At 42.2% G+C, this 72,089-nt stretch overlaps 1 protein-coding gene across 1 annotated transcript; it reads right to left on the bottom strand.

The window, feature by feature from the left end:
* Positions 1-15,979: 15,979 nt before the first annotated feature.
* On the bottom strand, positions 15,980-20,194 carry LOC112869406 (cystatin-C-like). Its single transcript, XM_025932526.2, has 3 exons — positions 19,863-20,194; positions 17,156-17,269; positions 15,980-16,330 (listed from the first exon to the last, which is right to left on the bottom strand). Exons 1-3 carry the CDS (start codon positions 20,106-20,108, stop codon positions 16,247-16,249), a joined length of 444 nt encoding a protein of 147 aa, XP_025788311.1. The 5' UTR covers positions 20,109-20,194; the 3' UTR covers positions 15,980-16,246.
* Positions 20,195-72,089: the final 51,895 nt, after the last annotated feature.

The following is a 72,089-nucleotide window of genomic DNA, read 5'->3' as shown; positions in this document are numbered from 1 at the left end:
ACCCAAGCACTGAAACTGGGAATCTCAATGGTTCAGATTTTGGCTGAGTCTGAGTTGAATAAGAATTAAGGGAGGATAGTTTATAAACTTTGACTTAAAATTTTGGATGTTTTACGTCACACAAGAATAAGAGAATTCTGCCTGGGGCTTTAATTCCTTTGGATTTTAATGTTTTAGCACTTCACCTTGCAAGGGGAGTTAGTCTTGAACTTTAATTTTTCCTGGCAATGAGTTAATAAGGGTGGGGGGAGGTATGGTGGGAAATTTCTATGTCGATTTATAATGAGAGTACAATTGTTTAATTGTACTTGTTTAATTTTGTTGAGGCTTGAATGGACAATGTGGCTGGAAATTATTTGAAATGGGAAAGAACACAGAGTGAACATTTGGCTTGGATAAATGGAGCTTCAGGATGGATTTTTTTCAAATAGCTTTATTCTGATATAATTCACATACCACACTATTCAACCATTTAATGTGTATAGTTCAGCGGTTCTCTGTCTATTCACAGAAATCGGCAAATATCTCTACAATCTAACTAGAACATTTTCATTACCCTCAAAGAAGGCCTTTACCCTTTAGCACCATCCACCTCTCTGCTTTCCCCCACCCCGCCACTGCCTCCGGCCCTAGGCAACCACTAGTCTACGTTTTGTCTTTATAAATTTGTTCCTTCTAGCCATTTGACATCATTCAATATGTGGTCCTTTTGTTGCTGACTTTTTTTAAATACCGTAATGTTTTCAAGATTCATCCATGTTGTAGCATCTATGAGGACTTAGTTTTTGTATTGCACAACCATATTCTATTGCACAGATGTACTTCATTTTATTTACTCATTCATCAATTGACAGACATTTGTGAGTTCTTCCTCTTTTTTTTTTTTTTGAGATTATGGATAGCACTGCTACACACATTCATGTGTAAGTCTTTATGTGGTCATGTTTTCATTTATATTGGGTATCTGTATCAGAGCAGAATTGCTGGGTGGTATAGTAACCATTTGCGTAAACTTTTGAAGAACTACCAAACTGTTTACCAAAGCAGCTGCACCATTTTACATTCCTACCAGGAATGTACCTGGTAGGAACCTACCAGGTATGTAGGTACCTACATACCTACAGTACCAGGTTCCAATTTGTTATTGTCTGTTTTGTTTTTGTTTGATTTTTAATTTTTTTTTTACTATAGCCATATAGTGGGTGTGAAGTGATATCCCATTTTGATTTGCATTTCCCTAATGGCTAATGATGAGCATTTGTGTGTGTGTGTGTGTGTGTGTGTGTGTACTTCTTTGTCATTTGCATATCTTCTTTGGAGAAATGTGTATTCAAATCCTTTGGGATTTTTAAAATTAGGTTGTCTTTTTAAAAATTTAATTGGGTTACTTTTTAATTTTTAAAATTAGGTTTATTTATTTAAAAATTGGTTAGTTGTCTTTTTATTGAGTTGTAATATATTCAGGAAACAAGTTCCATTCTAGCTATATTATTTGCAAATGTTCTCTCCCATTCTGTGGTTGTCTTTTGTCTTTGTTCATGGGATTGTCAAATGACTAAACTAAAACAATTTAGTAGTAAGTGTCATGTCCTTTATACAAGGAAAAGCTGCACGAATTGGGAGACTACAGTGCCACTGAAGTGGTGGCACACTCTTCCTGGGGAATTTTGGTCAAGGGAAAGTTTTATATAACATTAGGAGCAGCAACATGGAGACAGGGCATAATTGGCTGAGGTTGCATATCTGGCCTTATTTGGAAAGATCAAAGAACAAGAAAATAAGTATAAAGCTCAGAGTTGGACTGGCATTTGGAGTTTGGCTGACTGGATGCTTTGTGTTTCTGGTCAAGTGGAGACTCTACAGAACACGAAAGTTAGGTTTGCTGATGTGGCATCCTGAGCAGCAGTGGCTCTATCTTGAATCTAAAAACTTGTTTCAACAGCTTTGCTTCACTTTTGATCATCCTCTTGACCATTCAAGAGTTCTGAGAAGATACTGGCTTTAGTGTAACTCTCAGTTATCGTTGCCTCTGGGGTGTCAGAGTACTAGTTACAAGAGATGTCAAGCTTGTATTCTTGGAGCTGGTTACACTCTTCTGTTTTCTTTCATTGTTTTAGTTGGTCAGAGGCCATTTATCACCTGGTCAATGATTGCCTACATACATTTAAAACTTTTGAAGGCACCTGTGTGACTCAGTCGGGTCAGTGTACAACTCTTGATTTCAGCTCAGGTCATGATCCCATGGTCATGGAATCAAGCCCTGCATTGGGCTTCACTCTGAGAATGTAAGAATTAGGAAAAGGGTGGTTAGAGAGGGAAAAAGGGAAGGAAAAATATGTTCTTGATCCAACATCTTGGGTGGAGCAGCCTTCTTCAATGTTGGCTACTTCTCTTTCTCATCAATTTGATTCTGAATCTCTAGCACTTGTGAAGGACAAGATGTCAGATGGTTTTGAAATATGGACCCAAGTTTCAATACTCTGTAACTTGGCAGCAGTGTCAGTGGTCAAGAGTACTTGGTAGGATCCTTTTTTTAATAGCTATGTTATTTTCTGTATTTGCCTTCAAAGTCTTTAATGTCACTGATTAAATGGATAACTAAGTATTGTTTCACAGTGACCTATGATCCTATCTGATCAAGTGTTTTAAAAACCTTTTGATATTTTTGACTAACCTCTCTCTCTCCCTCTGCTTCTTCACCCTGCTTGCACTTTCTCTCGCAAAAAAAAAAAAAAAAAAAAAAAAAAAAAAAAAAAAAAAACCAAAAACCAAAAAAAACACCCTTTGAGGGAATGTAGTGTATTAGGGAGATAATAATAATTATTAGCAATAAAATGATACCCACGGAGGGGCTCCTGGGTGGCTCAGTCGGTTAACCATCCGACTTTGGCTCAGGTCATGATCTTGCAGTTTGTGGGTTCAAGCCCCATGTCAGACCCTGTGCTGACAGCTCAAAGCCTGGAGCCTGCTTCAGATTCTATGTCTCTCTCTCTCTCTCTCTCTGTGCCCCTCCCCCACTCATGCTCTGTCTCTTTCTTTCTTTCTCAAAAATAAATAAACATTAAAAAATATTTTTTTAAAAATGATACCCATGGTTTGGAGAGCACTCCTGAGACATGGTCCCCATGAACCAAACCAGCTAGAATCAAGTAAGTCAAGAAATGATCCCAAAGAAGGGGATACATCTTTAAATTAATTGTCCTTTTATGTATTTCACGTAACTGTGTCTCTACCTTCCCAGAAGTATTTATCCAGATATAGCAGGTGTTGGTTATTACACAAATTCCTTCTTGATCTGCAAGTAGCTAATCCCAAGCTAGTCTACTGTCAGGACAACTTTACAAGCAAATCCAATGAACTCTGCCAGGAAGCTCTAGCTTTGGTGGACCCTGATCTTTTCCTTAGAGTCAAAAATGTCCTCCCAGGGTTAAGGAGGCCAACATTATAGAGAAGGAGTGGAGTGCTCCAGTGAAGCTAAGGCACTGGAAATCAGAAGTGTGCGACAGGCAGAACTACAGAACTACCACCATCATGGCATTTTCAATAGTCATTTGGAGGTTGGATTACCCCCCTGCCCACGCTAGCAATAGCCTGAGATGTGTAAATAATGGCATTATCTTTCCAGGCCAGAGCAAGAAGAAAAGGTGGAAAAAGATCTTCATAGTGTAGGATATTTTCCATGAACCTCACTTTTGCAAAAGCATCTAAGTATACAATAACTTTCTGTAAATTACAAAAGATTTAGAAATGGCCATGGTTAAAGATCTCACGAGAGTTCATTATAGTGCAATTGACCCCAAAATTTTATTTCTGTAACACATAACATTTTACGATGATAACTGGAATTATGAGCAGTAACATTATACCATGACAGATTTTTAGGAATTTTATACAATCTCTGGAATCTTTATATTAAAACATATACTCAATAGATGCTAGAGAGGATGTGGAGAAATGGAAACCCTCTTGCACTGTTGGTGGGAATGCAAACTGGTGCAGCCACTCTGGAAAACCGTGTGGAAGTTCCTCAAAAAATTACAAATAGACCTACCTTATGACCCAGCAATAGCACTGCTAGGAATTTACCCAAGGGATACAGGAGTGCTGATGCATAGGGGCACTTGTACCCCTGTTTATAGCAGCACTTTCAACAATAGCCAAATTATGGAAAGAGCCTAAATGTCCATCAAGTGATGAATGGATAAAGAAATTGTGGTTTATATACACAATGGAATACTATGTGGCAATGAGAGAGAATGAAATCTGGCCTTTTGTAGCAACGTGGATGGAACTGGAGAGTGTTACGCTAAGTGAAATAAGTCATACAGAGAAAGACAGATACCATATGTTTTCACTCTTATGTGGATCCTGAGAAACTTAATAGAAGACCATGGGGGAGGGGAAGGGAAAAAATAGAGAGTGAGGGAGCCAAAGCATAAGAGACTCTTAAAAACTGAGAATAAACTTAGGGTTGATGGAGGGTGGGAGGGAAGGGAAAGTGGGTGATGTGAATTGAGGAGGGCACCTGTTGGGATGAGCACTGGGTGTTGTACGGAAACCAATTTGACAATAAATTTCATATTAAAAAATAAAATAAATTAAAAAATAAAACATATACTCATACAAATATAACCTAAGAAGGTTAAACATCACTTCTTATTTGACAATACCTTCAATGTAATTTAACAATGTAATTTAGGCTTATCAAATAAGCCTAATTGATTTAGTCTCTCTCTTTTTTTAAAAATTTTTTAATGTTTATTTTTGAGAGAGAGAGAGAGAAAGAGACAGACAGAGTGTGAGTGGGGGTGGGGGGAAGAGAGAGAGGGAGACACAGATTCTGAAGCAGGCTCCAGGCTCGAGCTGTCAATACAGAGCCTGATGTGGGGCTAGAACTCATTAACTGTAGGATCATGATCTGAGCCAAAGTTGGACACTTAAATGACTGAGCCACCCAGGCATCCCAATTTAGTCTCTTTTTTTTTTTTTTTTAATTTTTTTTTCAACGTTTATTTATTTTTGGGACAGAGAGAGACAGAGCATGAACGGGGGAGGGGCAGAGAGAGAGGGAGACACAGAATCGGAAACAGGCTCCAGGCTCTGAGCCATCAGCCCAGAGCCCGACGCGGGGCTCGAACTCACGGACCACGAGATCGTGACCTGGCTGAAGTCGGACGCTTAACCGACTGCGCCACCCAGGCGTCCCTAGTCTCTTTTTATAAGGAGAGAGAATGAACAAATCTTTTCAAATGTTCAGAGTCCCTGTAGAAAATCCCATAGTTTGAGGTCAAAAAGATTTCATTTATAATTTGTTTTTCAGTTTATCAAAAGTATCAAAAGGCTTCAAAACACTTGATCAGATAGAATCATAGGTCACTGTGAAACAATACTTAGTTATCCATTTACTCAAAGTGACACCCAAGACTTTGACGGCATATATGGAAACTTATATAGCTATAAAAAATAAACAAAAACAAACCCCAAAAAACAAAAAAAAATCCCCAAAACATAGGTCTTTTAATATTGAGAAGACTGGATTTTCTCAAATAATCAAATACCTGATAAAGACATGAAGCACAGTAAGTTATTTTGGTAAGATACAACTTTTTGTTTTGTTTTGTTTTCTAGCAGATTACTTAAAAGATAAAGAAAAATATTTGTAATTTTGTATTAAGAGCAGACTGATAATCTTAAAAAAAACAGTCTTTTTAGAGAGAAAATCAAATTTTAATTTTGCAAAAGTAAAAAGTGTACTTTTGAAATTAAAATTCATTCATTATAAACAAATAAATCCATTCCAATCTTAGCCAGCTTGCCTACACATAAATTTCTTTTTCCAAGATTTCTTTTTCACAAACCTACAACTTCTTTTATTTCCATTTATTTTCCCCCCTCCTTTTCTTATTCTAAAACAAACAGTCGTAGTTATCTATTTTTCATACACAGTTGTTGTGGGTCACCTGCACCAGAGGCACAGGCCTTGAGAACATTCACCCCAAGGCAGAACAAAGGAGATAGAAGTTTACTGAAGACACCTCAAGGGAGCTGCAGGCAGGACAGAAAAGGAGAGACAGTTGGCCAAGAGGAAGCAGTGGTGAGGGGCTATGGTTATAGGGTGAAGTGAGGGAGTACAGGGATCTACAGAATTTTCCCTTTTTGGTAATCTTAGGAAGTGTGCATGGTTTTAAGTAGCCCATTGGTTGATTTGGGCCTATGACTTATTGAGCCTGTTTGTGTCAGTTCTGGGTCCCTATGGGCTCTGTTGTCTTGTCAGGTTTGCACTGCTCAAGCCTGTTGCCTAAAAGCAGCCTCTACAGTTATTTCATTTCACTCATTATTTCTAAGAAGTTTTAATTGGTTAGAATTCTTTTTTTTATGTTTATTTATTAAACAGAGAGAGGGAAGGAAGGGCAGAGAGAGAGGGAGAGAGAGAATCCCAAGCATGCTCTGCAGTGTCCATGCAGAGCCTGAAGCAGGGCTTGAACTGAGGAACCCTGAGATCATGACCTGAGCTGAAATCAAGAGTTGGACACCTAAACAACTGAGTCACCGAGGCGCCCCTAATTGAGTAGAATTCTTAAACCTTATAATTCTTAATTCCTAGTGAAAACAAAGATGTAAGCAATTGTGGACGCTGGGTTGCACTAGCATTCTGTAGATTGGCAAGTTTATAAATATGCTTCACAATTTCTAAAAATATATTTTTCCTCATAGTAAAATTTTCAATGTGGCAGCATACGTGTTTACTGAAAGACCCAAATATCTTTACTTCCTTTGTAATAAGTAATCAAAAGTAGATAAATTTGTGTTCAATATTTAAAATTTGAAGATTTTATCTTACTTGGAAGACATCTAGATATTCAATGAATATTCATCATTTAACTTCACTTAGTATAACTTTAAGCTTTCTAGTTACCAAAAATATTTTATCAACTATTTTTAAGTATACATATAATAAGCACAGTTGAAAAATTCACTATAAACTTGTATCTTACTTATATCTAATTTACCTATTCTCAATAATGCATACCTTATTTATTAAAAAAAAATCATGAGGGGCGCCTGGGTGGCGCAGTCGGTTAAGCATCCGACTTCAGCCAGGTCACGATCTCGCGGTCCGTGAGTTCGAGCCCCGCGTCAGGCTCTGGGCTGATGGCTCAGAGCCTGGCGCCTGTTTCCGATTCTGTGTCTCCCTCTCTCTCTGCCCCTCCCCCGTTCATGCTCTGTCTCTCTCTGTCCCAAAAATAAATAAATGTTGAAAAAAAAATTAAAAAAAAAATCATGAGACACAAACTGTTAACCATCATCTTAAGCTATCTTTCTTGCTCACAGATTTTGGAAGGTACAGCATAAGCTTGACTCCTAGAAACCTAGGTGGAACAAAACTTATATGTCCATATTGTATTTAATGCTGGTAACTCTGAAGACACACCTGTTTTAATAAAACCAACCAGCAAACTTTTGTTTGCTGAAGATTATCTTGATCACATGAAGTTGAAAAACATTTGGGTTAATTTATATATTTCTGAGAGTATATTTCTTTACTTCTTAAAATTTTTTTGAGAGAATATTTCTATCTATACAGTACACTTTAATAGAGCACTTTTCTTTAAGCCAATTAAATAGAGCTCTTTACAAATTAATTTTGACAATATCATCTGGAGGTACAAAAAACTCCATGGATCTATATAACATGCATATATAAACATATAGACAGAAACAGATCTTATAGTTTTTGTTTCAAATTTTTAGTCCATGAAACAGGTACAATAATTCAAACTTGCTGCTTTATAAAAGTACAATTGGTTCCAAACTGTGTTTCTGGCAGATGGAATAATTTAAGGCTACCTGCTCAGCTGGCTTAAGCTTTTCAGTAATATTTGTGGCAAAGATTTACAAATATATTTGCCCATACTAGCCTTTATTCCACCTCTGATAAGAATTATCTACCTTAAATTTGCATTTCAAAGATATAGAACACTCCTAGAGAAGACTGGGTAGAAAATTTACATCTCAAAGGCACAGGAAAATAATGCAAGTATATGCAAGCTGCTTTTTGTTTCCTAAGTCCAGATATTTTACAATGCCTACAAGCCTTTTGAGATTAATAAGGAAGTTTTTGTGGTTGGTGAAACGGATAGGTGGGCTTTTTTTTTTATTTAAAATTTTTTAATGTTTATTTATTTCTGAGACAGAGAGAGACAGAGCATGAGTGAGGGAGGGGCAGAGAGAGAAGGAGACACAGAATCTGGACACAGGCTCCAAGCTCCAAGCTGTCAGCACAGAGCCCAACGGGGGGCTCAAACTCAGACCTCGAGATCATGACCTGACCCGAAGTCGGACACTCAACCGACTGAGCCACGCAGGCACCCCCGGACAGGTGGGCTTTGAATTGCTTCTAGAGCTGTGTTTCTGTTTTCCTAAAAACTTAATTTATAAAATAAGACAGGTATAATTCCTTGAAGAATTGTTTTGCAATCTGAATGCTGTCAAGGAGCTGAGCCAACTATTCAACTATATCATCTTCTATTTGCTTTTTTACAATCTTCAATGAAAATGGGAATCAAAAAATTCTTATGGTCTATATTTAGAGACATTTGTCTTTGGAATGCCTTTCTTTCCCTCTAGGTACCTAGTTTCATTTAGCTTAGGGAAGAGGGCCCAAAATAAATTTTCTATCAGCCTCCAAATATTAGCTTCCAATCTGGTCAACTTCTGAACATAGAACTATTTCAAAAAAACTAAATATTAACTTCCAATCTGGCCAACTTTTGACCATAGAACTTTTCAAAAAAAAACAAACAAACAAAAAAACTCCTTTCCTGTATCTTGCTAGGTTTCATCTGGGGCAAGCAGTAAATACTCTTGACAGTATTGAACAACTCCATGGATATAAGAGAAGTCCCCAAAGAGGGTGCAAAAGATACCACCCTCCCAAGATTTAGAGCCTGAATATATCCAAAAGGAAGACTTAGGTAATCTCCCTGAGAATTAGCAACAGTTGGCAGGACCCTAGATGCAAATGGAGTGCAGCCCCCATTTCTGTCTGGCCTTATTTTGGGGGCCTCCAAACTGATGGTGGATAAGCCAAATTCTCAGGACATAAAACAAAAAACAAACAAACAGCAACAACAAAACAAGAAGGCAATAGCTGTCCCTGGGAAAGAGAATGATAATTAACTGATGGACATCTATAAACCAGATTCATGAGGAAACATCTGAACTTGGAAATAAAAGGACAACATGAAACTTTGTTTTCCCCTCTTGACTGGATACCAGGAGGCAGACACCCAGGAGAGTTGACTATAGTAGGAATTCTTACCCTTGGCCGGCTTCTGCCACTTTTTCCAGAAGGCTTTGGAGCAAGTGGGTTTAAAGTAGGGAGTATAGCCCCTTTCTTCCAGAATTTGCCAAGGTTTTCCATTAATTTTAACTTTAGTTTGCCTTTAGCCATTTAAGGAAGTAACTGGTGAATTTCACATGAAAATCTTTCACTAGAATCCCATCAACCATGGGAGTGGTCCATCTGGAGGACCCTCCTGTGAGCATAGTGTCTCAGCTGATGGCAAATAGACACTGATTTCTTGGCCAATGTTTTAATGATGGACCCATGTGTGAGGGTGCAATGGGGAAGGCCCACATGTTGTTTTAGGTTTCTGGCCTTTGAGCTACTGCAGCTGTAAGACCACTAACAGGGAAGCATTTTGTTTCAGTTTTGCAGTCTCTCCACTTTGAGAAGAAACAGTCAAGAGGTATCACAGGACTGTCAGTTCTGATGAATGGTGAGTTCAGTCTTTGCCTGCTTTATCAGTTAGGACTCATGATAACAAGTGCTAGAAAACCCAAGCTGATAGGCCCAAAGAAGGGGGAGGACTGTTTCACATAACCAAGACGTCCAGAGGCAGGGCTGACATCAGGCACTTCTTGGTGCAAGGATTCATGTTTGCCATCTCTTGACTCTGTTCCGATGTTCCTGTAATTTGTTTTATTTTCAAATAGCTGCTCTGAACCTCCTATTTTCTCATTGCCATGCCCAGCAAAAAAGAGGGAGCTTGCTTTTCAAATAGTAGAAACAGAATTCCACTAAGTCTCATGATCCACAGGTGGCCAGACTTGGATCACATGCCATCTTTAAGTCAGTCACTAAGGCTTGGGGAAGATTGGTTGCTCTGACTGCTTTAGCCAAGATCAGATTCTCCAAGCCATGGCCTAAAGGGTGAAGTCTGCTTCTCTGGAAACTGGTAGAGTGAGGGAAGGAGGATGCATCACCACAAGGATTGCCTTCTCATCATTATCATAAGAACCAGGCACTCACTGGTTTGTGAGTCAGCACCAGCCTCAGGGATTATTTGTTGCCTTCACGTGGGGAGTGTGACCAGTAAGGAATGCACACCGCCCATGGGGTAAACAGTTCTTAACACCATTTATCACCGAGTAGCCATTCAGGAAAGATGGACATTTTTCTTAGTCTATTCCTCAGGAGCCTAGATTTGGGTAAAAGGAAAAGAAATATTGCTCTTCATGATTAAAAGTACCTCACAAAAAAGTTGGATCCTGTACACTAGGAGGCCCTATATTTTCTGAACACCTTCATGGCTGTGGGAAAATCCAGAAAGGGCCGAAGTGTTTTACCCTACAGAGGGAGAAGTTGGACTTGCTGAGGGGTCTGGAGGGAAGGGATAGGGTGGACAAATAGAAAATGCTAAAGGAAAGAGGAATCAGTAAGACAAATAAGGCCAGTGGCTCTGTGGGGTGAAGGGCAAATGACAACCACCTCTGGAAGTGAGGCCAAGGGCATTGCAAAATCAGAGATGCCAGGGTCAAGAAACCTGCCGAGCTGCCTGAAATCTGCACAAATTTCAGTGACCTAATGCACAGTTTGGATGAAGGACATTTTCATTTGTTTTGTTTGGTTGTGTTTTATTTACTGGGAATCAAGGAGGGGGCGGAGTTGTACATCTGGGGTGATACTCAGCACCAAAGGCATGTTTAGATGCAGGTGTGACCTTGAGACAGGACCACTCGACTTGCTGCCCTTTGCAGATGTTTTAGGAACAATTGCACTTTGACAGGAAATCAAATTGGGTTATAGTTCATTGATTCCTTGGTGAATCAGTTGGTTAATATTACAAAATCCTAGTGTCCAGCCTGGATGTAGTAAGTCAGAATTTCTCTGAGTGGTGCCAGACGGCAGTATTTGTCAAGATCTCCACATGATTGCATGTGCAGTCACACTTGAGACTATGTACACACCTTACCTGGTCTCAGGGTGCTGGACACCCTGGCTGACATCCAAATGACCCCTGAGTGTATCTGACCCTGGGCTGAATAAACTTCAGGAACTGTGATCCTGGAGTGACCCACTGGGAGCCCCAGTGCCAAGGGTGAGAGACCAGATATAGGTGATTTGAAGAGAATCTGTTTCTTATTTTGGCTATCATTTGAGGCACTGCTGCTCAGTTTTATGTGTGTTTGTTAGCATAACAGAGCAGAATGAAAAGGAATGTGTGTTTTTACTATTGTCTCCAAGTACGCGTCTCTCTAGCTCAGACCTGTAGGCTTGGGACAGGGTTGGCCTTTTCCTCTAGCTGCATCTTCTAATGGGGCTTGTCACTTTTCACCTTGTGCAAGTTCACTCCTGTCCTTCATCTGCTGGCAGTGATAGACAATAAAACCCCAGATCTCTAAGTGTCTATAAATTATGAGCCACAAAGATACAAGGAAATCAGGTAAAATGAATCATTTTCATCTATATCAGTAGTGACTGGTGAGAGATACAATAGGGAAATATTCCTGGCAAAAATATAAATCTATTCCTGGGTATAGATTTCCCAGGAAATATGAAAGATGCATAAAAAGTTACTTTATAGTACCAGAGGACATAATAAAAACATAAATACATTGCAGAATATCCAACATTCTAAAATGAAAAGCTAAAATATTAAATTTTGTCTTTTTCCCCAAAATTGAAATATAAATTCAATATAGCACTAGTTCAAAACACAGCAATTCTACTTTTTGAGCTTGAAATAAATTTTAATCAAGAAGAATAAATAAACATATTCAGGAATAAGATTTAGAAAAGAATGAAGAGAATGGTCATTACCTAACAGATATTAAAATATTCTATTTAAAACAGAGTAGTTGGCAAGGGAAAATAAACCCAGCTAGATTTAAGACAGAGACATAGAAACTGACAGGATGCTATGGGAATTTGCTATACAAATGATGGCTTTTGGAAGCAGTTCTTGGAAACCACACACACACACACACACACACACACACACACAGCTTATTTGAAAAATTAAGTTAAACTCTACCACATAAATAAAGCTATTAACATTCTGACTGGAATAAAAATATGTATTAATGTAGCAAACTGAACTGTCGAAGTGCTGTATAGATATAAACACATTAATTCCCATAATCCCATGAGGAGGGACTCCTACTGTACCTTTGCTGATAACAAATGAAGCTCAGGGAGAGTAAGGAGCTTAGGCAGATCACACAGCCAATGGCATTTTCACCCAGGCATCTGATTCTAGGGTCCCTGGGCTTCACCCCATTCAATATACAGGTGTGTATGCATACACACACACACACACACACACACACACGCATGGGTGTGTCCCAGACACTACTGCTGTGTAACAAATCACCCTAACACTTGGAGGTATGGTACAACCATTTGCTCATGGTTTTGTGGACCAGGGATTTGGGAAGGCAACAGGTGGGTAATTCTTGCTTGGGGGATGTCATGTGACTGCAGTCAGATAACAGCCAGGGTTGCAGTCATCCAAAAGCTCAGTTTGACTGGACGTCCATGGTGACCCATTCACTTAAGCAGCAGGTGATACCAACTTTGGCTGGGAGCCCAGCTGGGGTGTGTCAAGTGGGCACCTGCAGGGGGCATCTCCAACATGAAGGAATTGGGGAGTCAGGCTCTTTACAGGGATGCTGGCATCCCACAGGGCAGGTATCCAGGAACACTGGCAGAAGCCCCGGGACCTTCTCTGATCCTGCCTTGGAGGTCACAGGGTCACTTCTTCTGCAGTATTCACTTGAAGCCTCTACAAATTCACCTAGAGTGGTGGTTCACAACCCTTTTAGAAGCTTCCCTGGTGTAATCTGAAGCTGTCCCTGTACTCAAAGGGCAGGGAGAGGCCGAGAAAGAAGCAGGTCCCTCCAGGTTAATAGATGGCAGTTTTAATAAGCAAAGAGAACTCACCTATGAGGCTTCTCTTAGGTGGCACCGAGATGAATAGACTCTACACCCACCTGGCAAATCTTAAAAGTTTATAAAAGAGGCCCTAACTGGTGTCAGTCACATATACCATCCAGATGGCCTCAGCACCGCATCACCATCTCCAGGCAATGTCCTTAGAGCAGTGTCTGGGAGCAGAAAAGTCCAGCGGAACCCACATTCCAAGGACAGGGGAGGGGTTGAGGAGCCTCCAAGGGCCCAGGTCCAGCTCACAGGTTAATCCTCAGTCACATCTTTTCAGTGATGTTCCCCAAGTAACGATGCAGCTCACAGACCTTATGTCTGAATACAAGGAGTGTCAGAGATTACGGATGCCATGTTTTAAACCACAATATGTAATTAGATCAATGAAAAAAGATAAAAAAAACCTATTGAGTGTTTGCTTAGAGCCAAGCACTATGCTAAACTATTTATGTAAGTAATTTTACATAAATTATACTTACAGTTATATTTAAAGTAAATAAATATAAAAAATCATGCAGATTAAAGTTGCAGGGGCTGTACTTCCACCCCTGGACATATGGGCCTACGTGATGTCAGGTCATAGGGCCTTCTTGATCACACCACTTCACCCAAAGCCTCAGGGCTGTGGCATCCATGGGCCTGCCCATCCCCTTGGGGCACCCAGGGTGCCACCAACCTGAACTCATGTGGTGTGGGCTGTGGAACACAAAGCCTGGATAGTGGGAGAATGAGTGGAGAATTTGAGATGAGCCAAACTGTGTGTACAGCTTGGCTGTACCCCCAACTTCTACAAGAGAATAGTAGTGTGCCCACAAAGGGATCGCTTTATAGGAAATCAGCATTTCATCATGGTGCTAGCATGTAACCTAAGATTCTTCACCAAGTTAGGGAAGACCCTGCATGGAGGCCACGGCCTCTTCTGTGGGCACCACTTCTGTGTAGTTTGCTCTGCCAGGACCCCTCCTTCTCAACATATCCCCAAGTCCGTGCAGCCCTGCAGGGACCATGTCCAGGCTCACACTCCACCTCTTGAGGCCTGTGCACAGTGCTTTGTCTCTCTGATCCCAGCCCCTTTCTTTAAGTGTGGTGTCCATTGAGAAGAGACTGTAAAACAACCAAAGCATTTATTTGGGGTCTTAAAGATTGTAATCAAGGAGACACAGAGGCCACTGAAATCCAAAGTGTGTTCCAAACTTGGAACTTAAAGTGCAGGATTATGGAAGCAAAAACCCATGGTTTCATAACTTGTTTTGAAAGAATTATGACTGGTGCTGGCAGAGTTCACACTTATTGTCTCACACATGATTGGCCATTTGGCAAACAGGTGTCACAGTATCTTTATTTCAGTCCAAAGTAGAAGGATGTGTTCCAGGTGGCCCAGCTGCAATTGACAAGAGTTGAGAAAATTTACATAAAAGACAGTGGTGCACGGGCAATGTGCACTGTGAACTGCATTTCAAATGATTCTCTTAGCAATTGTGCATCTTCTTCCATAATGGTGAACATGAGACAAGGCACATAATCTTGTTGGGGCCCATCTAATCACCTGGAGGAGGCACACAGGATGGGGACAATCCCCACTCCTTCCCAGCACTGTGCTGAGTTCTGCCTTTGCTGGGTACAGCAGCCGCCCCTGGGGTGCTGGCACTCAGGACCATCTGGGTGGGTCCCCTTTGTCATTTCACCCTCTGTGTTCATGGCAATGAGCCAGCCAGATCATCATTCATGCTGCGGTGTGTGTGGAAGATTTGGGGAACATGGCCCCAACATTACTAGCCCCTTGAGAGGGCTTCACCCCTTTGCAGGAAACGGTCAATATAAGGACAGTGCAGGGAGTAGGGTATGCTTTTGGTTCTCTTTTGTTTAGTACTAGATCATTTCTATTTTGGGGTCCTAAGGTATCCATTAGTCTACAGAATCATGGTGGACTAAGGGTAACATTCCCGGTTAATTACATTGTCTTCAGACTAAGAAGCAAGCCCACTCTGTCAATCCAGTTTATGGTTTCAATTCTACAACCCTTATACGAAACTCTACTACACAAGGACTTACTTTAAATGGGACCCCAGAAAACGGGCAGGGTGTAAAACCATTTACAAACTACTTCCCACAATATATCTGAAGAAGGTGTTACTTTCAGTCTCATCTCACTCTGGATTCTGACCTTGATTCTGACTGGAATTTCCCCAATAGTTACATACACACATAATACTTTGTCTTTGTCTACTGGAGGTGCCTTGTAGTCTTTTGTAGAAAGAAGTAGACATAAATCATTTATCTAGTCTGTAGAGAACTTGACTAGTGAAAATCAGCCCAGGAGTGTGTTGAACTCAGCACATGTGGTTGAAATCTATTACCTGGCAGATCCCTATTCAGGGTGGCCCTGGGCTATGGGCTCCATCTGACCCCTCCCTCCTGCCCATTCCTGCTCACCATCTGAATTCTTTTCAAACACAGCAGCCAAGTTTTCAGGATCAGCAGCCTAGTTTCCCTCCTCTCCTCTGTGATTACCAGGAGTCACTACAGCTAAGGGCTGGGTTCCCAGGCTGCTCCTGGTTCAATCATCCCTCAAAGTGGCAGCATGCCTCCACCACCGCCCCCCCACCCACCCCCCACACACCCCGGGGAAACTGTCAGTTCTCAGATCCTTGCCTATCCTCTAAAATCAGTTGGGACTAGGAACTCTTCATAAAGACACTGCCCAAATCCTTTTTATATGTATATTCCCGAGACAGAAAATAACTCAAGAGATAGCTGATGTTACTTTTTATTGATGAAGATAGAGCAGAACAAGTGCACTACATACTAGTACATTTGGAAAACAATTAAAAGAAAGGAGTTACAGTCACTTAGCTGTTCAGAAAATGCCCCAGAACCCTTTTCTATTTGTCTCCTGGGACCAGCACACTGAGGGGACATCACCTGGACAGGGCCACCCTTCCAAGGATTAGGAGTTCTACAAGGGGGGAGCGGGGTGGGAGAAGGGGGTCAGAGCAACCCAGCCTGTCACAGGGTCCTCTATGCATCCTGGCAGCTGGACTTCACCAGGGATGTCTTGCCCATCCAGGGTACAGTGTATATCTGGAAAGAGCAGAGCGTTTTCTGTGAAAGGGAAAAGAGAGGGATAGTTAGGGTTACGGTGCAAAAGGAACAAGTCCAGCCTCGAGATGTCAGAAGAGCAGGTAAAGAACAGTGGCAAGAGTCTCAACCCCCACCTTGCAGAGCCCCAGCACACTAAGCAGGGCTCTGCAGTGACTTCTCAGGCACCATGCCCATCCCTGAAGTCCAAGAGATGGGATCCTGTCCCTTACCTCCAACCAGCAGGATTCCACTACCTCGTTCCTCCTGCACATTCCTTTAAGGAGCAGCCTGCGGAAGGCTCCAGAGCCCCAAAGGGACAGGGAACTGCCCCCAAGTTCCCTGACCTCCAATGGGCCAGCACTAGGACAGGTGCAGAGGGAAGAACCCAGGGGCTGGGATCAGAGTTCAGGAAACACAGGAAAGCTGCAGGGAATGGGGAAGGTATGGGGGCAGTACACAGCCTTCCCCAGAGGCCAAGACCCAGGAGGGAGACTAGTATTTGGTGGGCAGGGCAGCACCAGAGGGTTTTGGCTGCGTATAGGCCTCTGATTCCCTCTAATCCGTTCAGGTGGCTGGTGCTGAGATTAAGGGGTTACCTCTCTTCCTCTCTCTCTCTCCAGCAAACACCCCACAGCTGCTCCTTATCCCACAGGCACATACATGGTGCCCCCTATTCACCAGCTAAAACCCACTTAGAAAGTCAAATTAGTCATGTGCACACACATGTATTCCATGCACCCAACACTGGCACACCCCCACCCCCAGCAATCACACATGATGTATCCCACAGGCATAGGCTCACCCCCACCCCTCTGCCGTGCTTGGCTGCCTCCTCCAGGCACATACCCTCATCAGGTGTGGCTGGTCATGAAAGGGACAGGTGTCCAAGTTGGGCTGGGACTTGGTACATCTGGTTCGTCCAATCTCCACGTCCAAGAAGTAGTTCATCCCAGCCACGACCTGCATACCAGGAGAGCAGGATTTGTTTACAATACCTCCCAATTTCACACAAGTTACCTTCCTGCTATTGGGCCCTTACACCAGCATTCACTGCTGCCAAAGCAGGTATCCCAGAAACCACAGCCACCTCCTGAGGGCTGGCCTAGCTGCTGTGCCCAGACTCTCATTGTAACTTGTTCATAGAGGGGCTCCAGAAGGTCTCAGGCAGCCTGGCAGGAGAAGCAGGAAGATGGAAGGTGGAAGCCAGGGTCCAAAATTCTGTTAACTGGGTTCAGGAGAGAAGGCACACTCTGGGGAGCCAGCACAGAGTCCGCTAATAAACTCCAGCGCCAGGAACCAGGGCAGGAACTAAGCCCACAGTGAGGGCTCTGAGCTGGAGCAAACAGAGTAGATTCGGTTCTGAAAGACAGTCATGTGATGGGTGCAATTAAGCTAAATTCCAATTAATAGGATCAACCCCATAGATATTCAAATTACCTCAGTGTAACAAAGGTTTATTTATTCCTTTATTTCACAGTAAGAAATGACATGCCTCCCTCTCTCTCTCAATCATACACACACAGACACACACACACACAGTTTAGGCCAATCAATAAAACACTGATCCTGGAATGTCTATATTTTAAGTGTGATTTTTGACGGAAATAATTCTGAAGTGTGTCATACACCTGCCTGTCTTTTACACTGGAGATTGCAGGATAGAGGCAAACCTTGTCCTCACACATGGCATCCCACAGACAGGCCTCCTTAGAACTTGGAGAAACATGGCAGCCCGAGACCAGGATCCACATCCTACCTGGTAGAACCATAAGCAGGTCCCATGATCTCTCTCCTGTCACTTACCCCAGCGAGCTGTGGCGCCAAGCTAGTGTCACACTGGAGAGGGGCAGGCTGGGGGCAAACTAGTGAACAGGGAGCACATGTCCCATCTAAAGGACACAGTGCCAGCCAAATGCTACAGGAGGAGAAATGGTCTGTTCTGGGCCCACCTTCTGAAGTTTTAAGAGAAGGTGCATGGGTCCTAAATGCTGGCATGCACTACCAGGCTTTCATTGCTGTGAGGCTCTATTCTGCTCTCAAATGGACCCCAAGCCAGCTGGCCCAAATCCTTACCCTCCTTAGAGGATGAACACAGAGCCGCAGAGCCACAGTGCCCCTTCCTCACACTCCCTCCCACCCCTCTCTGGATTCCCATGGCTATGTTCTTTATCTGACCAGAACTCCAGGACAGGCTAGCAGAGGCAGGGGTCAGGAGCAATCCACTCAACTGCCTCTGGATGTTGGCAATGATGGGGCAATATCAGGTTAGGGAATGTGATGGCACACACGAGAGGCTGCTCCCCATGGACGTGACCTGTGGAGGGAAGCAACCCTCCAGGAGCCTTTCCTCCAGTATCTCAGGACATATTTGAATTCATATGCCAGACCCTTTGCTCTGGGATGCACTGGGTACCACAGGCCAGCTCACTGACCCATCTGCATTTGCTGACAACCTCTGGGTGCTGAGGGAGGATGTTTGGCGTGGGCCCCAAACTCCATTGCAGGATGAGGACATGGAGGCCAGGTTAGTTTAGTGGCATCTATCGAGAGGAGACTCAGAGGAGAACAGGTCACTTCTGCATGGCCCCAATCATCTCAAGAAAACATGTGGCCAACCCAAACTGAGCCCCAGTGTGCACCACAACTGGTTGGACCCTTCAAAAATGCCAAGGTCATAGATGGAGAGAATGCTCCAGAGTAAAGGAGGCTGCAAGACAGTGCCTGCACCACATGATCTGGCAGGCCTGGGCCATAAAGGACATCAGTGGGACAACCAGTAACATTTGTGTAGGTCTGAGTTTTAGATAATTGTCAGTGTTGATTCTGATTTCCAAAGTGTTATTGTGCGCTCCTCAGAAAATGCCCTTCTTTCTAGGAAATACACAGAGAAGTGTTCACTCTCAAAAGGTTCAAAAACACAAATGCATGTATCCCCATACACACATGTATGTGCCTACTGGAAAGGAAAATGGCATAATTTTAACATACAAGGAATCTAGCTGTAGAATCTACAAGGATTTTATGCACTATTTTTGCTACTGCTCTGTAAGTCTGAAAAGTTAAACTTAAAAGGAAAAAGTGCTTTAAAAAACTCCTTTAGTGGCAAAGCCAGGAGGGCAGCTGGGCATGGGGTCTGATTTTCCTTTGCTCGTGGTCATTTAGTGACAGCTCACACTGGGCCCCCGTGTCCCGTGAGGCTGGGGCATGGACACAGTGGGACTGGACAGGGGCCTTGACCCCCGCACCACAGCTTTCTGGCCAGACTTGGAGCTTGAAACCTGAAATGAAGGCCATGGGAGTGACCCAGTGTGCCACCGGGGTCCCTAGCACTCCCGGAGACATGCATGCGAAGGGCTGGCTGTGAGGGACCAGAGAGACATGGGACACCGCCCTCTGAGATGCAAGGGAACGTCTGTAGTCCCCGCCCAACCCCTAGGGGCTCGGAGACTGACTCAAAACGCTGGGCCGGCAGATAGGGTCCTTGCTGGTGACGTCAGGCAGCCGCGCCCTCTACTCAGGGCCGCGCAGCCCCCAAAGCCCGGCTCGTACGCACCTGCTTTCGGGCACGCACCACCCGCATCGCACGGCTGTGGTACGCGTCGTTGCTCGCCTTGTTGTACTCGCTGAGGGCGAAGTTCAGCGCCTGCTGCACGCCCTCCTCGTTGACGTCGGCGTCCAACGGGGCGCCCACCAGTGCAGACTTGTTGTTTCTCCTGCCGGTCCCGGGACTCACAGCCAGGGCCAGAGTCAGGGCCACAGCGGCTAGCAGGAACAGCGGGGTGCGCAAGGACCCGGCCATGGTGTGTTCGCGCACAGGATACCGTAGGAAGTGATCCAACGTAGATAAGCAGCACCCAGCCGGCCGCCGCGCTTTTATTCCCTCAGCCCCACCCTTGGGCCTCCCCGTCCTCCCCGGCTCCGCCTTTTCCGCCCCCACCTACCCCACCCCACCCCCCTCCCCCCTCCCCCCTCCCCCTCCCCCTCCGCGGAAGTCCTGACTCTGCTCCCGGGTCCGGCCTCTACTTCCTGTACTTCCCTAACCCAGCGCCTCCTTGGCAGTCCCAGCCCTCTAGCCTTAGTTCGGGCCCCTTTGACCGCACTTCTGGCCTTATGCTCCGGGTTAGGTTTGTTTTCTCTCCCCCAAGCTCCGCCCTTCCTCTCAGCGTCTCTCCTCCATCTAAATCCCGCCCCTCTACAGTGTGCTAGCCTTGGCCCTCCCAGCCCCGCCCCTCAGCTTCTCTCCCTCCACCTAAGTCCTCCTCCCATCGCGCCTGCCCTGTCCCTGAGTCTAGCTCCACCCAGCCAGCCCTAAGTCCTGCTCTGGACGGAGGGCTCCCAAGCCTAGCTCACTGCGGTCTTGCAGAAGGTGTCACTCCTCCCAGAGCCTGCAGTGCTTGTAACCCCCAGCCCTGTCTCCTGTGAAGGGGGAAATAGCGCTCTGGCTTCCTGGGGGTTGAGCATTGCATCTCAGTCTAGGAATCCCCAGAGTAGGGGGGAGGTTTAGGACGGAGACAAAGGAAGAGCCTGTCTCCCTTCTGTTCTGGGGAACTCTTTTGCAAAACATAAATGAATTAACCTTTATTTGGAAAAAGGTCATTGGGTTATCTTTTTCACAGTTCATTTATTTATTCAACTGACTAATCTTTGGGACTTTTCTCTGGCCACGAGGTCTCGGGTTTGTACCTTGAGGACGGGCTAGTGAACCTTGGACATGTCGGAGGGCAACTGCCCAATAGAGATGCAATGTGAACCGTGTGTGACTTTGCATTTTCTAATACATTAAAAGTAAAAAGACAGGTGAGTTTAAGCTTACTATTTTTTATTTCACCCAATATGTCCAAAATATTATTTCAACATACACTGGCAATTGTTTAATGAGATATTTTATGTGTATCTTTGTGTGTATGTTAAGTATATGGAATCCTGTGTGTATGCTTTACACTCAGAGCAGGTGTCAATTTAGACTGGTCCCATTTCAAGCATCCCATGATCAAATGAATGTATGTGGCTGTGATGTTGCACAGTACAGGTTTAGGGTGTGTGGGGGTGGGGTGGGGAGGCAATGATCAGTAATTAGGATCAGGGCATGATACCTGCTCTGTTGAAAGTGAAATAGAAGGGTTTGATAGAGAAAGGTGCTACTAAGTATGGCCAAGGAAACCTCTTGGAGAAGAGAGGCATTTCAGCTGAAACCTAAAGGAAAAGAAGTCTGGCCAAGATCCGGGAGAGATACTGAGAGGACATCATCTGCTGGGCACCGTATGGATTAACAGAGCCCCCAGTTCAGGACTGTATAGGTCTGGGCTCCAGGATATCTTTTGCAGGAAGTGGTCAAAGGCTCTTTTAGTTATATAGAAAGGAGGAGATTCACAGAGCAGGGAAAGAGAGGGCTGCCCTGGTCAGATACTTCTGAGCAGGAGTGGTTATCTTCTGAGGGTGGGGAAAGCCTGCTGGCAGCCCCTGTAGAAAGAGGCAAGAGACAGTGCAATGGCCAATATCTGTTTTGCATTTAATAAGGAGACAGAGAATCTTTTGGAAGCTTTTGCCCAGGGTCCATCAGGTAAACAGTCCCCATTGCTTTACATTGCAAGTTACCATTTAATTTCACAAGGAGCACACTTACCAGAGAAGCTCTGCTGTCTGCAGCACCAGCCAAGAGGAAGGAGGCAGGGACAGGGAGTCCAGGGACACAGGGTTGTACCTTTGGGTGCTCTGGAGTCTCTCTGGGCCTCAGCCCTGGCCACAAGGAAAACAGGATGGATCTGAGTGGGGTTGAGCAATTCCCTTGGCAGATCTGGGTGGTCAGTTTCCTTTCCAATTCTGTGGTGTGGTTACTGCTCTGACATTGCTCTCAGTGTTTGTGCAAACTTGAATTCCAGTTCCTTTAGAAATCTGCACAGGGCAGCAGAGGGATTCTTGATCCTGCCTGGGATAGCATTGAAACTGGTGCACTGGGCGTTGGATCTTGACCTTGAAGCCACTGAGGGCAGCCCTGCCCTCTCCACAGTGCTCCCTGGCTCCCCTTTCTGCCAGTAACAGAGTAGCTGGACCTAGTGACAAGAACAGACCCAGCTTTAGTGAAGCTCCTCTGAGCTGCCTCTCCACTAAGCCTGGGTCTTGCCCAGCTGGCCTGCTAACCCTGTTCTAGTGAGAATCCTCCTACCTTGACATGTGTTCAAGTTTATCACCCCCACCTTTGATGTCTAAGTCATTTGCAAGAGTCCAGTTAGGTCAATGTAGCAAAAATCCTCCTCTTGCCCCCAAACCTTGGCTGTAAATACCCATTTGTTCTTGCTGTCTTCAGAGTTGAGCTCAATCTTTCTCTCTTATTTGGATAATCTTGACCCCTATTGTAATGTCTTCTATAACATTTCAACAAGTGTCAGAATAATATTTCTTTAACACTGGGAGCCATCCAGGCCAGTGCCCTGTACTATGCCTGGTTTGCCTGGAAGATAGTGAAAATATTGTTGCCAAGTAGGAGCCAAGAAGCCTGTGATACTGGAGGGGAGTAAGAAGGGGAGGGGATATGGGGGGGGGAGCAGATAGGGAGGGAAGGGGCCTGAGGTGAAGTGGGGAGTTCAGGAGGGGGATGCATTTTCCCTGATACTGTATTATGAATATGTTCAAACATGCAACAAAAAAGAACGTTATAGCAAACATCTATATGCCCACCACCTGGATTCTAGCAGTAATATAGTACTTGTTTATCACATGCCTATCCACCTGTCCATCTCTCTATTCATCTGTCAAACCATCTTGTTTCCAAGCATTTCAAAGTAAGTTAGGGGCCCCTGGGTGGCTGAATCAATTAAGTGTTTGACTCTCTATTTAAGCTCATGTCATGATCTCTCTGATTGTGAGGTCAAGCCCTATGTCAGGCTCTGCGCTGACAGCTTGGAGCCTGCTTGGGAACCTCTCTCCCTCTCTCTTTCTGCCCATCCCCTGCTCACGCATACACATGACCTCTCTTTCTCTCTTTCTCAAATATATGAACATTCAAAGTAAGTTAAAGTCATCAGTACATCTCACCTCTAAACACTTATGCATGCATAACATGAACTAGAGGTCAATATTTATTTACAGCTTTTTCATTTGTTGGAAAATTTTTCTATCCTTAAGTGTACAAATCCAAAGTGTACATTTACTGCATTTTAACAAGTGCATAGCCCTGTGTATCCCATCTCCTATCAGATACAGAATATAACCAGAAAGTTCCCTTATTCCCCTTCCTAGTCGTTTTGTGTCCTCACCCCCCAGAGACAATGGCTGCACAGATTTTATTTTACTTTTTCACTATAGATTAGTTTTGTCTATTTTAGAAGTTCATATAAATGGAATTGTATGGTATGTAGACTTCTCTGGCTTTTTTTTTTTCTTCACTCATCTTGATGTTTTTGAGATTCTTCTCTGTTGTTTAAATTGGACACAGGCATACCTCGGAGATACTGCAGATACACTTCCAGGCCATACAATAAAGCAAATATCACAATAAAGTGAGTCAAATGATTTTGTTTGGTTTCCCAGTGTATATAAAAGTTATGTTTACATGTTACTGTAGTCTATTAAGTATACAACAGCATTATGCCTAAAAAATAATTTATGTATCTTAATAAAAAAATGTTTTGTTGTTAAAATCGTTAATTGTCATCTGGACTTTCCATGAGTCATCATCTTTTTGCTAGTCTCATCTCCACATTGGTAGCTGCTGACTGATGAGGGTAATGGTTGCCCAAGGCTGGGGCGACTATGGCGATTTGGTAAAATAAGACAATAATGTAGTTTGCCATATCCATGCCAATCCTACTTTCACAAATAATTTCTCTGTAGCAGACGATGCTGTTTGATAACATTCTACCCATAGTAGAACTTTCATAAGTGGCCAATCCTCTCAAGCCTTACAGCTGCTTTATCAACTAAATTCATGTAATATTCCAAGTCCTTTGTTTTCATTTCAACAATCTTCACAGCATCTTTGCCAGGAGTAGATTCTATCTCAAGAAACCACTCTTTACTCATCCTAAGAAGCACTTCTCCTCTGTTTTATCTTCACCTCCTCAAGTTTTATCATGAGATTGCAGCAATTCAGTCACAGGCTCCAACAGTAACATCAAAGGTCGCTGATCGTAGGCCACCATAAAGAATGAAGTAATAACGTAAAAGAACCATTTTGAGAATCACCAAAATGTGACACGAAGACATGAAGGGAGCAAATGCTTTGGAAAATGGAACCAATGGACTTGCTAGAGGCAGCGTTCCTGCAGACCTTCAATGTGAAAAATGCAGTGTTTGGGAAACACAATAAAGCGAAGCACAGTAAAATGAGGTGTGCCTGGTTGTGAGGTCAGCCTTTGATCACCACAGGGACTCTCCTCCAGAAGAATTTTAGGAGGGTCTCAGGCCTGGGATTGCAGCCACCTCTTCTACATTGAGGAGGGAAACCCTTGATCACTTGGAATTGTTGCCTCTGTTTCTCTTCCGTTTTCCTTTTTAATCTGAACAGCTTCCTCCCCTCCCCTCCCCTCCCCTCCCCTCCACAGCCTTTCTCCTTTCCTCCCTTCTTCCTTCTCCTTCCTCTCCCCAGCCCTCTGGGGAGCCCAACCTACTCTTATTATTTTTTTTTTTTAAAGTACCATCAATAGAGGAAAAACCTGATTTAAAAAATAATTTTTTTTATGTTTATTTTTGAGAGAGAGAAAAAGACAGAGTGTGAGCGGGGGAGGGGCAGTGAGGGAGGGAGACATAGAATCTGAAGCAGGCTCCAGGCTCTGAGCTGTCAGCATAGAGCCCAACACAGGCTGGAACTCAGGAACCAGGAGATCATGACCTGAGCCAAATTCGGAGGCTTAACTGACAGCCACTCAGGCACCCCAGAAAAATCTGATTTTAAAGGGCAAAGCACAGATTTCTCCAACTCTTCTCCATATTTGAAAATAAAAGTTATTTAATTTTTAATCCAATCAGTACAACATATTTAGTATAAAAACAAATGAGAAAATGAAGAAAACTCTAAAGAAGGTAAATTATGTGTGTGCATTTCACTGTAACTGTGTTCATGTGAATGCACTTGTGTACTGTTTACCACACTGATATCACATGGTGATGGTAATTCAGTGCTGCTTTTCTGCATTGCCATTATGTCATGAACATTTTCATGTATTAAATTGTCTTTGAAAACTCTGCTCTATCAACTAAGTGTCTAAATTGCTGATGGGGCGCCTGGGTGGCGCAGTCGGTTAAGCGTCCGACTTCAGCCAGGTCACGATCTCGCGGTCCGTGAGTTCGAGCCCCGCGTCAGGCTCTGGGCTGATGGCTCGGAGCCTGGAGCCTGTTTCCGATTCTGTGTCTCCCTCTCTCTCTGCCCCTCCCCCGTTCATGCTCTGTCTCTCTCTGTCCCAAAAATAAATAAACGTTGAAAAAAAAAATTAAAAAAAAAAAGTCTAAATTGCTGAAATTAACTACTAATAAATAACTTGGGGTGCCTGGGTGGCTCAGTTGGTTGGGCGTCTGACTCTTAATTTTGGCTCAGGTCATGATCCCAGGGTCTTGGGATCAAGCCCCTTGTCAGACTCCCCACTGAGTCTGGAGCCTGGTTGGAAGTCTGTCTCTCCCTCTCTCTTTCTGCCCCTCTCCCACTCATGCTCTTCTCTCTCTCTCTTCTCGAATAAAAAAACAACAAAAAAAAACTTAAGTTATAAATAAATCTTATTTATTAGTACCTACTCAACTAGTTATTCCATAGCTTAATTTTTTTTAATGCTAGACTTTTAGGCTATTGACAGGCGTTCCCCCCCTATAATGAGTAATAATGTGATATACACTATTATATATATATAAAAAAAAGAGTCTTCGTGGATATATTGGATTATTTTCTTCCTAGAATTGTAATTACCAGGTCAGTAAAGGAACAAGAATTTCCTATCCTTTTCTTGATCCTTCTAGCTGAACTAAGAATCTAATTGCTGAGACAGATTAACAGGAGAAAATAAAATTTAATTTCCTATGTATGAGGAATCCAACACAGACATGGAAATTCCAAAGATAGGCAAACTGAGGTTATATATGTCATCTTGAACTAGGAGAAGGGTTAGGGTTTGGAATTTCAAAGGGAAGGAATGTAATCCTCACGAAGAATGAAAAAGAATAAATGTTTGGCAACAAATGTTAGTTGGGCCCACAGAAACAGTTAATCAAAGCACATTAATCAAACAGGCCTTGCTAGGTTCCTCCCTGTCTATCATACTTAGTTTATATCATAATGTAGTTGTCTCTGGTGATAGCTCTCTTCCTGGAGTAGGCCCTCTATCTGAATTCTTTTTAGGCAGTTGTAAGGGAGGTAAAGAGCTTTCCTTAATATGCTGGGCTTTGATTGCTTTTGAACTCAAAATAATCTTAATTGAGATTAAATGATCCATCTTGGAGTGGCCTGTCCTTGCCCCCTACAAAGTGTACAAAGACTTTTTGCTTACAAATTGTCAAAGTTTTTCAGAAATATATGCCTGACTCAATTATAACCAAGCAGTGAAGAGAATGTTCTTGGTTCACAGCAGAATTTTGTGCTTCATTTTGTTTGCAAATATATATAAGTGCAGGTGTCCTCAGTGGTGTGATGCTGGGCCTGAGACCCTGGGTGGTGTCCCCTGATGGTCACTTCTTCTTATATATACTACAGTCTTGTACCTGAGTCACATCATGGCAGATCCACTTTGCACTTAGTTATCCTCCATGAAAAATGGTATCAGTTCCTGAGCTGTGCTATTCATCATTCACTGATTTAGTAGGTACTCACAGAACACTTGATGTCAGATACTGACTTTAGGAAGAAGGTAAAAGCTCAGTCCCTGCCCTCCAGAAGTCCTGAGTGTGATGAGGAGAAAGACATAAACAGGTACTTCAACATGACAAACTGACCCAGATTGCAGGAAGATAAGAGTCCAGGGCTCCAGATTCTGCCTGGCCTGTCTCTCCAGGGTTCTCTTCAGGTGGATTTAAAAGGGCAGTATGATCTTGATTCTTTCCTTAATTCCAAGACACGGGGAGAATTGTTTATCTCTCCTGGTCTAGATATGAAGAAATTCCAGTCTGGCCTCATCCCCAAGAACCTCATCCAGGCCTGTCCTAAGGGGTTCATCAGGCTCAGGCCTTGTACCTCTTTTCTAGGTGTGCTCCTTACCTTGGAGTCTCATCCAGTCTGGTGACTTTAATACCAGCTCTGCTCCCACAGTGCCACCAGATAGCTCCAGCTCAAAACTGCCACCTTAAGTTCTGTGATGTTCTGATTTATAACATGATGTGTATTTGGTTTTAGTCCTTGACTCTGGCACAGGGCTCCTAAAACCCTGGAGATTTCCTAAGTGATGAGAGCACAAAGGTGTCTCCTGTCATGTTAATGAGGTGGCTCTTAGACCCCCAGCAAAAGAGGTCAGGGGACCCAACCATGTGATTAGAGGGTTGGAAATTTCAGTCCCAACCTGCTGCCCCCCCACCCTTGCCTGACCTCTAGGGAGGGAAGGCTTTGGGAGCTGAATGAATTGCCACTGGCCAATGATTCAATCATTGATGACTATGTAATGAAGCCTCCATAAAACCCCAAAAGCTTCCAGAGCTTCCAGATTGGTGAACACTTGAAGATTCAGGGAAAGTGGCATACCTGGAGAGGGCATGGGGGCTCCATACCTTTTCTGCACACCCTTCCCTGGGCATCTCTGCCATCTGGTTGTTCCTGAGTCATGGCTTTTTAAAAAAAAATTATTTATTTTGAGAGAGAGAGAGAGAGAGAGAGAGAGAGAGACAGGGAGAACACAAGTGCGGGAGGGGCAGAGAGAGAGGGAGAGACTGAGTTATGTCTTTTTATAATAAACCATTGAATGATAGTGTTTCTCTGAGTTCTGTGAGCCATGTTAGCAAGTTAATAGAATCCAAGAAGGGAGTTGTTGGAACCTCTAATTTCTAGCAGGTTGGTCAGAAGCACAGGTGATAACCTGGACATGTGACTGGCATGTGAAGTATGTGTGTGGGGGGGAGTCTTGTAGGACTGAACCCTTAACAATCACCAGGTAGTGTCAGAATTGAATGAATTTATAGGACACCCCACTGGTGTTGGAGAATGGCTTGGTGGTGTGGGGGAAAAAAACACACATCTGAATTGGTGACCAGAATTATTAATTGGTACCAGAATCCTACCTCCAAATCTATCTGATGGCCTTTCCACTTGGGTGGTCCAAGACATCCCAATCTACCCATGCCCCAAACCGCACTGTGGGTTGACCACCCCTCTTTATCACTCAGGTGTTCCCCACTTCAGTAAGGGCTGTTAAAGATCAGGCTCTCAGTGGAAACTTCCCTGACCTCACTTTTTAAAATTGTGCCCCCCACCCCCCCATTCTCCACCTTCCCATCCTCCTTACCTGGTTTATTTATTTTTTTCCCTTGAACTTTCTGATTGACTGGTTTATATTTTTCTTCTTTTCTGTCTCAATGACTAGAATGTAAGCTTGATATTTTGTCTGTTTTGTTCACTGTGATTTGTAGTACCTGGCATATAAGAGGGATCAGTAAGTGTTAGCTGAATCAATGAATGAACTGGAATAGTGGTCTTGTTACCAATTGATCTACCATAGCCACTAACTCAGGAAATAAACAGGTGAGCCCTGGTGCACTGCCATGGCTGTTGCTCCATACAGGAGAATTCTGAGGGGGCTGAAGAAATTGAGAGCACAGCTCCTGGCTGGGTTTGCCAATACTGTTGTGGAACAAATTTGGATACACTCACTGTAAGAGAAGCCAATAGCTCAAGAGATGAGGGTTTGGAAAAGAGACAGAGATTTATTTCAGGTTCTGGCACTGGGGGAGGTGGTAGACCTTAACATTTGACCTCTCCACCAGCAAGATGGACACCTAGAGTTTTATAGAGAGAAGTTCAGAGAGGTACTTGCAGGAGCGCAGGCAAAGAGCATGTGATCATGGATGGGGTCTTAAGTGTTCAGCCCCTGATGTTGGGCCAGAAAGGGACCCGTGGGGTCATTTCTTTGCTATCTGGGCTTTTCTGATTTGGAGATTGGAAATGTTCTGGTTATTGCAAAACCTCTTTGTCAATGCCTCAAGAGAGTGCGATAAGAAATAAGCACAATGGGTTTTAATTAGAGCAGGAGTTAAGCAGTCTTGTCTATTTCTGATTTTAACTATTGGGGCCTAGAGTTGAGCAAGAGGGCTTTCTAACACCCTTAAGGCTTGTTTTTGTTGTTTTTGAGAAAATGATGTCAACATTTCCTCCCATTATAGCTTTTGTTTTACAGAATTGGAGTTATTTCAGTAAGACAAGCAAGGGTGGATCCCCAGGGGACATGGGAAAAAGTAAAATTGAAACAGTACATTATTCCACTTGATTTTAATGTCTCAGAAATTGCAGGAAATGAAACCTACGCAAAGAGCTAAGTTTATATTAACAAGGTAAAAAGGGCTGACACAGCTGTCTTAAGAAAGCCAAGGTCTAAATGTATTTGTTTGAAAGTAGCTGGTTATTAAAGTACCATCAGTTAAGAGGTAATTCCACTTTCCTCTGGTTCTTACCCCTCCTCCACAGAAGCATGTTTTATGCACTTGAGGGATGTCACAAGAATAAAACTGCTTCATGTTGAGCTATTCTTGATATACTCCACCCAGTTGATGCTATGTCACCAGGTAGACCCCAAGACCTGACTTTTATAGCTACCTGCTTGTACTCACCAACTCTTGTCCCACATTTTTCCTTAAGCTCTTCTTTTCAGGGTATCTCTCTCTCTCTCTCTCTTTTTTTTTTAATTAAGTGTTTATTTTTGAGAGAGAGAGAGAGAGAGAGGCAGAGAGAAAGGGAGACACAGAATTTGAAGCAGGCTCCAGGCTCTGAGCTGTAAGCACAGGCTCGACATTGAAGTGGAATGCATGAACCTTGAGATCATGACAAGAGCCAACCGACTGAGCCACCCAGGCAGTTTATCTCTTAACTCAAGCAAACTGAAACTATCCCTGAGTGCTAACAGCTACCCAGCCAGCCCAGACTACCCAGACCAGTTTGAACTCAGCCCCTGACTCACACCTGTGCAGATGGACCATAGACTGACAGTTACCTTTACCTCACTATAATACTTGCTTATAAGTATAGCAATGGTGTTAATGTGCCTGTGCAGAAACTACTCATGTCAGTCTGCAAGATGGAGAAGAAAGAAGTGAAAAACAGCTATTTGGGAAAGTTGGGATATGGTCCAAAACAAAAACAATGAAAAACAGTATAAAATTAAAGTACAGAAAATTTTTATTTTGGGGAGAAGCCTATATTGTGCTAACATGTATGTTCAATGCATTACTCTGGTTCAGGTTAGCTTGTGGGAACTGAGAGAAAAATAAAATAAGTAAGAAAAATAAAATAATTTCTTTTGCTTTCAGTTATTCCTTCTCTCCTGCTCTTCCTTTTCTTATGCAGATGTGAGTTTCTTACCTATATTGTTTTCCTTCTTGTGAGGAACAAGTGAGTCACAGCACATTAATTTGAGAAACATGGCCTCATGTGACTGAGGCATAACACTTCATCACAGAGACTGCAAATTAATTTTTTCAGGGTGTTAATGAAACATAGGTCTGGTCCTTCAATCATTTCTGTACACTAATCACAGGGTCAGAATTGAGGGTCAGAGAAGCAGGAGGGTTGGGAGGTCCTCAGACTCTATACTGCAGTGCCCTTCACAAACTACGGTTTGAGAAAGGAATTGGGTAGCACAGTGTTTCATGCTTTCTATCTAGAAAGATTTCAAAATCATAAAACTGGATGGTCACTTTTACCTTGGCTAGTCCTTTGTCCTCAGTTATTCAATCAGATGCTATTTTGGGTGTGGCTGTGAAGGCATTTTGTAGATGCAATCAGAGTTCCTAGTCAGTTTGCTTTCAGGAAGGGACATGAGCTTAGGTAAGAGGATGAGCTTGATCCAGCCTGTCCAGGGTCCTACAGAGCACAATTAAGTTTCCCTGAGGAAGAAGAAACTGCCTGCACCTGCGAGTTCCAGCCTGCCCTTCCCAAGCGCCTTGTCTTTTCTGCCTTTCCAGTCAGCAATCCTACAGGCCATTGCCTGGCTGTAAACCTCTGAACAAATTTATTTTTGGTTCTGTTTCTCTAGTTTAAACCTGACAGGTACACACCCATATACCACTTGTTAGCTTTTGCTTTATTCCTCTCTCCTGCATATATGCACACATATACACATATGACAAAAACATATAAAATTAAAAGTTCAAGTTTGCCCAAATTGGCAAAGGGCTTTCGTTCAAAAATAGCCTTAAGGTGCCACATGATTTTCAGTGATCTTGTTTTCCCTTTCTTTTTTAATGCTTTTTTTTTTTTTTTTTTTTTTTTTTTTTTTTTTTTTTTTTAGAGAGGTAAAGAGAGAAAGAGAGAGAGCATGAGCAGGGGAAGGGCAGAGAGAGAGAGGGTGACACAGAATTTGAAGCAGGCTCCAGGCTCTGAGCTGTCAGCACAGAGCCTGATGCGGGGCTCAAGCTGACCAACCGTGAGGTCATTACCTGAGCTGAAGTTGTATGCTTAACTGACTGAGCCACTCCGATGCCCCTTGTTTTCCCTTTGACTGAGACTTTAGTTTCTTACTGTCTTACCAGATCTTTGATGCTTTTAAGAAGTAAAACAAAACAAAACAATAAAAACTCCCACATTTCTTGTAATAAACAGTTTTGGCTCTTACTAGTGGGAGGTTGGTCTGATCCCTATCCTGCCTTATTCCTGGAAATGGAAGTCCTTTCATGATCAACATCTTGGTTGATGTGTACACTTAGAAACTAAGAAACCAACATTACCTTATCTAAGCAAGTTAACTTGTGGAAGAGCAAGCATATGGTATCTAATTCTTTAATACTTCAGAGAAAAAATCATTGTAAGATCTCCTTAAATAGACTACAAACATTGTGCTACATAGAACTTTTCAGGAACATATGTGAAATTTTCTAAGAAAAAATTTTTTTAATAAATTAATTTTCTAACCACTACTATTTTTTTTTTTAATTTTAGAGAGAGACAGAGTACACGTGCAAGTGCTTGAGCTGGGAGAAAGGAAAGAATCCCAGGTAGGCTCCATGCTCAGTGCAGAGCCTGACACCAGGGCTAGATCCTATGACCCTGGGATCATGACCTGAGCTGAAAATCAAGAGTCAGAGGCTCAACCAGCTGTGCCACCCAGGCACCACACCACTACTAAATTATTTTAAAATTGCTACACTTTATCTAGAAATTACTTTTCCAGCAAAATCAACCACCTAGAAATTCAAAAGCAAGTATAAAATGAGCCTACATAGACTGGGAAGATAGTAAAAGGTTCACCACTTTATTTAATGTACTTAATTCTCAGTAAGTCCCCAAGGCTTCACTCAGAGTTGGTTAACTCTTACTTTATACAGAATTCAAAAAAGTTTTATTCTATGGTTTTCTATTCTATAAACCCTTAATGTTCTTAAAAGAAACAATAATTTGAAAGAAAACATGTTTTGAAAATCAGGCTCATTATAAGAGTCAGGAATGACATCTGAAATCTAATATTATATATTCAATGCACATATTTTAATTATAATTTCTTGCTAACCCTTTTGAGATTTGTGGATTTTATGGCCCTTTACACCTAAACATTTCTGCCTAAGAAAGGAGTATTCCTAAGAAAAGGATTTTCTTTCTGTTTTTTTAAATGTATATATAATCACAACATAATGATCAAATTCAGAAAATTTAACACTAATCACTGTTATTATCTGATAATCATTTTTTTTCTAAAAATTCCAATTGCCCCCAAAATGTCGATCACAGAATTTTTTTCCATCTGGTCCAGGATCTGCGGCAGGATTATACTTTGCATTTAGGTATCATGTTTCTTTAATTTCCTTTAGTCTGGAACAACTCTCTGCTTTTGTTTTCAATGTCACTTACATTTTTTAAGAGTATAGAACACTTAATTGTTTATACTAATAGTTTATAGCGGTTCCTGTCTGGCTTAGTTGGTGGAGTATGCAACTCTTGATCTTAGGGTCGTGAGTTCAAACCCCATGCTGGGTGTAGAGATCACTTAGAAAATAAATACATAAGTAAGTAAATAAATAAATAAATAAATAAACAAATAAGTAAATAAATAGTTTATATATGCTACTGTATTTGGATTATTAATTTGGGTCTGCCCAGCGGTTTCTTGACAATTAGATTCAGGGTAAACATTTTTGTCAGAAGCACCACATGGGCGGTGCTGTGTTCTACTCAGGGCATCATATCTACACACACACCATGTGGGTTTGTCCCATTCCTAGTGACACTGATTTTGATCATTTGTTTAAGGTACTGTCTGACATCTTTCTTCATGTATCTTGCTCCTTTTGTAATTAATAGGTCATCTGTAGGGAGATTCTTTGAAACTCTGTAAGTATCCTTGTTTTCCAATCACTTTCTCCAGTGGTTTTAGCATCTATTGGTGATTCTTACCTGAACCTATTAGTATTACTAGCAGGTGATTGCCTTTAGGCTCCTGGTTGCAGTAGGCTGTCTGGTGGGGCTCTCCTGTGGTGAGTGCAGAGACCCAGAACACTGGCCTGCAAGGGAGGTGGTGGTGTGTCCATGTGAGTCACAATATCCCATGCACTTCCTTCTCTGTGTCAAATATGTGAGACTCTTAGGGTGAGCTTTGTTAGGAAGCCCCATTCTAAGACTTCAGGGTTCCCTGGTAAATGCCACTTATAAAGGCATGTTTTTGCTTTAATCATCAAAGTATATAGGTCTTAAATATGCCCACTGGTGGCTGGAAATGGATCAAGACAGTTTAAATTTAGAAGCCAGTGCTGTGCCTGAAATACACCAGAGTAATTAATTAGAAAAAATGTATTTAAGAGGGACTGGTGCTTGCTTGTGTCTGGGCAGCCTGACCCTGAAGAACAGTCAGGATGAATCTCAGGGGGTCCCCAAAGGAGAGGACCTAATGGCTGAGTCTCTGGGAGAGCCCAGGGCACCCACACACCACCCAGGCCCAGCCTGATCTCACTTGCTGCCTCCTGTTGCTGAGCCACACTGAGGGTTGCTGCTGTGGCAGTACCCGGTGAAGGAGGACCTGGTCTTAGGGACAGACCTTAGGCTGTTCCTCCTTTCTTTGCTCCCTTCTGATCCCCACCCTGTCCTCTGCCATCTATGATCTCCATATCCTGCATGAGTGGGCAGAACTACCCCCTGGCCTCCTTCTGTGGCACAGGGACTCTCTTCTTTGTCCCCTCTGGGATCAGGACAAGGGGAACAACACATAGCCCACCTGAGGCTGACATCCACAAGAGCTGTGTCTCTGAGAGGCTGGCTCAAGATCCAGCCAGTGGTTATCTTCCTGGTCACAAAGCACAGTCCTCTGGCTGCCATTCAAGGCCGGGCACCGCCCCAGTGTTTCTAGTCACTACTCCATGGGGGGTCAGGCATCCATAGTGTTCACTGTTTATAGGTGATTCTCAAAGCAATGAGCATCAAGGGCTGTGGGCTAAAGGTCAAAGTGTTACAGGAGGGTGGGAGAGACGCTGGTCTTTGTGTCACAGAATGAATCTCATGGACAACAGACAGTGAGCAAAGTGATAGAGTTTATTGAGGGAAAGTGCAAAGCTTTCAAGAGTGAGAGGAGTCTTGACTGGGTAGCCGCTGAAGATTTCTGTCCCTGACTTTTTATTGGGACCTTATCGGAAAGTTTGTGACTCCACGCATGACACCTAACCCAGGTGGGTCTGGGATATGTTTATCCTTTTCCACTTCCCCCAAACCCCGCTGCTTCTTCAGCCTCCCTGGCAGGGAGTCTGCCTCCCTGAAGGTCCCTTATCTCTCTCTGCCTAATGTTAACCTTTTCCCTATTCAAAAGCACATGAGTCAGGGAGTTAATCCTACCTGGGTCTGAAAATCACACCATGGTGTCTGCAGTCAGAGACTTCTAGCTACAGTTTCTTTTAAGTTTGTTCCAGGAGGACTCAGAGGTTTTGGTTGGGATGCCACCAGGCCCTTGGGTTGTGGTGCAAAGTGAGCAGCAGAAGCAGGTGACTCGGTCTATGGATCAGGGATGAAGCTGGCTTCACGTCACTGCTTGGACCCAAATGCCACATAGAACTTGACTGAAGTTCTGCGGGAACTTGTTACAGACAAGACAATTCTCCCTGATGGAAGCGACAATGCATACCCACATATTACCACATATTTTTATTTTTTTACAAATTTTTACAAAAAGTGCCATTCACTGAGTCTTGGCTTCAGGTCTTATGAAAATCACTCACAGTCTGGCTCCAAGTGCAAGCTTCTCAGGGCACATGGTGGTGGTTAGGTGGGAGGAGGGGGATGTAGGGAGAAGACTCTGAAATTCTAGCCCCGAGACAAACATTGTCTTGGATTGCTGCTCCTCTCTGTTGACAAGCTGAACACTTAGCAAATATCACTTACAATTTACATTATAAGAGATAATGTCCCTGTTCAGATGTCCCTGTTCTGGCCTCATGACTGTGCTGACCCAGATTCCCTTGTTGGGTGAAGGTCTAAGGAACATATGAAGAAGTAAGGCCAAGGGATCTGTGATAGGAAGGGTTATCCTATGAATATGTAGGTTTCTTAGAATTATCACCTTGGTACTTAGGTAATTCAATTCTCTTGTTAAAAAAAAAAAAAAAAAAAAAAAAAAGGGCCTAAAATGGTGTGACTCAAGGCACCATGTCAGTAAACCATGACTTAATATCTAACCTAAACCAGTAGTTTCAACTCCCCAGAAACCAGCCTTCAAGCAGTCCACAGGGGAGTTTCCTGGTCAGCACAAGGAAATGTACTGACAGCCCCCCTCCCTCCCCTTAGGTGATCTCGCCTAAAATAATGGATTCTTTGTTCATAAATTTATTTTTTCCTCTCCCTCTCTACTTTTCAAAACCTATTTTTATCTGTAACCCTTTGGAACTCCCTTCTACTTGCTGGATGGGATGCCGCCTGATTCATGAATTGATTAATAAATCTTTAAAATTTATTAGGTTGAATTTTTGTTATATAACAGATTTGATGGCCGTGCTGGGATGGAAGAGGACTTGTGGCAGCATTTGGGCACAATGAGAAACACAGGCCTGGTATCACAAAGCCTTTGAGTGGGTAAGTTTCTCTTGGTTCCGAGCTTTGCATTTCTTGCCTTAGAGCTCCTGATCAGATTGGCTTTCCTTTACAGGGTGGGTTAGCTTGCACTGGCCAATAGTTAGGACCCAGAGCCAATTGAGCTGGAGTGTTTGCCTGGAGCCCAGCTGGGCTGCTAGAAGGAGTGGTCTAGAGCCAAGCTCCTAGGTTTTCAGACCACAATTCCCTGGGTCAAAAATCTCAGCAAGTTTCCACAGCAATTGGTGGTGGTGCACACAGGGCTTTCTTGTGACCATAATACAGTAACATCTCTTGATTACCATGGATACCAGTAAGGTGTATGTGTTTGTTCTGTTTAGTGTAAATAAAGGCTATTGCTAATGGGGATTTCAGATGCCAAAAGCCATGAAATTGGTGGGCACAGGTGGAGCATTCAAAGGCTGCTAGAGCACTTACCACCTCAGGAAGACTCCTATGATGGCATAAGTTGGTTCTCAGAATGGGTTAGATTGACCCCAGGTCACCTGCCAACCTCAAGAAAACTTCTTTGCAATGAGGTAACTGCAAAATATGCATAATCCCAACCCTACAACACATTACTCTTAGGTATTAGTTTGGCTCTGAGAGACCCAAAACCTTAGCTAATGATACGCTTAAATTCTAAAGTCAAATGCACCACCTTTCAGCACCCCTGCTTATTTTATACCTAAGAAGGAAGGTCCCAGAAGTTACAGGCATATAGAAAGATGGCAACATCTTACTAAGCTTGTTTCCATGTCTTGAGGAATTTGGCTTGGTAGGCATCAGGCTGGGGGCTCCAAAATAAAGCCAGGCAGAAATGTCAGTTATAACCCATTTGCAGTTAGGGTACTACCAAGCTGCTGCCAGCCCTCAGGAGAATTACAACCTAGAAATGCAATGGCCTTTATGAGGGACGTTCCAATTAGATAAGATCATCTAAGAAGTACATTTGAAGACAAGGTCCCCAAATTAAACTGCACAGGATACCTGTTTCAATTGGCAAGTAAGAACCTCAAAAGATTTCAAAATTCCAAAGTAGTTTCATTGAAAGATTCATTGCAAAAGGCTTATGAATTGAAAATGTAAGAGGTACCTGTGTAACTCCTACTGCTCCCCCTCTGTCCTCTTTTGAATGCTCATTCTACTGAACCTCTGCCTGCATGGTTTTTCACTCTAAAAAGACTCCACAACTGCAAACAAAAGTCCACCAAGTTAATGTCCTTACCCCCATATCTACCTTCCAAAGAGGGCCCCCAAATGGATCCTTCCCAGAGTTGACAAAACTGGGGGATTTTCTGGTAACCTGCTGCATTATTGCTTTAAACAGCCAAGGTATCTGGGAGATACCAAGCCTGCAGAGGGGATCCTGCAAAAACTGGCAGAAACCAGCAAAGGGTGAAAATTCTTACCATGGTCAGCTCTTCCAAATCTCTGCAAATAGTGCCCAGTTGAGAAAGGAAAAGAAAATTCACGTTGCCTTCTCCTTTCTAAATCCAGACCTATTGGCCCTTTCTTTCCCAGAGATACTGACTGCCTTCTTGTTTGTCCCTTTGTAACTGGGATTGACTTTCTACCTGCCTGGGATATGCAGGATGTTGGTTCTTTCTTTTGGCTCTCATTGAGAGTGATTCTGGATATTGAACAGGTAATATTCTTTGCCCCTTTTTGGGGCCTCCTCTTATACCAAAGAAGGGTTATTCAATACAATAAGGAATATTTAAAATTAGAACTACGTACCCACAGGGAAATAAAGCAAATTAAAGATAATATAATATAGTTGAGCACGTAAATCAGCCTATGATGTCATTTAAGTTACAAGCCAATTCTTTGAGGAATTGAAAACAGCTATCCTTATCTCACAGATCTTTACAAAACTAGAAATGCAGTTCTAAAGACAATTCAAAGGTCATCTATTCTTTACCAATCCCCAAACTGCCCCTGTTTATTTAAAAGGCTTATAAATTATTGGCTTTAGGAAAAATCAAAGTCCTTCCTGGAAGGGGTTGTTTTTTTGTTTTTTTTTTTCTCTGTCCATTATATATCTAAGTTATCCATCTTATCATGTCTTTATATGTGAACGCAGTCCACAAACACCTGAGACTGAAGAAAAAGAAGAAGGAGAATGAGAAGGAGAAGAAAAAAGAAATACACCTTTCAGACATAGAAACTTCTGAAAAGGCTCTTGTACCCAAACTCTAGCACTTCCGCCTTAAGATCAATTCTGGGGACAAATACAAATCTTAAAAATCTTCTCCACAATATTAGTAACTATAGTGTGTTTCCATCTGTTCCTGTGTGTGTCCACATATAAATGTTGTAAGTGTGAGATATTTTTCCAGCTCTGATAGTATTACTAAAATTAATTAATCAAAGAGCCCTATTTAGTTAGTTTAAAGGCAAGCACTTGTAAGTATTGAGTGTTTTAAAATGCTCAAAAAAAAGTAACCCAAGTTATTTTTCCAAGTTCACATGATATAGAAAAATATTTTTAACTGTTGATTTAATTAAAATAGACATGTCTTTAGAGTTATCAGCATTAAAACTTTTATTCTGCTTGGCTTTTCTGAAAGTCAAAGATGTTGATGTCATCTTTGTTACAAAATATTTTTAAAAAATCAGCTTGGGAGGATGGACTGACTTTAATATCTCATGAAGTTTTTTGAGTAATCTAAACATCATTCTTAAAAACAAGTACATTAAATAGGCACAATTAAAATAAAAAAATAGGTAAGCTTTTAAATAAGTCTCCCAAATATTTTTCCTAATCTAATCCTTAAAGTTTTGCTGAGTTAGGTTTATTTATATTTTATTATTTTTTTTTAAAGTAAACTCTATCCCCAGTAAGGGACTTGAACTCCTGGCCCAGAGATCAACAGTCACATGCGCGCCAGACCTAGTCTGCCAGGTGCTTCTGCTGAGTTAGGTTTCATGATATATTAAGTTAAGTTCATTAAATATCTAGATCATTTCCAAATAAGATAGACTATTAAAACATTAATTACAGAACAGAGTTTATCTACTTTTGTCTTATTACAGAAAAAAATGAAGGATAAATTTGTGTCTGCTAGTAAACATTTTTTGTGCTTAATATATTAAAAGATTATATTATGAAAAAGTACATTTCTAAAAATTATGAGATTTATTCATCAGTTGTCAATCTCAAGAATGCTGGTGCAACACAGTTCACCATTGCTTACCTCTTAGCTTTCACTAGAAATTAATTATTAAAAGTTAAAAATATTAATAAGGAAAACAATTCTCTATGCAAGGAAAGTAAAATGTGTGTTTTGGGTAAAAAAAAAGTACAAAAACATAGAAATACATTTTTGTTGAGGAAAAAAAAAAGTAATTTTGTACTAAGGCGAAGCTGGTTATTTAAAGAGGGAAAACTCAGGACAAAAATATGAATGTTTTAAAAAAAAAAGCTGTAGAAGGTTTCTAGAAAAAGAAACTTCTGGGAAAAAAATCTATTTGTGGTCAGGACTGACTAAAGTTGAAAAAATGTTAATCTCAAAAATAAGCTGGTGCAGAATTAGAATTTGTTTGTTTTTTTTTTTTTTTTCAGTTAAAAACACAAAGTTTTTGTTTTTGTCTTTAAACTTTTGGTCTGCTTTAAATCTTTTTGACCTGGGACATTCCAAAGCCTTTGCTAAACTAATTAGGCTTATTTGACATGCTCAATTGCTTGGGAAGCATTGTCAAATGACAAGCGATATCAAGTTTTCTTTATGTTGTCTTTGTAAGATTGTGGCACATGTAGATAAAGTCAATTCTGCTTCTACAGAAAATGGTTTTTATTGCCAGACTTGTCATCCTGATGCCAAGGAATAAAGCAACAGTCTGCTCCTGGCTCTGCAAAAGCCCTGCAGTAAATTACAAGTCAGGGCAGTGAGAAAACCAAGATGGCTGCTTGTTTTTTCTCAGCTACATTCTTTCATCCACCATAGGGCATTTAATATGACTCAAATTACAAGTAGGTATTTATGCAGAGACTTCTATCCTATTGCAACAACAGTTCACCAGTAATTTCTGACTCATCAGGTCCATAATCCTAGGCAAACTGTTTTTGTCTCCAGAGGCCTGAGACATCCTTCCTTTGAACACTTGCAGCTGGACTTCATTCAGCTGCTTGCTAGTATAGTTATCAATATGTTCTTGCCATTGCTTGCGTGTTTTCTAGGTGGATTAAAGTCTTTCCCTGATGCCCCCACGGTGGAAAAAAATGTTAAAAAATGTTTCCCAGTGGGGATGCTCTGGTGATTGGGGCACCCACTTCAGACCCTTAATGAAAATCTTGCAGACTTCTTGGAATTCTATCAATATACAATCTCTTGTCTCATGCTAGTATGGCCAGCTACTTTAAGTCTTTGAGGTTTATGCTCAAGCTTGTCATCAACAGGTTAGAGAAGCCTTCCTAGATCCCAATGCAAAGGATCCTGTTGGTGATAGTTCAGAGCCTGCTGATAAGGTATTCTGGAAACATTATCAAAGAAAGACAGCCCTCATGTCCCCATTGGAAACGACCTTACCAAGGGTTCTTGATGACTAACACTGCTGCAAAACTAGAAAGCACTGAGCCTTGGGTACACATTGCATAGCTGAGGATATGACACCTGGTCCTGTATAGACCTGGAAGTCTCCAAATCAAATTGATGAAGAGAAGTAGTTGATATTAAGGTAGACTGCTTCTACCCAAGATGATGGATCAAACTTCATACTTCAACTGAACATGAAACCTTTTGTCCTCCTTTTCTTTCTTTATTCTGCCATTGGCTTGGAAAGATAATGGCCTCATCTGTATCTCCCAGGTCATTGCTAAGTGGGGTAACCTCTGGAATTTAGAACAACCTTTTATTTTAGGCTAGGAGAAAATCTAATGGTGGCCTTAACTTTTCACAAGCAAAATAAGACATCTCCTTGACCAACTCCCCTAAATTTACATCATTGAGTTAGAAAGGACCCACCAGGAAGTGTTCATGTTTCAGGATTCACTCCTTTTGGCAGGTCTCTACTTTCCTGGTTAGGGATAATGTAAATGAGGCTATATTCAGAAACTTTTCCTTAATTCTTAAACTTATTGCAAAACCTACTGCTAAAGCAATAGCCCAAAAAAGTCCTTAGACTCATGGCTGGAGTTGTTCTTGATAATAAAATGGCCCTTGGTTGTCTTTTAGCTAAAGAAGCAGGTGTCTGTTGTAGCCAACACCACCTGCTATACCTAGATTAACACCTCTGGGGAAGTTAAAACTGTTACATAATATCACTGAACAAGCCACTTGGCTTAAAAGAGTGACTCCTTCCATAGAGTCTTTCTTTGACTTATTTGATTTTGATTGGTTTGGGTCTTGCAGATGAACCATGGCTCTGAAATGAAGTCCTAACATTGGGAAGTACCCTGCTTATAGTAATCATAATAATTCCCCTGGTGTGCTGTATTCTCTTAAAACCTTTAAATGTATGTGTTTGCAGCCTCTAACCACCAAGAAAATGATCTCCCTAAGGCTGGAATATGAAAAAAAGGACAAAAAATTTACCCAGTCATGAGCTGTAAATGTCACAGAGATTAAGCAAAAATGTCATAAGGCCACTCCAAGGAGCAACAGATGTTGCAAGAACCACAGGGTGGTAGCTGGGAGCAGGGTTAACACCTTAAATGCTGACCACATCTCTCAGTTAAGCTGAGTCTGATCAAAGGGAGGGATTGTTAAACAAATAGACAACAGTAAAACAAAACAAAGACCCACAGGCCTAACATGTCACTTTGGCTGAGTAAGGGCCCATGTCAATAAACCAAGTCTTAATATCTAACCTAACTGTAGTTTCACCCCACACCCCCAGATGTAGCCTTCAACCAGTCTACAGTGGAGTTTCCTGGTCAGCATTAGGAAACTTACGGATAGACCTTTCACTTCCCTTAGGGGGACAACTTAGCCTAAAACAATAGATTTTTTGCTAATAATTTCATTTTTTCCTCTCTGCCTCTACCTTACAAAGCCTTTCCTTATCTGTGGTGCCCTGTGGTGATTCCTCTACTTGCTAGATGGGATGCTGCCTGATTCACAAATTGATTAATAAAGCCAATTAGATCTTTAAAATTTACTCAGTTGAATTTTTGTTATTTAATACCTTTCACCTTGAGGCTGTGGAAAAAGGTGATGGTGCAGGGCAAGGAAGTAGGGATCAACTGTGGGCAAGGGTGGGAACAAAGGGCAGGAGGCAGGAATGGAGGACAAGACAGGGAAGTGATAAGATAACTTATTGCCTACCAAACTTTGTACCAGGTTCTTTTATATGTGCTTCCTTATTTAATTTCTGACAACCCTGGGAGGCATTACCCCTATTTTGTAGATGTTGAATTCATTCAGGGGATGCAGACCCAGTCTGTTCCTTTTCTATGGAAGTGGGAAGTAAGCAGGGTGCAGAGACTACAGTAGGACATAGGAAGCAGTAGGTGAGGCCCAACACAGAACAGAGAAGGGATATGGGTGTGAAGCAGGGGATCCCTTGAGCACATCCACCCAGGGCAGGAGCAGGAAGGGGCATCAGTATTTGCTTTGCCAGCCATGGCAAAGATAGCATGAAAGTCATCGGGCTTATCACTATTTGTAAGCACCCTGGTAATCTTGTAACTTCTTATGTAACCTTCAGCTTGCACTTGCTTCTCAGTAACATTCAGGGACTCCAGTCCCAAAGATCTAAATGTAGAAGGGCTAAGTCAATTATAAAACAATGGGGCACCTAGGTGGCCCAGTTGAGCATCCGACTCTTGATTTCAGCTCAGGTCATGATCTCACAGTTTGTGGGGTCTAGCCCCACATCAGGTGCAGGTTCTGCTTGAGATTCTCTCTCTCTCTCTCTCTCTCTCTCTCTCTCTCCCCCTCCCCCGTGCACTCTGTCTCTCAAAATAAATAAATAAACTTAAAAAAATAAAACATATTCATGGTTTTGGTGTTGATTCCTCAAGAAAAAATATGAGGGTCAATAATACATTTTTTAATGATGTGATCATTAGTGGGCATAGTAATCCTGACCTGAAGGTTTATTAAAACAACACAGATAATTGGTGGGGGAAAAGCTATTCTTGGCTCAACTGTGGAATCCTTTGGGGGTTCTAAAGCTGAGTTCTTTAAGCATTCTGAATTCTCAACATTTTGTCGGGCATTCCTCATTAATGCCTGGCATGGATAAATACGAGCTTTGTACCTTCCAGAATTTAAGTTTCTCCTCTTGAGAACAGAAGAGGGTAGAATAAAGGATTTTATTGTCAGCCGCCTCTCATATTTAAGACTGAGTGGCAGAAATCTCAGGCTTACTGGCGTTGCTATTTGTACTTCATAGGCGAGGAACAACATCTGGAACATGTAGGAAAAGGTCTTCCTTTTATTGCAGAAGGTGGAAAATGGCTCTTGGTCTGGGAATCAGTGCAGAATCCGCTAAATACACAGCTCTCCAGTAAAATGGTGTCCAGACACAGGTTTAGTTTGTCCTGTTTCATATTGCACACATGTTCCTTAAGAACATATGTTCAACAGACCTGACTGTCCCCTTGTAGAGGGTCCAGAGATGTCAGCTTGTGAGTAGGGTTTTCACTGAGGAATGGGGATTTCCTCAGCTCCAGGACTTTGTGCACCAGGCACTTCCTCTTTCACTTCCTCCCTGAGGGACTGGAATGTTCCTGGCCCACCACTAGGAGGAAGTCTGAGCCTTCTTCTTTCCCCTTTCACATCCCACTCCTCAGCCTTGAGCATCCGCTAAGGACTGCCCTGAGGGTGGGCTGGCCACTCTCCATGTGTTTACCTCATGCCCAAATGGAGGGGGAGGGCAGCAGTGTGGGGTCTGCAACTCAGAATTTACCAGAAAGACCTGCCCGGGAGATGCTAGAAACTGTTCAGAAACAGGGCTGGAACTTCCTTAACCTTTGGGCCATTCTGCCCTGTGCATGCCTCCTTGGAGAGGGGTCTCAGAGAGGAGGAGGGGAAATGGCGTGATACAAAGGAAGCCCTGTGTGGAGTCCTTGATACAATCTTACTGGGGAAAATGGGCTTGACCATCACATGATGACAGATGACAGGAGGCTGCCCACAGCACAGGGGTGTGAGACTAAGACAGGGAACCCAGTGAGAAAACAATCTCAGAACTTGGTCCATCCTTGCTAAAAGCTGGAGATGAGACCCTGGTGACAAGATGGGTGGAGTTGGCAAGCAGAACCCCAGACAGGACAGTAAGTGCCCTTGAAGTCTATCCCTGTCCGAGGACTAGGTGCTGTAGACTGGGCTTCTTAAGCTTGAATGTGTACATGAAGTATCTGTGGAGCTTGTTAAAATGCAGTTTCTAATTCAGTAGTTCTGGGGTGGACTAAGAACATGCATTTCTGACATGCTCCCAAGTGAGGTCGACAGACTGTGGATGTGGCATCCTGCAGACACAGGGCATGAGCAGCAAGCACAATATTAGTGATGTTGAGTTGATCCTTGGCTTCAGTCTGGGAGGTCTGCTATGCTTCTTGTTGGACGATTTGCTACTCTCCTTGTTTGGCTAACCTGTCACTTAGAGGTACATGTGAGTAGGTCCATATGGCTAGGCCTGAGTGCCAGTGCATCAAAGGAACAGTACTAGCATTGCGCTAGTGCCCTTAATGAGCACAAGTGAAATCATTCAATCACCATGCAACACAAAATGCATTCATAGATTTTATATAATATCATAAAAACAATGACTTTAAATAAGACATTATTGATGACTCTGAAGCCTCCAGTAACTTTAAATCTAGCAGCTTAGTTATCTCTCAGAAATGCATTGAGGGAAAACAGATGAACAAAAATCTCTTCCAGCGTAGTCTAGTGAAGTTTTGGCTAACATATACTATGGGAGCAATCTTAATTATTTAGATCCTTAGCCAAACCTAAAATTTTGTTTTATTTCTACAGTGTATTTGATGCCTTAATGCTTACCTTTTTGGACTGTCTGCTATCCGAATCCACTTCTGCTTTGAGGTTCCTCCTGGTATATGTTCTGGAGGAAGTCAGGGCTCTATACTCTGCTATGCAAGCTGGGCAAGCCAGATACCTTTTCCTGTCTCCTGGAAGGCAGGACCCAGATGCCTGCCTTTGGATAGGCCAATCAGACATTTTGATTTTGGATTTTAAGTTGGGAACAGGCAGACAAAGGGACAGGGATGGTTTAAAAGGCAAGGGGGCGACACAGCATCCATAGCTGTTGTGTAGTAGTGTTGGGCCTGCTCACATGCACTAATGGTGTGTCTGTGTCCTAGAGGTGGCAGAAGCTGCTGCCTTAACCAGGAGCTTTGTGAGGTGTGATCTTGGCTGTGTTCTGGTTGCCTGATGCCCTCTGTCTGCGCTCATGTTCTGAGCCAGGCTATCCAGGCTTCCTCCAAGTGTCTGAACCACCTAATTTCCTTTCAAATGAATCTCTTCTCTTAAGTCATTTATACTTGGTTTCAATTACTTGCAGGGCCCTGTGCTCTTCTGCATTAGAAAATCCCACTATAGGTATAAAAGAGAACACTGATTAGTTTCCTTACTTTCTGTATGATTAACTGTGGATTCAGGGACTTCCGGGATTTCTGATAATTTTCAGTAAAATGACAGTATAGCCATTGTAAGCTATAATTAGAACACAACACATGCCATTTAGTTGTAATTCTAGAGCAATATTTGTGTGTATTAAATAATTTAATAAGTATCTTGCCCAACTACCAACTGCTACTTTGCTGGAGGACATGCTTCCAGCAGGGCATTGCTCCATCTGCTTGAGATCCAGATGCACTAAATCCAAGATGGTGGCAGTGAAACGACCAGCAATTTCAGTGACAGTGATATTGCCCTCCATGAGACTACTTCCTAACTGTCTGACTGAAGGTGACACATCTCCCCAGGTGAGCTATTGGGCATTCCTCAGGATTCTATTGCCACACAGTGTCAGGCACAGTGACAAGTCAAATCATCATGATGTTTTCTGATGTGTCATCAGCCATCACCCTCAATAAAACTTCACTACTCACTGACATTCTCAAATACATGCCATGCAAATGCCTTGGGATTTTAGGGCTAGCAGATGAAAGGGGAGAGGAAATTATGTTGGCACTTACTGTACATTTTCCATTTTCAGCTCCTCACCTTGGTACAAGTGTTGAATCAATTGTACCAGCAACTGAGGCCAGAATGGGAACACCTTGCTTTCTAAGTCTTACCCTTTCCTTGCTCACTCTACAGCGCATCCAAGAACAATGACAAATGCATTCTTTGTTGACATTTTAGGCAGAAATCAAAGACAAAGCCACCCTGAATCAAAACTGTGCAATCACAAATGTCATGTTACTCCTCCAATGATGAAAGTGTACAGCTAATCACCGTTAACTGGAACTTACTTGTGTGAAATAAAAATCAACAAGTTAACACCTTTAAATGCCAGAATCCAACACCAAATTCCTCCGTGCTTGATGAGGTAATTAAAGAAATTTGTGAAACTTCTAAACCCCTGTTTTAATGAGTGGTTTGGGAAATGCTGGTTGGGCACTGAATGAAAATTACATAAAGTCACACACACACACACACACACACACACACACACACACACACACAAGCACATATTCTCCTAGTAGTCTGGCGTGGCTGGGCCTTCTCAGATGGTTGTGCCTCCATCCAGGAGGTACACCATTTTTATCTGGCTTCTCCCACATGGCCTGTCCACTTAACCTCCTGGCTTCCCATGGGTGCTGCAATGGAAACATGAATCTGAAGCTTGGACCATCCTGGCACCATCTGCTACATCATTCCAGGTGTCCCAGACAAGCTTGGTTTGTCTGAATGAAGAAACTGAATGATGTAGGGGCTAAGGAAAATGATAGACATTTTGAGATTTGTCCCTAATAAGATGTGGGTGGACAGGAGCTTCATGGAGTCTCTGTAATTCCAGATCTCTGAGGCTGCTGCCTCTGAGACCTAACCTGAACCCTGAATTACCTCATTTCTGTCATCCAATCCGACCCCAGCTATGGTTCAGCCCCTCGGTGAAGTGAGTTAGGAACACAGCACCAGGGGCAAAAACAGAGGTGGAAGTTTGAAAAAAAACCTCAGGCATTTGAATTTGGCTGGGAAATGGGGGTGTCTCAAACATGAAAAGAGTGAGCAGGTGAGTCAGGACATGCCTGATGCTGGGCCACCTCTTTCTTTGTCCCCACAAAGTATCATTGAAGGGAAAAATCTAACAGTGAAGCTAGGAATCTAGAACAAAAAGTGTAGGTGAAGCCAAGGGTGTGAATGTTTCTTGTTTTCAATTTCATTTAAATTTCTATGTGTGACCTATCTTATGTATAATGTGTTTTGAACTGGGGACTTGAAACATTTATCATCAACAGCCCTGTTACTGAATTTGGTTCTTGGAATCCTGTGGCAAAAAGTAAACTCTTTTTCTGTGTTTCATTTCTTTGAACTCACCTTCCTTTTCCTTTTATTCTCTCCTTAAATGCCCAGGTCATCCACAGAAAAGGGAAGAGGTAGCCCAGCCTCAGGTAGCTATGGTTTCCTGGGGGCAAGAAAGGGGATGGAGTTGGGTCATGCTGGTGGCAGAGTCCCTGTGTGCCCTGTGTTGATGGCTACAGAGATTACACACAAGAAACAGTCAAAACTGTCCTACTTCAGCGCTGAGGGAAGCGATTCTTCACTGAGGAAGCGAGATGAGTGTGCTGCATGGTGTTTAGGGAACAAAGCATTTTGCGGTGGGTCTCATGTCTGAACTCATGGAGAAGGCCACTGGGAGAACCCCACATGGGTTTGTGAAGTACGTTCTCCATGCATCTTTGGTAATGCATCTGCAGGCTGTGTGCTTGTGTGTTACTGTGGCCTTCCTTCTGTTTGAGGTTGTCATTTGCATTTTCTTTACGAAGCAACTCACCCTCCTGGCTACACTAACTCCATCTAGGCCTTGCCTGGAGAGTGCATGTTAATGTGCAGGACACCAGGCTTCCAGAGCCAAGGCTATAACACTGTAGCCAGCCCTCTTCGTGCATCAAGCAGAGGATTTTCGCTGTAATAGATGCTGCTGGTCCCAAATCCCTCAAGGGGCTAGTGCACCTGCCCCCAGCTCCTGTGATATTGGCTGCTAGGAGTTCACACCTGCACGTCTCTGGAGGGGTGCTCCTTGGCTGAGGGGCACTACTTCATCCAGACATGCCTGGGGGGCCCGCTGACTTACTAGAGGTGTTTGGCCAGTGACTGGGTATGGAACCTGTTTCCTCCAGGTGGGATAACTTCTGTGGTGTCATTCCCTCTAGGGACCCTGGGAGTCACCCTGAGGTTGGGGCTCACCTGAAACCACTTCTGCTTGGCTGCTCTTTCCTGCTTCCCTTCTCACCCCCATACTAGTTTCTCCTGGGGAATACTCCTTCAGGAAAGCATTTGTGCAAGCATCCCATTCCAGGGTCTGCTTCTAGACCTGATCCAAGACCACTACAAACAAGGTGGGGCAGCTGACGAGGCAGGCTGCAGCTCCTCACATGGGGAAGGATGGCAGATGAAAATGGATCACTGCAAAAAACAAGGTAGTAATGTGTGTTTCAATCACCAGGTTCAACCGAAAGCAAATGGAACTAAGAGTTCTGTCCCAGCTGGTGTTTATCATTTATTCCATGATTTTAGGAAAATCAATACCAACAATAAATGTGGAAAATGTATGTTGTGACTCTAGGCTACATTGGGAAAGTGAAACCTAGTGGTGCACTGGAAGGACCACTGGTTGTATTCTCAACTTGGTGATTATTTCTCATAATGGAGAAAATTATAAATCAATCAGGACTTGTCCTTCATTCTTTCTTCTGCAGTGCATGAGGGACTCCAGACTGAGCTTTTCTGGACCAGGATGTCTCACAGGCAGGAGATGTAGACCCTCAGCAGCTCTCACTCAACACTCTTCCCTCTCTAGGCTCCCTCAACCATGCTCAGGGCTCCTGACAAGACAGCCACACATTCCACTGCCTACTGATATAGTCACTGTTGGTCTTGCAGGCACCATCCATGTCCAACGTTAAGTCCATCATTTTAGCACACAGCCCTGCCCCTCAACCAGTGTCTCCATCTCAGTTAATGGCATCACTATTCTCAACAATTATTCTGACCAAGGACATGGCTGTCACCACCAGATGAGTTATTTAATCTCTTGGTGCCTCCATTTCCTCATTTGTAGAACAGGGATGACAATGATACCCTGCATCGATGAGTTATTCTGCAATATTCTGTATAACAAGCAGCGACATGATCTCACTGGAATAGAACAGTTACCATCTATTTTTCTCACATCTGCAGTCTGGCTGGGAGTCAGTTGATCTTGAATGGGATTGTCGGACTGGCTCTGTCCACATGTCTTTAATCCTTCTGCATGGACCAAAGGCCTAGATTTTTTAAATTCTCTCATGGCAATGGCAGATGCACAAAGGGACAAGGTAAAATGTACCAACACTTTTATAATCTTTTGTTACTTTTACCTGCTGACATTACATTGTGTAAAGCAAGTCACATGGCCCAGCCCATTTGAAGTGGTAGAGAAGTACACTCTAGCATGGAGGTGGAGGGGGAGGGAGTAAATATATATATATATTTTAACAATAATCTCTAGTGACATAATAGTGTGCCATGCTGCCTCAGGGTTGTCAGGAGAATTGAATTAGATAATATTTGTAAAATGCTTAGAACAGTGTCTGGCATTTTATTCCCTTCTCCTTCCCCCTTCCCCCTCCTCCTTCTTTGCTTTTTTCTCTCCTTTCCCTTATTTCTCTATGCATCTACCTACCTACCTACCTACCTATCTGCATATACTGTTCCCTCTTTATTCTTCATATTTACCCAGCCAGTAAAAATTGAAGACTCATAAGGTTCTCATAAATATCTTTTAAAGGTATCATCCCTACTGCCCCGGCTATATGAAAGCCCATGGATGTCCCTTGACTGAATTATCTTCAAAGTGCCCTGACTATACTCCCTGATTCCTCTCCTTTGCCCTCCAAACCAATGCCGCAAGATGGATTGTGACTCTTGGCTTAAAGCCTTCAATGGCTTCCAACTGTCCTTCAATTAAAACTTTAATTAGTATAAGGCATAACATGTAACATTGTTATTATGTTGCTTCTCACCTCTGATGCATCCTGTAGGCAGTTGGGTTCTGGGCTTAGGGACCAGAGTGCAGACTATGTGTGGACACTTTGTTGCAATCTTCTGTGCACTGGTCCTGGACCTCTTCTAGGACACATTGAAGGCTTATTCTGTCTGGTACAGCTTGATGGGTTCTGAATATACTAGTATTTTGGAAAGAGGATGGAAGCTAGAGAGGAGGAGACAGATGGGATAGCAATGAAATATAGACTGGAACTCAGGAGAGAAGAGTGAAGTCCAAGCTAGCATGTAAATCATTGACTGCAGAAGATACCACACAGCCTATGGATCGAGGGAATTGGCCTTCTCTGGATTCCTAGATGGGTGAAGTGCATTGTTTGCTGTGAGAGGTGTTCAGAACATCCTGAATTTATCAGTTATCTTTGCTGCACAAGAAACCACCCCAAACTTAGTGGCTTAAAACAACATAAGCTGTTATTTCTCACAATTCTATAGTTGTGTGGAAGTCTTTTCTGCTGATTTCTCCTATGATCACTCATGTGATTGCATTCAGTTGGACAGTAGATCAGAGGTTAGGCTCAGCAGGCACAGGTGAGCATTTCTTTCCATGCAGTCTTTCATCCATGGTACTTCTTCAGATGAGAAACTTCCTAAGAGCACAAGCTCCAATGAGTAAGTCTGGCTTCAGCCTCTAGGACCACTGTATTTGATGGTGTCTCATTGGTCAAAGCAGGTCACATGGCCAAGCCCAAAGTCAGAATGGGAGCGGGTTATAAGACACGGGTGCCCTAGTTCTGATGCATTGGGGGTTGTTAATACATACATGTGATATCCTTACATGGAACTCGTTGGAAGAGTCGTGAATTCAGACCATTCTATTTTCAGTTTTAAAGACTGGTATTTGAAGAAAATTAAGATTCCCCTAAAATGTGGACAGAGAAGATATGGTTTTCTTAACAATGGTATCAAGGTACAGAGGAAGGAATTGAAGGTATGGAGTCAAGAGAGCTGAGTTTATCCTGTCTCCACACTTATTCATCATGTGATCTGGTGAAATCACTCCTTCTGGGTTGGATTAGAAAGGGGAAATCAAGCAGAATTGGGTGAGCCATCCTGGAAGCTCACCAGTCTCGTTTCTTTTATGCATCAATCTATAAACCTAAAGATGGATTCCATCTTCCTAAATTATTCTGCATTTTCCTACCTAAAGGTCTAACCATTCAATGCCTCTTTGCATTCCCTTTACCTCCCTATGTCTTAGCATTTCATTTTAGATTTAGGACATGGTTTGAGTGATGGACCTGGGCTCCTTTTCTTTTCCGTGGCTGATATGCTGTAAAGAGGTAATGGAGCTTCCTTTCTTTGGGGGCGGTACCTGGTAGTGAGGACATACTTGCTGTAATTTGCACAGATATCAGGATTGCTTGCATTTATCCGTGTATCCAAGTGGATATGGGCACCAGCTAGGATTTGTTAAAAGGAAACATTTGAAGCTCCTGCTTCCAGTCTTTACAGTAACCACCTTAACTACTTATTATGGGATGTGAGTTGTTACAGGGGCAGTTGTTACAGGCTCATTTGGGAAAAGATTGAAAAAGATACAATATGGAAAATGGGCTGAATCATGCATTCATTTCTGTTGCATAGTAAAAACCTTAACAACTCAGTGGTTTACAGCAATACACATTCTCTGTCACACTCTCAAATCTGTGATTCAGCTGATCTGGTCTGCACAGTTTGTGTCTTTATGCTGAAGGGGCATTGGTTCTCTGGATCAGGTTCTTTTTGTGGAGGTGTAAAATGGAACAGGAAGACCTTCCAAATCACATATGCACAGTTAAAAGCCTATGTGCTTTTCACTTCTGCTAACATTCTGGTATTCCAGGCAAGTCTTATGACTATGCTCAAAGGCAATGGAGTAAGGACTATGTCACCTTTTCTAGAAGGTGGCGCTGCATAGTCACATGGAAGAGGAAATTATATATATGTAATTTCTATTTCAGCCAGGGAGACAGTTAGTTGTCCATGTCTTATCACATCTACCAAATCTTAGAGAAAACAAGATTCTACTTACAATGAGCATGTGCCATTGCATCCATAATCCATGGACCTGTGGATTTCACCTTCACAGCGGCTGGTTATACTTCTGTTGGAAAGACTGCCTCTTCTTTATCTTCTCTTTACTACCCTGGGATGTCTGGGAAGCCATGACTCCTAAGTAGTGGTTCTCCAAGTGATGATAGCTTCCCTTCCCTGGGCCTCAGCTTCCTGTTCTATGAAAATGGAGAGATTAGAGGGCATAATGTGAGGAAATCCTTCCTAGTCTGAAGCTTTGTGATTCATTAAATGCTGGGTTCTTCATGATGAAGCATTCACCCCTCTTCCTGCTTCACACCCAAACCACTCATGGGACATGTAGCTACTGTGTTATCTAAATCATAGCCAAATCCTGGTGTGGGGTGTTGGATGTCACCAAATCCTGGTGGTGGGTGTATATCTTATGAAAACCCAGGAATGAACAGAAGAACAAGAATGGGAAGCAGCAATGAACCCATCCCCTGGCACAGGGAGGTGAAGGATGGAATGAGATGAGGCAATCTTACAGAAGCAGAGGACCCTATATTTCTCAGCTCCTCTGCCTTTATAATGCTTCTACCACAACAGTCCCTCCCATCCTCAAGTTCCCATCACCCTGATCCAAGGAAACAGTCAAATGTGGAAGCTAATGAAATTTATCCTTAATAAGATGGCTTGAAATTTAATAAACACATGGCTTGGCTATCTACTCCAAACATGCCATGCTGTGTTGATAAAAACCATGAAGTGTGTTTCTATGATCTTAGCCATCTGACCTAATCAACCTGTGGACCCAGATTGGGACTCACAGTGCTAAGGGCAGGACATTACTTAATTTTGATTTCCATTTTTATTGGTAATTTTCATTTTAAATAATTTCGAGCTTACAAAAAATTTCAAGAATAATACAAAGAACTCCTTTATACCTTTCACCCAGATTGTACAATTGCTCACATTTTGCTAATTTGCTTTATCCTTCTTGGTTTACATATATGCATACAATTATAGGGTTTTCTGAACCATTTTAGAGAAGGTTGCAGACACAGTGCCCTTAAACACTCCAATGTGTGTCCTAAGGCAAGGATATCCTCTACACAAACCTGGCACAATAATCTCAATCATGAAGGAATGCATATAGGTACTATTATCTATTCTAGACTCCATATAGTTCATCAGTTGTGTTTATCATACATTCGTATAGTTTATCAAGTGCTGTCATGACTCCTTGTCTTCTTTATTCTGGAACAATTCCTCAGTCTTTCTTGTTTTTATGATCTTTCATTTTTGAAGAGTACAGGCCAATGGTTTTATAGAATGTCTTCAGTCTGAGTTTGTCAACAGGTTAGATTCAGTCTATGCATTTTTTGCAGGAAAATTATACAACTGAGGTTGTGACATCACTACAGGAGTCTCACAATATCAGTTTGTCCTATTGCTGATAGAGGTTAACTTTGATCTCTAGGTTTGGATGATATCTGTCAGGTTTCTCCACTCTAAAGTTACTATTTCCCCTTAAGAATTAATAAGTAGGACAATAATTTGAAGATATGTTTATATCTTTTTTTTAACCAAACTTTCACTTTGTAGCATTCAATAATAATTCTTGCCTGAATCAAATATTATCACAGTTGTCAAATGGCAATGTTTCTAAATTCATTATTTCTTCTACATGTATTAATTGGTATTCATTCTACTGTAAGCAAGAATTTCTTCTTCTCCTCTATTATCTATCTTTCATCTATGTATGTAGATGTATGTATGTACATGTATGTATCTATCTGTCTATCTATCTATCTATCATCTGCTTATCATCATCTATCACTGACTCAAGGTTTTTAATTTTACTCAATAAATTATAATATTTTATCAGTATTTATTTCAATGTTTAAATGGTCTCAGAGTTGGCCATGGGAGCCCCTTTGAGCTGGTTCTTCTTTCCTGTTGACATGGGTCTATAATGCTTTGAACTCATCCTTACTTTCTGATAAGACAACTTCTAGGTTCATACTTGTTTCTTTTGCTGGAATTCATGGTGAGTTGTATTTGGAACCAATACCTAGATGCTAATTGTGCTCATTGCTACCAAGATGCCACTGTGTCCAGGCCACTTGTTCTCAGCCTGGGGCAGTAATACCTCCAAACGGACATTTGGTGATGACATTTCTGGTTTCATAACTTGGAGAAAGCTACTACTGGCACCTAGTGGATCAAGTATGCTGCTAAACATCCTACAACACACAGCATGACCCCACAACAAATAATTATTAGGCCCAAAATGTCTATAATGCTGAGGTTGAGAAACCTTGTTCTAAGGTCCTCAGTAGGCCTAGGAAATACACACAAGAACATACTGTATTATCTATCTGCTCAAAACCATGAGTTAATATTGACAGAAATTTCAACACAGTCAGACTCATCCTAGTCTTTTCTTTATGTAGCTGTTGTTCCTTTCCCTGATAGTTATTTCAGTGTTTCACAACTTATTTTCACAGGACCCTATTTCTAAAGGTGACTGAAAAGCATTAGCTGTCCTCATACTCTCCCATTATAAAAAAAATAGGACACAAGGATCAAAATCATCTATGAAAGTTTGAAGAGGATTAACCAGATTTTTTACTGCAGATATTTTCTGTTTCAGAGAGTATTCTATTGTGCATTTGTATCTCTGAGAAGAGGCTTTTGTATACAGAATATTTTCAATGTATTGGTTCAGGTAATTCTTAATAATTTAATTAAGAAGACTTATTAATACATCAAGCTACATTTGTGTTTCATGCAACTATTTGCATACTGTTTTAGATCTTTTTCATTCTGTAAGGAATTTTCTTGTTGATATTGTCTTTAGATTTTGTCATGAACATAAAAAATTTTGTGCTTTTGAGAGAATCCAACGTTGAAGAATATTTACAGGGCAGGCTTATTCCATAAAACATCTTTGTAAGATAAAGTGTGTGTGTATGTGTGTGTGTGTGTGCGCACACACACACACACACACACACACACACACACACATGCACCTGGACAAATGGTCAGGCACTGGTCATTCCACAAGGGTCTAAGAGATACCTCTTACCAGTCTTGTGATGAGCCTGGCTCACCCTCATTCAGTAGCTCCTCTGTTTCCCTTGAATATCTTATTGCCTTCTCCAGATTCCAGCACCAATATTTTTGGAATTATCAATTGCTTGGAAGCATGGTGGATTTTCTTTAGGTTAGCATCACATTGGAGATACATTCACTTTCCTTATAAGCTTTCTACCAACAGCACATCTTACTCCATGGCAGTTTCTTTTCATGAGGCCCAGGCCAGGGGTCTCATCAACTGATGGGATGAGCATCAACTGTTTTCTGTACACCTCTAAGTGGTGCCTTTGTGCCTTACATCTGGCGCTCTGTATCCTTGCTGACTGCTGCAGTCCCAGCCCCCAGCACAGGGCTCAGTAAGTGACTTATTGAATGAGTGAATCTTTCCACAATGGTAAGGAGCTTGCAAGAAAGAGTGTTATTGTAGAATTTGTATGCAGGCTCATCACACCCCACAGCTGTAATCTTGTCACTGGCACTGCCTGGGGTGTCTGAACTCTCCAGTGAAGTCCCTTTTTAAAGGTGGAAATTGAATCTATTTATTCAGTCAGTCAAAAAAAAGTTTATGTTGTGCCTACTGTATGTCAGGGATGATTTTCTCATCAACAAGTGTATACTTGCCTATAGGTGGTTATAAAGAGAAAATTATGATGTGTGTTTGGTCTTCCAGAAATTGCTTGGCACAAGGACGCACTTGAGAGAGAGTCCCAAGTATTGATGATGAATGATTCAACCTCTGGGGCACCCTTCCAGGATCATATTGTCATCCCTCTCCAATTTGGCAGTTTGACATTTCTTCCCAAGCCTTTGCTATTTTTCAAGAAAATGCAAGAGTTATCCAGTCTCTGGCAATTGAAAGTGAGAGTTCTAACAAATAACCTCAAAGTCAATATAACCTTGCAGTTACAGCCAGAGAGATGTCTACCCTGAAACATCTTATTCACACTGAGAAGGTTTCCAATGACCCATAAATATATATTTATCTAATATGTGGATTTAGGGACTGTGCTTGGCATAGGCACATTATGGAGAATGAGAGGAATATTGTATTGCCTTCAAGGAATTTATTCCAAATAATATCCTACTTAGCAAAAATAATCAGAAAAGATTACTTTGAAGAGGTGACATTTGAGCTAAAATCTGAAGGAAGAGAAGAGCCAGCTCCAGAAATCAAGGAGACTGGTACTTGTAGAAAACAACCACATGAGCTGACCCTGGGCCAGAAAGGATCTTAACCCTTGAAGCTCTTGAATGAAGTCTCAGGGACTGATGGGGCAGGTAAGGAGTGGGTGTGACAGATGAACAGACATCAGTTCATGCCAGACTGAATACACCCTCCTAAGAGTTTGTATTTTATTCAGAAAGTAATGAGAAGCCTTTGAAAGGTTTTACAGAGACATAACATGAGTGTGGCCATGATGAGGGGACTGGGTATTAAGTTAAGAATGGAAGTGTGGAGAACAGTCAGGGGAACATTGCAGGGTCCCAGGGAAGAGAGGGATGTGACCTGGGCCACTATAGTTGCAAAGACATGGACGTAGAAGAAAGACTGAAGATGCACATGAGAGGTGAGTTTTCTGGGGGTTGGGTGTGGGTATAGCGGGTATGGGGAGGAATGGAGAAAAACTGCCACCCATACTTGGGCAAATGACAATGACAGTTACTGAGCTCACCTGGGGATGTGCCCACAGCCCTGGGATTGAAGAGGAATAGAGAACTGTATTCAGAGATCACTGGGAGAGCCATGGCTGTAAGATTGTGGGTCTTAGGTGATGACCTGTGGATTTCAGTCTAAGGAATAGCTTTTATTAATTGATTGATTGATTAATTATTTTTAATAGATTTTTATCTTTTTCTTAAGTTTATTTATTTTGAGAGGGGGGAGGGACAGAGAGAGCGGAGGAGAGAGAGAATCCCAAGCAGGCTTCATACTGTCAGCACAGAGCCCTACACAGGGCTCAAACTCACAAACTGTGAGATCATGACCTGAGCTGAAGTGAAGAGTTGGATGCTCAACTGACTGAACCACCCAGGCACCCCAGCTTTTATTAATTTAGATTAATAAAGGTAGGACAACTCTGTGTTTGATAATGGCCTTAATTTTGGGAAGTATCACAATGCCTTTTTTTATTTTTTTTATTTTTTTTTGTAGAAATATTTTTATAATATTTGCTCATGTACCCTTGTTCATGCACTTTATTTTTTTTCTTTTTTTTATTTATATATGAAATTTATTGTCAAATTGGTTTCCATACAACACCCAGTGCTCATCCCAAAAGGTGCCCTCCTCAATACCCATCACCCACCCTCTCCTCCCTCCCACCCCCCATCAACCCTTAGTTTGTTCTCAGTTCTCAACAGTCTCTTTTGCTTTGGCTCTCTCCCACTCTAACCTCTTTTTTTTTTTTTTTTTATCCTTCCCCTCCCCCATGGGTTCCTGTTAAGTTTCTCAGGATCCACATAAGAGTGAAACCATATGGTATCTGTCTTTCTCTGTATGGCTTATTTCACTTAGCATCACACTCTCCAGTTCCATCCACGTTGCTACAAAAGGCCATATTTCATTTTTTCTCATTGCCACGTAGTATTCCATTGTGTATATAAACCACAATTTCTTTATCCATTCATCAGTTGATGGACATTTAGGCTCTTTCCATAATTTGGCTATTGTTGAGAGTGCTGCTATGAACATTGGGGTACAAGTGCCCCTATGCATCAGTACTCCTGTGTCCCTTGGATAAATTCCTAGCAGTGCTATTGCTGGGTCATAGGGTAGGTCTATTTTTAATTTTCTGAGGAACCTCCACACTGCTTTCCAGAGCGGCTGCACCAATTTGCATTCCCACCAACAGTGCAAGAGGGTTCCCGTTTCTCCACATCCTCTCCAGCATCTATAGTCTCCTGATTTGTTCATTTTGGCCACTCTGACTGGCGTGAGGTGATACCTGAGTGTGGTTTTGATTTGTATTTCCCTGATAAGGAGCGACGCTGAACATCTTTTCATGTGCCTGTTGGCCATCCGGATGTCTTCTTTAGAGAAGTGTCTATTCATGTTTTCTGCCCATTTCTTCACTGGGTTATTTGCTTTTCGGGTGTGGAGTTTGGTGAGCTCTTTATAGATTTTGGATACTAGCCCTTTGTCCGATATGTCATTTGTAAATATCTTTTCCCATTCCGTTGGTTGCCTTTTAGTTTTGTTGGTTGTTTCCTTTGCTGTGCAGAAGCTTTTTATCTTCATAAGGTCCCAGTAATTCACTTTTGCTTTTAATTCCCTTGCCTTTGGGGACGTGTCGAGGAAGAGATTGCTACGGCTGAGGTCAGAGAGGTCTTTTCCTGCTTTCTCCTCTAAGGTTTTGATGGTTTCCTGTCTCACATTCAGGTCCTTTATCCATTTTGAGTTTCTTTTTGTGAATGGTGTGAGAAAGTGGTCTAGTTTCAACCTTCTGCATGTTGCTGTCCAGTTCTCCCAGCACCATTTGTTAAAGAGACTGTCTTTTTTCCATTGGATGTTCTTTCCTGCTTTGTCAAAGATGAGTTGGCCATACGTTTGTGGTCTAGTTCTGGGATTTCTATTCTATTCCATTGGTCTATGTGTCTGCTTTTGTGCCAATACCATGCTGTCTTGATGACAGCTTTGTAGTAGAGGCTAAAGTCTGGGATTGTGATGCCTCCTGCTTTGGTCTTCTTCTTCAAAATTAATTTGGCTATTCGGGGCCTTTTGTGGTTCCATATGAATTTTAGGATTGCTTGTTCTAGTTTTGAGAAGAATGCTGGTACAATTTTGATTGGGATTGCACTGAATGTGTAGATAGCTTTGGGTAGTATTGACATTTTGACAATATTTATTCTTCCAATCCATGAGCAGGGAATGTCTTTCCATTTCTTTAAATCTTCTTCAATTACCTTCATAAGCTTTGTATAGTTTTCAGCATACAGATCCTTTACATCTTTGGTAAGATTTATTCCTAGGTATTTTATGCTTCTTGGTGCAATTGTGAATGGGATCAGTTTCTTTATTTGTCTTTCTGCTGCTTCATTGTTAGTGTATAAGAATGCAACTGATTTCTGTACATTGATTTTGTATCCTGCAAATTTGCTGAATTCATGTATCAGTTCTAGCAGAATTTGGTGGAGTCTATCGGATTTTCCATGTATAATATCATGTCATCTGCAAAAAGCGAAAGCTTGACTTCATCTTTGCCAATTTTGATGCTTTTGATTTCCTTTTGTTGTCTGATTGCTGATGCTAGAACTTCCAGCACTATGTTAAACAACAGCGGCGAGAGTGGGCATCCCTGTCATGTTCCTGATCTCAGGGAAAAAGCTCTCAGTTTTTCCCCGTTGAGGATGATGTTAGCTGTGGGCTTTTCATAAATGGCTTTTATGATGTTTAAGTATATTCCTTCTATCCCGACTTTCTCAAGGGTTTTTATTAAGAAAGGTGCTGGATTTTGTCAAAGGCCTTTTCTGCATCTATTGACAGGATCATATGGTTTTTCTCTCTTTTTTTTTTAATGTGATGTATCACGTTGATTGATTTGTGAATGTTGAACCAGCCCTGCATCCCAGGAATGAATCCCACTTGATCATGGTGAATAATTCTTTTTATATGCTGTTGAATTCGATTTGCTAATATCTTATTGAGAATTTTTGCATCCATATTCATCAGGGATATTGGCCTGTAGTTCTCTTTTTTTACTGGGTCTCTGTCTGGTTTAGGAATCAAAGTAATACTGGCTTCATAGAATGAGTCTGGAAGTTTTCCTTCCCTTTCTATTTCTTGGAATAGCTTGAGAAGGATAGGTATTATCTCTGCTTTAAACGTCTGGTAGAACTCCCCTGGGAAGCCATCTGGTCCTGGACTCTTATTTGTTGGGAGATTTTTGATAACCGATTCAATTTCTTCGCTGGTTATGGGTCTGTTCAAGCTTTCTCTTTCCTCCTGATTGAGTTTTGGAAGAGTGTGGGTGTTCAGGAATTTGTCCATTTCTTCCAGGTTGTCCAATTTGTTGGCATATAATTTTTCATAGTATTCCCTGATAATTGTTTGTATCTCTGAGGGATTGGTTGTAATAATTCCATTTTCATTCATGATCTTATCTATTTGGGTCATCTCCCTTTTCTTTTTGAGAAGCCTGGCTAGAGGTTTCTCAATTTTGTTTCTTTTTTCAAAAAACCAACTCTTGGTTTCGTTGATCTGCTCTACAGTTTTTTTAGATTCTATATTGTTTATTTCTGCTCTGATCTTTATTATTTCTCTTCTTCTGCTGGGTTTAGGCTGCCTTTGCTGTTCTGCTTCTATTTCCTTTAGGTGTGCTGTTAGATTTTGTGTTTGGGATTTTTCTTGTTTCTTGAGATAGGCCTGGATTGCAATGTATTTTCCTCTCAGGACTGCCTTCGCTGCGTCCCAAAGCGTTTGGATTATTATATTTTCATTTTCGTTTGTTTCCATATATTTTTTAATTTCTTCTCTAATTGCCTGGTTGACCCACTCATTCGTTAGTAGGGTGTTCTTTAACCTCTATGCTTTGGGAGGTTTTCCAGACTTTTTTCTGTGGTTGATTTCAAGCTTCATAGCATTGTGGTCTGAAAGTATGCATGGTATGATTTCAATTCTTGTAAACTTATGAAGGGCTGTTTTGTGACCCAGTATATGATCTATCTTGGAGAATGTTCCATGTGCACTCGAGAAGAAAGTATATTCTGTTGCTTTGGGATGCAGAGTTCTATATATATCTGTCAAGTCCATCTGATCCAATGTCTCATTCAGGGCCCTTGTTTCTTTATTGACCGTGTGTCTAGATGATCTATCCATTTCTGTAAGTGGGGTGTCAAAGTCCCCTGCAATTACCACATTCTTATCAATAAGGTTGCTTATGTTTATGAGTAATTGTTTTATATATTTGGGCGCTCTGGTATTTGGCGCATAGACATTTATAATTGTTAGCTCTTCCTGATGGATAGACCCTGTCACTATTATATAATGCCCTTCTTCATCTCTTGTTACAGCCTTTAATTTAAAGTCTAGTTTGTCTGATATAAGTATGGCTACTCCAGCTTTCTTTTGGCTTCCAGTAGCATGATAAATAGTTCTCCATCCCCTCACTCTCAATCTAAAGGTGTCCTCAGATCTCAAATGAGTCTCTTGTAGACAGCAAATAGATGGGTCTTGTTTTTTATCCATTCTGATACCCTATGTCTTTTGGTTGGCGCATTTAATCCATTTACATTCAGTGTTATTATAGAAACATATGGGTTTAGAGTCATTGTGATGTCTGTATGTTTTATGCTTGTAGTGATGTCTCTGGTACTTTGTCTCACAGGGTCCCCCTTAGGATCTCTTGTAGGGCTGGTTTAGTGGTGACAAATTCCTTCAGTTTTTGTTTGTTTGGGAAGACCTTTATCTCTCCTTCTATTCTAAATGACAGACTTGCTGGATAAAGGATTCTCGGCTGCATATTTTTTCTGTCTAGCACCCTGAAAATCTCGTGCCAATTCTTTCTGGCCTGCCAAGTTTCAAAAGAGAGATCAGTCACGAGTCTTATAGGTCTCCCTTTATATGTGAGGGCACGTTTACCCCTTGCTGCTTTCAGAATTTTCTCTTTATCCTTGTATTTTGCCAGTTTCTCTATGATATGTCGTGCAGAAGATCGATTCAAATTACGTCTGAAGGGAGTTCTCTGTGCCTCTTGGATTTCAATGCCTTTTTCCTTCCCCACTTCAGGGAAGTTCTCAGCTATTATTTCTTCAAGTACCCCTTCAGCACCTTTCCCTCTCTCTTCCTCCTCTGGGATACTAATTATGCGTATATTATTTCTTTTTAGTGTATCACTTAGTTCTCTAATTTTCCCCTCATACTCCTGGATTTTTTTATCTCTCTTTTTCTCAGCTTCCTCTTTTTCCATAACTTTATCTTCTAGTTCACCTATTCTCTCCTCTGCCTCTTCAATCCGAGCCGTGGTGGTTTCCATTTTGTTATGCATTTCGTTTAAAGCGTTTTTCAGCTCCTCGTGACTGTTCCTTAGTCCCTTGATCTCTGTAGCAAGAGATTCTCTGCTGTCAGCTATACTGTTTTCAAGCCCAGCGATTAATTTTATGACTATTATTCTAAATTCACTTTCTGTTATATTATTTAAATCCTTTTTGATCAGCTCATTAGCTGTTGTTATTTCCTGGAGATTCTTCTGAGGGGAATTCTTCCGCTTGGTCATTTTGGATAATCCCTGGAGTGGTGAGGACCTGCAGGGCACTTCCCCTGTGCTGTGGTGTATAACTGGAGTTGGTGGGCGGAGCCGCAGTCAGACCTGATGTCTGCCCCCAGCCCACCGCTGGGGCCACAGTCAGACTGGTGAGTGCCTTCTCTTCCCCTCTCCTAGGGGCGGGATTCACTGTAGGGTGGGGTGGCCTGTCTGGGCTACTTGCACACTGCCAGGCTTGTGATGCTGGGGATCTGGCGTCTTAGCTGGGGTGGATAGGCAAGGTGCACAGGGGCAGGAGGGGCAGGCTTAGCTTCTTCTCCTTAGGTGATCCACTTCAGGAGGGGCCCTGTGGCCGCAGGAGGGAGTCAGATCCGCTGCCGGAGGTTTGGCTCCACAGAAGCGCAGAGTTGGGTGTTTGCGTGGAGCGAGCAAGTTCCCTGGCAGGAACTGGTTCTCTTTGGGATTTTGGTTGGGGGATGGGTGGGGGAGATGGTGCTGGCGAGCGCCTTTGTTCCCCACCAAACTGAGCTCTGTCGTCAGGAGGCTCAGCAGCTCTCCTTCCCTTTGTCCTCCAGCCTTCCCGCTTTCTGAGCAGAGCTGTTAACTTATGACCTCCCAGATGCTAAGTCACGCTTGCTGTCGGAACACAATTCCGTCAGGCCCCTCAGCTTTTTTGCAAGCCAGACTCGGGGGCTCTGCTTGGCAGGCGAGCCGCCCCTCCGCCCCAGCTCCCTCCCGCCAGTCCGTGGAGCGCGCACACCCTCGCCGCCCTTCCTACCCTCTTCCGTGGGCCTCTCGTCTGCGCTTGGCTCCGGCGACTCCGTTCTGCTAATCCTCTGGCGGTTTTCTGGGTTATTTAGGCAGGTGTAGGTGGAATCTAAGTGATCAGCAGGACGCGCGGTGAGCCCAGCGTCCTCCTACGCCGCCATCTTATCGACCCCTGTGGTATTTCTTAATCACAATGTCTTTTTTAAATGAAAAAGTGACAGAAGATTTTTTTCATTGACACTCTTATTTGAAAACACGAAACAGCAATTGTTCATTAAAATAAACACCAATTACATGAACACAATCTGCCACCCACAGAGTAGAGGGTGAGATATCACAGGGACTTTGGGACTATGTCAGAGTTGGTGGGGGGACATGTAGGGGTCTGAGAGACCGAGGGTGTCTGGGAGGATCTAGGGAGGGAAGAGGCCCATAGAGGGGAAAAGCCCACCCGCAGTGGAAGAGAGGCTGATATGCTGAAATGTCCAATATGAAGATGAAGACACCAAGAAGAGAATCCCTAAAAGTATTACATCAGCCACAAGGCTAAGGGCAATTGTAATATCTTCATCACTCTGAGCTTTAAGTCCTGCTAAGTTTATGAGTTTGCAGAGAATTTCTGTAAGGCTTGTACTTGCATCCTGCACTTGAGCACATTAACCACCAGAGGGGAATATTCACACACTGATGATCGCTGCTTCTTCCGTAGATTCTTGTTAGAGCCTGTCTGTGCTGCATTTTTTTTTATTTATATATGAAATTTATTGTCAAATTGGTTTCCATACAACATCCAGTGCTCATCCCAAAAGGTGCCCTCCTCAATATCCATCACCCACCCTCTCCTCCCTCCCACCCCCCATCAACCCTCAGTTTGCTCTCAGTTCTCAACAGTCTCTTATGCTTTGGCTCTCTCCCACTCTAACCTCTTTTTTTTTTTTTTCCTTCCCCTCCCCCATGGGTTCCTGTTAAGTTTCTCAGGATCCACATAAGAGTGAAACCATATGGTATCTGTCTTTCTCTGTATGGCTTATTTCACTTAGCATCACACTCTCCAGTTCCATCCACGTTGCTGCTGCATTTTCTAAGGTGTTCCTTGGGTGACTTAGGATCCAACTTGAGGAAGGGAGTTTTGCAAGCTAAATACTCCCATAGTGCTGTCTCAGATTCTGGCGAACCCCATTTCCTTCGCTCTGTGTTCCTTGCTCTGGGCTATGTGTGCACATCAGGTGTTACAGAATAGAGCCAGTGCCAGTAGGTGGCAGCAGGCTCCATTATATAACTGTTCAGCTGCAATGCCTAGAACTGGACCCCCCAGGAAGGAAAGATGGACCTAGAAATGGCCACTGTGGAAGGCTGAGACCTTCTGAAAGCAGAAGACAATGACTCTGATTACCTATATGTGCAAGTCTGTATTCTGCCTTCTCTTCTCTTTCTTGTCTCCATCATGTCTCTTCTCTCTCACTGCCTTTTCCCCTTTCTGAAGCCATTTACCTCTTTCTTGTTCATTGCTATCTCTGAAAGGCAGAAGAATGAGTGTCAGGGGACATTGCTTTTGTTTCAGAGGTTAACAAGGGTGTGTGACCCATTTGTAATGGATATGGTTTCTCATCCAATGTGACATGACTGAGTAGAATTTCAGCAAAGTCCTGATCTAATTAGAACCTGCAGACCCAGGACTCCCCTTACGGTCACCTGCTCAGACCTGGTGCTTACCCTCTGATCCAAGAAGCTTGGTCTTTCCCCATTAAGCTTCACTATTATCACCATCACCTTCAACATTTTAATCACCACGACTGCGACTACCACCGCTACTACCATCACCATCACTGTCACCATCACTGCCAATATCACCACCATCACTATCACTTATCAGCATCACCACCATCAGCACCATCATGTTATCATCACCACCATCACTATCATCACCATCATCACCACCATAAACACTGTCATAACCACCATCACCACCATTGCCATCACAACCATCATTACCACAATTCCCACCATCACTTCCATCACCATTGCTATCACCTTACCACCATAATAACCATCATCACCACCACTACTACCATCAATGTCATCATTACCATCATCATCATTACCGTCATCACCACCATCATTACCATGATTACCACCATCACCACCAGTACCATCCACCATCACTTCCGCCATCACCATGATTAACACCATCATTTCCATCATCACCAACATTACCACAAACACCATAATCACCACTTCCAGGTGTCAGCAGTTATTCTGTATCAGACATTGTGCTATGGCCTTTATAAACCTTATTTCATTACATAACCACCCTGTTTTCATGTTTACAGGCAAATTGGAGGTTCTGATTGGTGTGAACTGAGATATGAAAGAACAAGGATCTGCTGCTCTCAAGAACTATCTTAAAATAAAAAAGATGAAAAGATTTAGTTTCTTTCTTAGCTCCTATATGCTGGACCTTCCCCAGCTAGCTCTGATCTGAACATCTGCAACCATGCCTTCTCTGGCTCTTTGTCTCATCCTTATTTCCTGGTTCTGAAATTTTCAGAGAGTGGCATCCCTTGCCCCATGAAATGCCAGCATCTTGCCCTCTATAGCTTTACCCCTCAGTTTAATCCTTACTGTAGCCTGGCCTTTAGGTATATGGGGCTCCTTGCTATTCTGCCTGTGTGTGCGCACACACACACACACACACACACCTGTCTGGGCTCACATGATTTTGCCCTTCTGGAGAGTTTGCCTCTACATTGTCACTCCTCCCTGAACCTTTGCTTCCAAGATCCTATCTGTTTGTCAGATTCAGGTCTATATGAACCCTGTCTATGAATTCCTCTCAGGTCCATTCAGCTCAAAATGAACACTTCTCTTCAATTCCTACAATATTTTGTGTTCACTTTGTTACTATCCTCACTTAGGGGTCTTTATTACTCGTATAAATATGTCTGTTCCCCATTAGGCCATGAATTCCCAGAAGTCAGAAACTGAATCTTCCCTTTCCCCTTGTGATTTACTTGTCAGACATCACTGAATTAGTCACAGAGACTAATGATAGTAATAGTAATAATATCTGCTAACAATGAACATGGCAATCACTAATTCATTTTAGCCTCACAATAACTATTTGGTAGGAATTATTATTATCCTCATTTTACAGATGAGGAAATTGAGGCATAGAGATGTTAAGAAAGTATCTCAAAATTCAAAGCTTATAAATGGAACAACCAGGTTTTTAAATCATATAGTCTGGATCCAGAAGTCATGCTCTTGACATGAGGTTAGATGTCCGAGTTGTCTACAGTCTTCACATCCTTTGACAGTTCTGTTCTGGTCAACGGTTAAGCCATGTTTGAGCTGGAGCTCAGTGGATGGGGCTTTAAAACTCCAGGGTCATTGCCCCCTCACACAGATCTTGACACTGATTTAGTTCATTTGTCTTGGCCCAGGCTCTCCTTCTGTCTGAAATTCCTTTTCCCTTATGTTACCTCCATGACTGCTCCTCATCTATTGTGATTCAGCAGCTATTACATCTCCATGAAGGTGACTATCTAGTGTGGGCCACTCAGAACAATTGCAAGTGGTTTATCTAGAAGGCAGCTCCAGGGAATACTTTTGGGATAGTTGGAAAATTTGAAGGGGAAGGGAAGGCAGCTGATACAGGGAATATGAATTGTCAGGCAGCTACTTTGGGCAACTAGGGCTCAGTCCTGCTGCAAACTTCTGGAAGATCATGGAGAACAGGTAGTGGGCATCAGTGAGTGCATAGGGGGATATTGCCAGAGGCACTAGTCCTCTGGCATTTACCTATTCCACTAGTGGAGGCAAACTGATGCTGGTGCTGGCAGTTAGGGAAGTGAAGGGGTAGGCACTGAGGTAGGAAGACCAAAAGGATGAGGGTAGCATCTACCTCAGCTTCCATGATGCTCTCTCCTCCCTCAGCCCTCTGGGTGGGTTTAGTGCTCCTGCCCTGAGCTCTCCAGGGCCCTATTCCTTCTCTGATTTGTTTGCTTGTTCAGCAACCAACCTTCCATGCCAGACTGCACATTTATTGATGGTCAAAGGATTTTTTTTTCTTTTATTTCTCCAGCACCTGAGAAAGTATCTGGCACACAACATATACTTATAAATATATGAGGAACAACAAAATTAGGCCCATTTTATGACAAGCCTGAAAAAATCTCTTACCTCTTGATTCAGAAACTTTAATTTCTGGAGGAATACTCTTAAATAATTAAAAGAGAAAAATATTTTGCAGAAGCTCCGGAAACAAAAAGCAAATTGCTTCATGCAATTTAGAAAATCACCCAGAAAAAATTATAATACATAACAAGGAAACATAAGAGAAGGAAAAGGTAATCAACATTAATGAGGCTCAGAAGCAAAATGAGGTAAAAGTGAAAATAAATCACCAGTGGGGTGAAGCTCATTCTCTTCTTAGTAGACCGGCAATCAAGCAAGAAACACACCAGAAACAAAATGCTGGCATCCCATGGTAGTTATGAGTACCATCCATGGGAAAACAATTGTAGTGGCAACTTGGTAAACTTGGTGGCTGAACTGGATGACATTAAGTGATCATTTGTGTGTTGTGTCAAGTTGATACATAAAACCAGTATGCAGTGAAATGTTTTTGTTTATATACTTTAAAGAAGTTTTAATATACTAAATTGCAGCATATCCCGATCATGTGGTTTTGGAGCCTCTGTGTCAAAGATGTCCAGGGAAGAGAAATTGATAGGCAGAAAAAAAGTGACTTTGAGTCCTCCTGCTGCCACCTTATAGCCTGTGCTTCCTGCAGAAGATTCAGACATCTGCCAGGTGTATTTAGGTGGGCACTTGTGGCATCCACTAGGGCTGTCTTCTAAATATTCCTATTTCTTCTCATGGGAATAAGATAGCATCATATTCTCCCTTCCTTCGAGTCAGGTATAGTCACATGACTTGCTTTGGCCAATAAAACAGAAGAGGAACTGAAGTGTGTCACTTCCAGTAGCACTTTTGAGAGCTGGTACACACTGCCTGGTGTCTGGTGGTGTTCCCAGTGGTGTTTTCTTCACCCTCTTGGACCCAGAATGAATAGAGCAGGGAGCAGAGCCCCCAGCAAACATGCAGTGCATCTGTGGAAGAAGGAGAACACAGCAACTGAGGGTTATATTGCTGTCTTATCACTGAGATTTGGGGCTGCTCATTACCACAGCATAGCCTAGGCTGTTTTAATTGCTGCAGCAATTTCAAAATGTGGGAAATGGGCCTCAGAAAGACTAAGGAACTCTTCTGATTGTACATAAAGTCTATGCTTTCTTGTTTTTGACAATCAGGATCTAGACAGGTTGAGGACAGAGACTTTTATTATTATTTTTTTTTAATTTTAATGTTTACTTATTTTTGACAGAGAGACAGAGTATGAGTGGGGAGGAGGCAGGAAGGGAGGGAGACAGAGAATTTGAAGCAGGCTCCAGGCTCTGAGCTGTCAGTACAGAGCCTGACATGAGGCTTGAACTCATGACCCATAAGATCATGACCTGAGCTGAAGTCAGATGCCTAACTGACTGAGCCACTCAGGCACCTGGGGACTTTTTTTTATTAATGGAGAACAGAAGAAGAAAGAAGAAAAAAAAACAGAGAAGAGGGAAAGGATGAATAAGGAGGAAAACAAAAGGAATAAGAATCAAACAACTACATGTGATGTTCATAACCTCTTTCTTGAAGTTTCTTCTTTTTTTTTGTTATGAAAAAGACAAAAGATCTCTCTTCAGTTAGGTAAAGGATATTCCTTATAAAGTTAATTTATATTGAGGTATAATTTGTTAGATAAATTCAGCTCTGGAATAAAAACAATTTCCAGAGCATGGATATTTTATTATATTTGAATGAAATGTCCTGGGAAATACCTGCTAGATATTTACAAAAGATCTTTTGGGCTACATATAAAAAGAAAATTTTTTATAGCATTTTGAAAAGTCAACTGCCTTCATATAGTTGTTGTAATAACTGTATTCATCTGGTTTAAAGCTCCTACAAATTCAGATGAACTTTAATACACCAAATACTTTTCCCTAATGACAGGTAGGTCACATAAATGTCACATGTCACCTTTGCCCCATTCACACCATGGAACCCTTTACATTCATTAACAGAACCATCAGGTGCTTACAGAAGAGTTATTTATGTCTCCTCTGAAGTTTCATCACACACACTGAATCAATATCTCTATAACCCCCAATAACATGTTTTGTAGGCAATGTCTTCTGGAAGGAGAAGGGAGACTTTGGTCCCATGTAACCAGGCACCAAGAATGTCTGGCTGTGCTCAAACTGCAAACCAACTCCTTTAGCTGAACGCAAGGCTCCTTTGGTTCTTAGAGTGTGTCTGATGCTTTTCTGAGAATGAATTCTACCCCTTTAATTGCATTGACAAACTTAATACTGATCTTCCTGTGGTGACAGCCCTTGGAGAAAAGTATTTGGTGTGACTGAGCAAGAAGGGAGGTGTTTTAGTTTGCTGTAACAAAGTACCACATGCTGAGTAACTTAAATCACAGAAATTTGTTGTCTAACAGTCTAGAGGCTGGAGGTCCAAGATCAAGGTGCAGGAAGTGTTGGTTTCTTCCGAGGACCATAAGAGTGACTCTGCTACTGGCCTCTCTCCTTCATTTGGCAGATGGGCTTCTTCTGTCTGCCTCTTCACATCATCTTCCCTCTATGTGTGTCTGGTTCTGTGTGTCAATTACATATTTTCATAGGGATATCATTCATATTCTATTAGGGGTCATGCTAATGACCCTATTTTAACTTGATAACCCCAGTGAATACCCCAGATCCAAATACAGTTACATTCTGGAGTAATGATTTTGGGGATTAACATACAAGTTTGAAGTGGAGCTCATAACACATGTAAGGGAGTTGGGGTGGATCCATCTGCTCCAAGACTCAGGTATGTGTGATGATTCTGCTGTGATCCTGGGCAAGTAATTAGCTTCTCCAACTTTCAAAGTATTTTTTCTGTAGTATGACCTAAACATTTATATTGGTCTCAGTTCAGTTCATCAAATAATCTTTGTATGTGACGATGAATTTACCAAAAGTTCACTCTTTGTTAGCTCCAACTCAGAGTATTTTTTCATTTTAGCATTCTGTCTTTTTTAGGAATTTTAAGGTAAAACTATATAAATATGCTCCAACATTTCCTAAACTTCATATCTATATTCCCAGCTCTCTGTTGGACACATCCATCCAACTATCTGAAGCTTAAATCAAATTCAAAACATCCACAAATGAGCTTGTTATCTCACTTGATAATATCATCACCAGCCAGGTGCAGAATTGAAGCGGTAACATTTAGCTATCACACATAGTTGGCAGATATGGCCTCCAAGTATCTTGCATCTGTCAGGTCCCCTTCCCTGGTCCAAGCACTAGGCTCTTCTATACCAAGTTTATACTGTTACCATAGCTCAATAGTGAAGCACTCTGAATCTCTGCTTACTTTAAGGTGTTGGGATGCATGTGCCCCATTGAATCAGCATTTTTGTATCCTTTGGATAAGTACCTAGTAGTGCTGGGTAATAAGGTGGTCCTATTTTTAATTTTTTTGAGGCTCCTCCATACTGTTTTCCAGAGTGGAGGCACCAGTTTGCATTCCCATCAACAGTCTAACAGTCTAACAGTCTACAAGCCTTTCTTTGCATCCTTACCAACATCTGTGGTTTCCTGAGTTATTAATTTTAGCCATTCTGAGAGGTGTGGGTTGGCATCTCATTATTTTTTTGATTTGTATTTCTCTGATGATGAATGATGTTGAACATCTTTTCATGTGTCTCTTAGCCATCTGGATGTCTTCTTTGTAAAAGTGTCTATTCATGTCTTCTGTTCATTTCTTAACTGGATTATTTATTTTTAGGGTATTGAGTTTGATAAGTTCTTTATAGATTTTTGATACTAACCCTTTATCCAATATGTCATTTGCAAATCTCTTCTCCCAATTCTGTCATTTGCCTCTTAGTTTTGTTGATTGTTTTCTTTGCTATGAAGAGCTTTTTTCTTGGTGAAGTCCCAATAGTTCATTTTTTGCTTTTGTATCCCTAGCCTCTGGAGGCATTTCTAGTAAGAAGTTGCTGTGGCTGAGGTCAAAGAAGTTGCTGCCTGTTTTCTCCTGTAGAATTTTGATGGTTTCCTGTTTCACATTTAGGTCTTTCACCCATTTTGAATTTATTTTTGTGCATGGTGTAAGAAAATGGTCCAGTTTTATTCTTCCACATGTCGCTGTCCAGTTTTCCCAACACCATTTGATAAAAATGGTGTTGTCTTTTGTTCCATCGGATATTCTTCCTTGCTTTGTCAAAGATGAGTTTGCCACATATTTGTTGGTTCATTTCTGGGTTC

The sequence above is a fragment of the Puma concolor genome, chromosome A3 (assembly GCF_028749965.1).
Source record: "Puma concolor isolate L17-30 chromosome A3, mPumCon1.1.hap2, whole genome shotgun sequence".
Lineage (NCBI taxonomy): Eukaryota > Metazoa > Chordata > Mammalia > Carnivora > Felidae > Puma > Puma concolor.
Note: the sequence above shows the minus strand (reverse complement) of the source record. Positions and strands in the feature narration are given on the sequence as shown.

What these genes read in the sequence shown, in the direction of transcription:
- LOC112869406 (XM_025932526.2), bottom strand. Translation starts at nt 20,108, where the DNA reads ATGGCCGGGTCCTTGCGCACCCCGCTGTTCCTGCTAGCCGCTGTGGCC. An exon ending in TGGTGCGTGCCCGAAAGCAG is followed by an intron (nt 17,270 to 19,862) that starts GTGCGTACGAGC and finishes CCTGGTATGCAG; the next exon opens with GTCGTGGCTGGGATGAACTA. An exon ending in ACCAGCCACACCTGATGAGG is followed by an intron (nt 16,331 to 17,155) that starts GTATGTGCCTGG and finishes TCCCTTTCACAG; the next exon opens with AAAACGCTCTGCTCTTTCCA.